The sequence below is a fragment of the Lactuca virosa genome, chromosome 8, assembly GCF_052849685.1.
Source record: "Lactuca virosa cultivar CGN04683 chromosome 8, Lactuca_virosa_CGN04683_v6, whole genome shotgun sequence".
NCBI classification, from domain to species: Eukaryota; Viridiplantae; Streptophyta; class Magnoliopsida; order Asterales; family Asteraceae; genus Lactuca; species Lactuca virosa.
The window spans coordinates 78,715,388-78,787,476 of record NC_136433.1 but is presented as its reverse complement, the minus strand read 5'-3'; the positions used below and the strand labels follow the sequence as shown (position 1 = coordinate 78,787,476).

At 37.2% G+C, this 72,089-nt stretch overlaps 3 protein-coding genes, 1 non-coding gene and 1 pseudogene across 4 annotated transcripts; 2 read left to right on the top strand and 3 right to left on the bottom strand.

The window, feature by feature from the left end:
* The first annotated feature begins 26,699 nt into the window (after positions 1-26,699).
* On the top strand, positions 26,700-31,315 carry LOC145133204 (protein VAC14 homolog). Its single transcript, XM_079068139.1, has 19 exons — positions 26,700-27,124; positions 27,211-27,324; positions 27,389-27,454; positions 27,552-27,641; positions 27,722-27,841; positions 27,919-27,947; positions 28,042-28,184; positions 28,292-28,386; positions 28,719-28,805; positions 28,892-28,999; positions 29,093-29,184; positions 29,300-29,381; positions 29,466-29,531; positions 29,618-29,733; positions 29,820-29,940; positions 30,028-30,189; positions 30,270-30,398; positions 30,480-30,752; positions 30,826-31,315. The coding sequence occupies exons 1-19, from the start codon at positions 27,035-27,037 to the stop codon at positions 30,931-30,933; spliced, it is 2,091 nt and encodes a 696-aa protein (XP_078924265.1). The 5' UTR covers positions 26,700-27,034; the 3' UTR covers positions 30,934-31,315.
* Positions 31,316-31,632: 317 nt separating this feature from the next.
* On the bottom strand, positions 31,633-33,855 carry LOC145133205 (Ankyrin repeat family protein). The gene is made up of 3 exons (XM_079068140.1): positions 33,421-33,855; positions 32,877-33,286; positions 31,633-32,776 (listed from the first exon to the last, which is right to left on the bottom strand). The coding sequence occupies exons 1-3, from the start codon at positions 33,731-33,733 to the stop codon at positions 31,907-31,909; spliced, it is 1,593 nt and encodes a 530-aa protein (XP_078924266.1). The 5' UTR covers positions 33,734-33,855; the 3' UTR covers positions 31,633-31,906.
* A 6,004-nt stretch (positions 33,856-39,859) lies between these two features.
* On the top strand, positions 39,860-40,318 carry LOC145130524 (uncharacterized). Its single transcript, XM_079065308.1, has one exon. The coding sequence runs from the start codon at positions 39,860-39,862 to the stop codon at positions 40,316-40,318; it is 459 nt and encodes a 152-aa protein (XP_078921434.1).
* Positions 40,319-52,039: 11,721 nt separating this feature from the next.
* Positions 52,040-53,132, bottom strand: LOC145130523 (protein PIN-LIKES 3-like; annotated as a pseudogene).
* Positions 53,133-65,995: 12,863 nt separating this feature from the next.
* On the bottom strand, positions 65,996-66,102 carry LOC145135317 (small nucleolar RNA R71). Its single transcript, XR_013719780.1, has one exon. It is a non-coding gene; the product is annotated as a small nucleolar RNA R71 (small nucleolar RNA).
* Between the last annotated feature and the right edge of the window lie 5,987 nt (positions 66,103-72,089).

Here is a 72,089-nt window from a genome sequence, read left to right as displayed (position 1 = left end):
ATCATTGTAGGTTTGAACATGGCCACCAGGATGATGATCATGGTGAGATGGATAATCATGTAAGAGTCCAGATGAATTATTCAGGCTTCGATATTGATCTTGATCTTGTTCTTGCTCATTATCGTTACAATTGCTTGTTTTACTACATGAGGCCATCGATATGTATGCGGCTGATGCCAATAGACTATATAGTTATCCTAAACAATCATCATAATCATTAAAGTGAGCGATGGTATCCAACTGGGTTGCCCTTCTTTTCTAATTTTCCTCACTTTCAATCTATATATCCATGCATGGGGAGTTGGCGCATTTGAATATGTTTAAGAGCACCGACCCAATGGTAATAGGATTCGTGTGCCCAAATCTAACCTCATAATAATTAGGCAATGAGATAATCAACGAGAGTAGACAATAACTGTTTAAGGGAGAGTTAATTAAAGAAATAATGAGTTTAAACAATAAAACCGTTATTAAGATAGTTCAATCTAGATATAAACCAAACAGAATCTCCTAATCTATCTCCCGGGAGGGTTTTTTTGAATCCCAAATTATTTGGCACTTTTAGAATAGTTTTACCCCAACACTTTTTACATTATAGTTCAAATAATTCATTTATAAAATCAGTAACATCTTTTATTTTTTTATAAGTCATTTTAATTCATTATAAAACCAAAACTTCTATTTTTTAATTTTCTTTTCTAAAGTTGTAATCCAATTTCGTATTTCACTACAAGATATCTCCACAATATGTGCGGCACCAATTTGTATACGGTGTCGCCGCTAATGCTAAGTTATACATGCTTGGTGTTGCCGCTTATGCCATTATTGCCACAAAAAGTATTGCTACTAAGATGTAATCGCTAAGGACGTTAACGATATGTGTGAGTTGGATTTATTTAATATCACTACAAGAAAAAAGGTAATTAGCTGCGATAAAAGTCGCCGGTAAAGAGTAAGAAACTCGTCGGTACGTAATAGCGGCGACACGTCGCCGGTAAAAAGTCGCCGCTACTGCTCTGTCGTTATTGATCAAAATGTCGCCGGTAAAGACAATTGTCGCCGCTAATGCTGATGTCGCCGGTAATACTTCATGTCGCCGCTAATGCTCATGTCGCCGCTAATAGTATCGCCGGTAATAACATTTTTCATTTCTTAATTTTTTTTAATCAACGATTTTGGGTATAAAAAACCGATACATAACGACATTGAATGCAAAAAAAAAAATTACATAATAGCATCCGATTAATACCAAATACTGTTATAATTAATTTCATACCAAAATAAACAACCAAAGTTTTACAATTCTAGCAAGTAGCAAAGTGTCACGACAAGTGTCACATACAAAACACAAATTAATTATCCGATGAACCATCATCTTCGTTCCCATCGTTTCCTCATTGATCTTTCCCCGATTGAACATAAAGCTCATCCCTACATGCTGGGTCATTGAGCATTGATGTAACATTCCGTTTGAAATTAAAATAAATAAATAATTAAATAAAATAAGTAAATAAATAGATAAAATTTATTATTGAATAATAGCCCTAAATCTGTAATAATTTATCAGTGTTGGCCATAAGAAGTTAAATGATATCATTTTTGGAATTTTGGGATCTATATTGAAACATTTGGACTTGAATTGAAATGAATTTGGAAGCTGGGGGCTGTTTGGTAATTAGTGGGCTTAGTATGAAAAAGATATTGTGGAAAGGGACCAAACTTGGAAAAATGAAAATATGTTTGAATGAGAGACACAAGATTAAACCCGATACCCTTCCTCTCTCGTTTTCCGGATGCAACCCTAACCCTAACTCGTTTTCTCCAGCCGCCACCCTTATCTATACCATCTCCGGCGCCTCTATCCCCATCGTTGTTGCCACCGCTAGGCGTCGCAGCTGCTACGCCTTCTGGCGAGAGCGAGTTGATGATGTGAGTGTTGGGTGTGTTCGATGCCACCATTCCTCCACCTTTCTTCTTCTTCTTCTTCTTTTCTGTCGCCATCCATAGTCGCACACAGTAGTTTCCGGTGCTGTTCCCGCTGCCCCTCGCTTCTGATATTGTTCCGTAGCAGCTAGCCAGCGTCGCCGCTCGTACAACCCTCCTTTCAGTTGCTCTGGTCGATGTTCACCACCCTGAGGAGGGACCTGTTGTGTGTGCTCGCGTGTAGGTGTGTTTTGCTGTGGTTGTTGGCTATGTGTGTCTGTTTGTTGGCCGGAAACCAAAAAAGAACCACCATGGCCGCCAACCATGGTGGTTGCCGCTTGCTGCCATCTTTTGCCGCCACTAGCCACCGTGAGGAGGTGGTTGTGTGTGTAAGTGTGTGTATGTTTTGGTGTAATATGTGTGTGTATTATGGCGTGATGTTGTAGGAGCAATCTTTGGCCGGAAAATCAAGGAAAATCCCCCACCACCACCGTGAACCGCCATCGACCACCACCGCCCGAGGTGGCAGTGGGTGGTGCCCGGCCTAGTGAAACCCTAATTAACCTAAAACTTAACCTTGGATCTAATTGGCATGTGTTTGGGTTGGAAACCCTAATTAGGGTTTAGGAAACCCTAATCTTGGAGACTTTTGTTTGGGACTTGCCAGGACCCGCGTTTTGGACCGTTGGATTGGAATTATGAATTATCCCCTGCCACATTGTATGATTGACCTAGTAGAGTGATGAGCTTAATGGATTAATGTAACATCCCAAAAATACAACCCAAAATTTTCCGTTTGAAAACTTTGCTAAACCATAATATCAATTATTAAAAGATAAATCGATGGATCATGCATCTCAAAATGTCATAATAAGTTTATCAAAACAACTGATGCCAAAACATATCAAAATATCCGAATGAAACTCCCAGGACAAACTGAAGTTGTGGTGTGTACCATGCCATCATCCCGATCTCTTCCCCTTACTAGCGGAAGCACCTGAAACCAAACACTGAAACTATAAGCACAAAGCTTAGTGAGCTCCCCCAAACTACACATACCATACAATAACATATAAAGCAACTACTGGGCCTTGCCCACTGCATCGGACCGAAGTCCGGAAACTGCATCGGACCGGAGTCCGGGACTAACCAGGGCATTGCCCTCTGCAGCGGATCGAAATCCGGAAACTGCATCGGACCGAAGTCCGGAACTAACCAGGGCCTTGCCCTCTGCATCAGACCGAAGTCCGGAAACTGCATCGGACCGAAGTCCGGAACTAACCAGGGCCTTGCCCTCTGCATCGGACCGAAGTCCGGAACTAACCAGGGCCTTGCCCTCTGCATCGGACAGAAGTCCGGAGCTGACTGAACATAGCATAGCAAAATCATAACTACTAGCATAAACACAGATACTGCATACTGCATCGGACCGAAGCCCGGAACACATAACACAAAGACATGCTTGAATCACAAAGACATCAAGCACACTGAACTACTGCATCAGACCGAAGTCCGGAACTACTGCTAACTAAACAGGCCGGCATTGTGGTCGTAGACCCGTTCCTACTGGAAGGAAACTCACCTCGTAACGCTGGCTGCTGAGGTGCTAAATCTGAGACTGTCTGACTGCTGCTCCGGAACTCCCCGGCTACAAATCCCATAAACACTAAATCAAATACTGATAACTAATCTCAGGGTAAAATGACTATTTTACCCCTGGTCAAAGTCAACTTCCTGGTTGACTCTACTCGCCGAGTCCTATTATGAACTCGCCGAGTTCCTAGACTCACTCTTTTCTACTCGCGACTCGACTCGCCGAGTCGGGGCGTAGACTCGCCGAGTCCCTCTACTTCCAGATCCTTGTTCTATCTCACTGAGTCCTCTTCCACTCGCTGATTCAACTCACAACTCTAAAATCGGAGAAATCAGGAGTTTGCGCTCCGACTCGCCGAGTCCAAGAACAACTCGTCGAGTCTTATGCATGTCCTCACTAAACAATTGATTTTAATCGATTCCAGTGCATCCAATTCATAGATCTGAGCTTCTAGGGCCGATATAACACGTAAAGTTGCCAACTTTACGTACATGCATAGAGGTATGAAGCTAAAACACCAAAATAAGCTAGAAATGGGAACCTAGGGTTTGGAACAAGGCCTTGCTTTGCATAAAGGTAGCTACTTTGAGCTTCTGGGGATCAATGATGTCCAGATCTATAGCTCACTACCCTAAAGGAGCTCCAATCTCGAGTTTGGACCTTGAAATGTCCCAAAAATGGCAAAACAAGCATATATGAAGATCTACTAGGAAAATGAACAAGGTAGAGGTTTTATTACCAGATGAAGTAACAAATGGAAGCTAGCTTCTGGATCTCCTTCTTCTCCTTTGCACCTTCACTCCTTCCTTCTCTTCTACACTTCCAAGAATACACCAAAACACTCAAAATCAAGAAGGAATCACTCAAACTCACCAATGGAGGCTAGGGTTTTGAGGGGGAAACACTCTAAGGGTGTTGGAGGCTGGGATGGGGGCTATAAGGATGTTTAAATAGGGTACAAACCCTAAGGATTAGGGTTTCATCCAGACTGGCCTACTCGTCGAGTCCAGGCGCGGACTCGCCGAGTAGATCACTTAAAACCCGCGTCCAACCTTGCATCTACTCGACGAGTTAGGACTACTACTCGTCGAGTAGCTCTTTACAAAAGACTTTTAATAAATTAATACGTACCAGGAACGGGGCGTTACAATTCTCCCCCACTTATCTTAGACTTCGTCCTCGAAGTCTGCTGTCTCTGGAAACAACTCTGGGTAGTGCTCCCTCATCTCTTCCTCGGGCTCCCACGTCCACTCCGAACCCTTGCGGTGCTGCCACTGCACCTTAACTAACTCTACTGACTTGTTCCTCAGCTTTTTCACCTTGCGATCTAGAATCGCCACTGGTCTCTCGATATAGTTCAGGCTATCGTCAACCTGAATGTCCTCCAGGGGTACTACTGCTGAATCATCCACTAAGCACTTCCGCAACTGAGAAACATGGAACGTGCTGTGGATCTGGCTGAGCTCTGCTGGAAGATCTAACCGATAAGCAACCCGACCCACCCGGGCCAAAACCCTAAACGGACCAATGAATCTGGGGCCCAACTTCCCCTTCTTCCGAAATCTGATAACACCCTTCCAGGGTGACACTTTCAAGAGGACCATATCGCCCACCTGAAACTCTAAGTCCGAACGCCTCCTGTCGGCGTAACTCTTCTGCCGACTCTGCGCAGTCTGCAGTCTGCTACGGACCTGCTGGATCAACTCTGTGGTCTTGAGCACCACCTCAGTGCTCCCGATGACCCTCTGACCGACCTCTCCCCAACAAATCGAGGTCCTACACTTCCTCCCGTAAAGCATCTCGAAAGGAGGGCGGTCAATACTGGCGTGGTAACTGTTGTTATACGAAAATTCCGCTAATGGAAGATACGTATCCCAACTGCCACCAAAATCTAGAACACATGCCCCCAGCATGTCCTCGAGAGTCTGAATCGTCCTCTCGCTCTGCCCGTCCGTCTGAGGGTGGAAAGCGGTGCTGAAGTGAAGACGAGTCCCCATCTCGTCATGAAACTGTTTGCAAAACCTGGAAGTGAACCGGACGTCTCGATCTGATACTACTGATACAGGCACTCCATGCCGTGCCACTACCTCGCACACATAAATATCGGCTAGCTTCTCGGCCGATATGCTCTCTTGAATCGGTATGAAATGCGCGCTCTTGGTCAGCCGATCCACTATGACCCAAATCGAATCAACTCTATGTGCGGTCCTGGGAAGCTTAGTGATGAAATCCATAGTGATATCCTCCAATTTCCACACTGGAATGTCTAACGGCTGCATCTTGCCATGGGGTCTCTGATGCTCCGCCTTGACCTTCCTGCAGGTCAGGCATCTCTCCACGTACCATGCTACGTCCCGCTTCATGCAAGGCCACCAATAGTCGGGTCGAAGATCTCTGTACATCTTCGTCGCCCCTGAGTGGATGGAGAACCGAGACTTGTGAGCCTCGTCCATCAAAACCTGCCGTACTCCACCCCAGTACGGTACCCATACTCTCCCATGAAGGGTCAACAATCCTCGACTGTCATAGTCAAAGGAAGCTACTCGGCCCACAATCCTCTCACACTTCTGCCTCTCCTCCTTCAGGCCCTCAGCCTGTGCCTCTCTGATCTGCTCCAACAATGGAGTAATCACTGTCATCCTCAGACATACATCCCTGATCGGGGCTGCTACCGCCTTGCGGCTCAGGGCGTCGGCCACTACGTTGGCCTTGCCCGGATGATAAAGGATCTCACAGTCATAATCCTTTACCACGTCTAACCATCGGCACTGCCTCATGTTCAGATTCGGCTGATCCATGAGGTACCTCAAACTCTTGTGATCCGTGTAAATGATACAGCGGACCCCATAGAGGTAATGTCTCCAAATCTTGAGGGCGAACACCACTGCCCCCAGCTCTAAATCGTGCGTCGGATAGTTAGCCTCGTGAGGCTTCAACTGTCTAGAAGCATAAGCTATCACATGCCCTCGCTGCATCAACACTGCTCCCATACCTGTGATCGAAGCATCACAATAAACTACAAAATCCTCTACTCCCTCTAGCAGGGTGAGAATTGGCGCCTCGCACAATCTCTGTCTGAGGGTCTCAAATGTTGCCTGTTGCTCAGGCCCCCAACGAAACACCACCGACTTCTTGGTTAGTCGGGTGAGCGGAACTGCTATCTTGGAGAAATCCTGGATGAATCTCCTGTAGTACCCTGCCAGTCCTAGGAAACTCCGAATCTCAGTTGGAGACCTCGGGACCTCCCACTGCATCACAGCCTCTATCTTGGTCGGATCTACTAGTATACCCCTCTGGTTGACGAGGTGACTAAGGAACTGCACCTCGCGCAACCAGAACTCGCACTTGGAGAACTTTGCGAATAGTCTCTCCCTTCTCAGCGTCTCTAGCACCTCTCTCAGGTGCTCCTCATGCTGCTCCTAAGTCTTGGAATAAACCAAGATGTCATCAATGAACACTATCACAAACCGATCCAGCATCATTCTGTATACGTGGTTCATGAGATCCATGAACGCGGCTGGAGCATTGGTGAGCCCGAACGACATCACCACAGACTCATAATGACCATAGCGGGTCCTAAAAGCGGTCTTCTGCACATCCTCATCCCTGACCCGCATCTGGTGATACCCTGACCGCAGATCAATCTTGGAGAACCAAGATGCTCCCTGAAGCTGGTCAAACAAGTCATCTATCCTTGGGAGTGGGTAACGGTTCTTCACCGTTACCCCATTCAGCTCTTGGTAATCTATGCACATACGGTGCGACCCATCCTTCTTCCTTACGAATAGGATCGGCGCTCCCTATGGTGAACTACTCGGCCTGATGAAACCCTTGTCTAGCAGCTCCTGCAGCTGTGTAGACAACTCCTGCATCTCTGGAGGAGCCAACCGATACGGTGCCTTGGCTATCGGAGCCGCACCAGGAACCAGATCAATCCGAAACTCGACCTGTCTCTCCGGAGGTATTCCAGGAAAATCCTCTGGGAATACGTCCGGGTACTCTCGTACTACTAGCACATCGTCAACTGTCGCCTTACCCTTCTCCCGGGCATCTATGACATAGGCGACATACCCTGTGCAACCCTGCTGAACGTAGCGCCTCGCTCTCGCTGCTGAACACAGAATCGGTCCGCGCTGTGGCCTCTCGCCCTGAATCACTAACTCTCCCCCACTAGGAGTGCGAACCCTCACTAACTGCAGTTCACAATCAATCACTGCCCCATTGGGGCTCAGCTAATCCATACCCACTATAACCTTATTCCCTCGCAGGGGAATGGGAACCAAGTCCACTGAAAACTGCTCATCAAATAACTGCAGCGAACACGCCCTATGTACTCTCGCGACCCTGACGGTCCTGTCATCAGCTATCTCAACCTCAAGTGGGCAATCCAGCTCCCCCGGAGCTCTGCTAAACCTCTTGCTAAGCGCAAGGGAAACAAATGATCGGGTAGCCCCCGAGTCAAACAATACTGTAGTTGAAATGTCGTTCACTAAGAACGACCCTATACGAAAACATATAACCATGAGAAACAATCAATATCAATAAAGAGATAAGAGGAAAATACATACACGTCACCACATCAGGAGTCGCTCGCGCCTCCTCTGCTGTCATCTGAAAAGCTCTACTCTTCGCCACTGGCGCCTCACCCCGGCCCTGACGGCCGTCTGTAATCCTCAAAGTAGCAGGTGGCAGATGCTGCCACCTTCCCTGCTGCTGCTAAAATTGGGCACTGGGACTATTTATGTCCCCTCTGATTGCAATGGAAGCAAATCAAATCAGATGTTGTGATAGTGGTGGTAGTAGCTGTACAATCTCTACTCATATGCCCGGTCCGACCGCACTTGTAGCAGCCGAAGATCCCTACCTTGCACGCCCCATCGTGCAATCTCCCACACTTGCCACACCTACTGTGGCTCTGCTGTCCTCTGGATCTGTGATCTGCTACCTTGGGCTTTTTGCCCAAACTCCCTGTGCCAGACGCCGCCTCTGGCTTCCTTTTCTTCTCCATCTCCAAATCTATCTCTCTCTCACGAGCCCTCGCAATCATGTCATCCAGCGTTTTACAGCTGGACCGGCTCACAAACTGGTGGATATCACTCCGCAACATCTCATGATAACGGGCCTTCTTCATTTCCTCATCAGCTGCGTACTGAGGAACGAGAAGAGCCCTCTCCCTGAACTTGGCGGTAATCTCCGCCACTGTCTTTGTAGTCTGGGTGAGATCCTGAAACTCCCTGGCTAACTGCTGCACCTCAATAACCGATGCAAACTCGGCTCTGAACCTGGTAGTAAAATTAGCCCAAGTCATCGCATCAAGCGCTGAGTCATCCCCGATGACATGCCCAATCTCCTCCCACCAATCTCGTGGCCTGTCCTTCAGAAGACAGGATGCTAGTCTGACCTTGTCCCCCTTGGGACATCTGCTAGTGCGGAACACATTGGCAACATCCGCCAACCACCTGGTACTCGCAATGGGATCCCGCGCCCCATGGTAGTCTGGAGCTCCACAAGCCCGAAACTCCCTGAAGGTGAGTGTGCGCGACCCCATCATGGCCGCCACCTCAACACGGAAGGTGCTCAACCTCTCGTCCATCAGCTCTAAAATACCCTCCTTGATCGAACCGAAGATCACAGGAGTCTGCTCAAGTATGGTGCGAGTAACCTCTGAAGAGAGGAACTCCCTGGTCTGCTCATCTAGATGCTCGGCCCCCGAGCCTGATCCTGATCCGTCGCCGGCTCCTGAACTGCCGACTGCTGGTCTAGGGCGTAAAACCACCATTCTGAAAACACATCATGACAAACGTCAAAAATACTGATATATCTCGAGGGATCGCTACTACCACAAGTTTCCTGGTCTCATCTCAGCCTTCCTCGATTCAAGTACGGATCCTCTACTTTCAGTAGTATGGGCCCATACTACCTTCCACATCTATCCGTACTTTCCTCAAGTACTACCTCGACTCCACCAAGTCACTTCTACTACTACTGATCTCTGCTACTCTCATCCTAGGCTTGCCCTAGGGAAATCTCTGACTCCACCCAATCCAGTCCTCAGCTGCGGAAGGCCTCCTTGTAATGCCAATTACCATCACCTGAATACCATCACATGTGACGAGGCTCAGATAATCCTTCGAGTAAAAGACTCGTCCCTACAACGGTTAGACTCAAACAAGAGCTGCGCAATAGGGCCAAATCCAGCACTATGAGATTATTCAACCCTGATCACATGTGACGTGACGTATTCACCTAATGGCTAACTCCCATCACTCCGAGTCCTACAAAGCACGAAGCAAGCAGCATTCGGACACAGGAAACTACTCAAGCAAATCTATCCTCATAACGAGAAACTGTACTAGCATACAATGTTAAGCTCATACTATCAGGCATAACCTAAACAGGCTATCCTACTGCCGTCTGCTCAATATTAGCATGCAATTCTCATAAAGTTGAAACACATACAACAGGCACATAAGGCATCCTCCTAGATCCTTAGTCCTATTCTAGCATGCTGTTCTACTGAAACTGGAACTGATAATTATAACATAAACTTGTATGGGTAATTTGGGAGTACTTACTTGAGCTCGGCTGATCGCATGCACCACACCCTTTTCTTTTTCTCAAAACTCTTTTCTTTTTAAGTTTCTTTTTTCAAAATCTCTTTCGAAAACATTTTTCTTTTGAAAATCTTTTGCCATTTCCTTAGTTTGAGTCCAGTCATACCCGAAAGTGTGCCTGAATCCCTCAAACCAAGGCTCTGATACCAACTTGTAACATCCCAAAAATACAACCCAAAAATTTTCGTTTGAAAACTTTGCTAAACCATAATATCAATTATTAAAAGATAAATCCATGGATCATGCGTCTAAAAATGTCATAATAAGTTTATCAAAACAACTGATGCCAAAACATATCAAAATATCCGAATGAAACTCCCAGGACAAAATGAAGTTGTGGTGTGTGTCATGCCATCATCCCGATCTCTTCCCCTTACTAGCGGAAGCACCTGAAACCAAACACTGAAACTGTAAGCACAAAGCTTAGTGAGCTCCCCCAAACTACACATACCATACAATAACATATAAAGCAACTACTGGGCCTTGCCCACTGCATCAGACCGAAGTCCGAAAACTGCATCGGACCGGAGTCCGGGACTAACCAGGGCCTTGCCCTCTGCATCGGATCGAAATCCGGAAACTGCATCGGACCGAAGTCCGGAACTAACCAGGGCCTTGCCCTTTGCATCAGACCAAAGTCCGGAAACTGCATCGGACCGAAGTCCAGAACTAACCAGGGCCTTGCCCTCTGCATCGGACCGAAGTCCGGAACTGACTGAACATAGCATAGTATAATCATAACTACTAGCATAAACATAGATACTGCATACTGCATCGGACCGAAGCCCGGAACACATAACACAAAGACATGCTTGAATCACAAAGACATCAAGCACACTGAACTACTGCATCAGACCAAAGTCCGAAACTACTGCTAACTAAACGGGTCAGCATTGTGGCCGTAGACCCGTTCCTACTGGAAGGAAACTCACCTCGTAACGCTGGCTGCTGAGGTGCTAAATCTGAGACTGTCTGACTGCTGCTCCGGAACTCCCCGGCTACAAATCCCATAAACACTAAATCAAATACTGATAACTAATCTCAGGGTAAAATGACTATTTTACCCCTGGTCAAAGTCAACTTCCTGGTCAAAGTCAACTTCCTAGTCAAAGTCAACTTCCTGGTTGACTCTACTCGCCGAGTCCTATTATGAACTCGCCGAGTTCCCGGACTCACTCTTTTCTACTCGCGAATCGACTCGCCGAGTCGGGACGTAGACTCGCCGAGTCCCTCTACTTCCAGATCCTTGTTCTATCTCACTGAGTCCTCTTCCACTCACTGATTCAACTCACAACTCTAAAATCAGAGAAATCAGGAGTTTGCGCTCCGACTCACCGAGTCCAAGAACAACTCGTCGAGTCCTATGCATGTCCTCACTAAACAGTTGATTTTAATCGATTCCAGTGCATCCAATTCATAGATATGAGCTTCTAGGGCCGATATAACACGTAAAGTTGCCAACTTTACGTACATGCATAGAGGTATGAAGCTAAAACACCAAAATAAGCTAGAAATGGGAACCTAGGGTTTGGAATAAGGCCTTGCTTTGCATAAAGGTAGCTACTTTGAGCTTTTGGAGCTCAATGATGTCCAGATCTATAGCTCACTACCCTAAAGGAGCTCCAATCTCGAGTTTGGACCTTGAAATGTCCCAAAAATGGCAAAACAAGCATATATGAAGATCTACTAGGAAAATGAACAAGGTAGAGGCTTTATTACCAGATGAAGTAGCAAATGGAAGCTAGCTTCTGGATCTCCTTCTTCTCCTTTGCACCTTCACTCCTTCCTTCTCTTCTACACTTCCAAGAATACACCAAAACACTCAAAATCAAGAAGGAATCACTCAAACTCACCAATGGAGGCTAGGATTTTGAGGGGGAAACGCTCTAAGGGTGCTGGAGGCTGGGATGGGGGCTATAAGGACGTTTAAATAGGGTACAAACCCTAAGGATTAGGGTTTCATCCAGACTGGCTTACTCGTCGAGTCCAGGCGTGGACTCGTCGAGTAGATCACTTAAAACCCGCGTCCAACCTGGCATCTACTCGACGAGTTAGGACTACTACTCGTCGAGTAGCTCTTTACAAAAGACTTTTAATAAATTAATACGTACCAGGAACGGGGCGTTACAATTAAGTCCTTAATGGGTTAAGTGTTCTTACTTAACCCTAATCGTCATTTTATGTGAAACCCTAATCGTGTTTGGGCTTCAAGTTGGGCCTTTCGTTTGGGCTTTGGTGATTAGGTTATTGATGGGCCATCTGAGAACAAGTGTTTGGACTAGGAAAAATTATATGGGCTTTAGGGTAAGGCCCATGTAAGGGGTTTGGGCCCAATTTGGAAATTTGGGCCATATATTGGGCCTTGGTTGATTGTTTGGTTTTTGGGCCTTAAGAATGTGAGTTTGGGCCTTGGGCTTGGATCAAGCTAGGTTGGGGGTAAAATGGTATTTTCACCCTAAGTATGGATTTATGGTTATGCTTTGGAACCCAATTATTAATTGGGTGTTGTTTTGATGTTGACAGTTCGAGGATCTGTCAGCCAGCAGCCTGAGATTTATCCGCGGGACTTCAACAGTGCGAGGTGAGTCTCCTCACTGTTCTATGGGTCGAAGGCACCATTGTCGGCCCTTGTTTATGTTATATTAGTATACTAGCTTTCTTCGTGACTGTTGCATGTGTATGGGTTTATATGCTTTCCGGGCTAAGGCCCGATGCCGGGCGGGGCCCAATGACTATTTGTATGCTATGTATATATGTGATTATTTCATGTATATGTGTTTATTTGATATATGTTATATGTATGATGGGCGGGGCCCGATCTATTACCGAGCTCAGCTCGATGCCGGGCGGGGCCCGATGCCGGGTGGGGCTCGATGACAGGGCGGGGCCCACTAAATGTTTATTTTATGTTTGGTATGTGTTATTTGGGGAACGCATTAAGCTTTGTGCTTATGGATTTTAGTTTATGTTTCAGGTGATTCGGTTTTCAAAAAAAAAATGGAAGAGCTTAGGATGATTGCAGGGCACACACCGCATGTTTCCACATTATGTGATTTACTCTGATTTAATGATGTGTTGATGAATCTTGACTACCTTGGTTTTATAGAAATGATATGTATTAACGATTTATTAATTGAATTAATGAAATTTTATGTCATTTATTTTTGGGACGTTACAAGTTGGTATCAGAGCCTTGGTTTGAGAGATTCGGGCACACTCTTGGGTGTGTCTGGACTCAAACTAAGGATTTGGTAAAAAATTTCAAAAAGAAATATATTTTAGAAAAGGATTTTTCTAAAAGAAGAAAGGGTGTGGTGCATGCAATCAGCCGAGCTCAATTAAGTTTTCCCAAATTACCCATACATGTTATCTGTTACGTTTTGATCTGTGAATCTGTGGAATTGCATGCTAGTTCGGGCTAAGGATCTGCTCAGTTTTTGCATGTGAGAATGCTAGGAGAGATGCCTTTGTATGCCTATTGTATGAGCTTGTAGACTTGCATGCTAGTTCTGACTAGCCAGTGAGAGGTTGGCCTGATATGCGATGCCTGGTAGTCTAGGAAGCATAGGATGCTGGGTTGGGTTGGTTTGTATGTGTAAAGCATTCAGTAGAGGGAGTAAGAGCTCCTAGTATGTGTTGTAGTAGGTTGGATTGGAGTGATATTACACGAATGTTGCTTGCTTTGTGCTTTGTGGAACTCCTAGGTGATGGGAGTCAGCTACTAAGTGAATATGTCAAGTCACATGTAACAAAGGTTGGATAATCTCAGAGTGATGGATTTGACTCTATTACGCAACTCTTGTTTGAGTCCAACCGTTGTAGGGATGAGTCTGTTACTCGAAGGATTATCTAAGCTTGGTTGCGTGTGATTGTGTTCATGAGGTAGGTGACTGGCATTATAGGGAGTTCTTCAGCAGCTGATGGCAGTATGAGATCAGGAACTTAGGAAAGCCTAGGGATTGCTTCGGTGGGTTTTGTTGTGCTGGGAAGCGAGTGTTTGGTGTATGGATTGAGAAGGTGACTTACAGGATTCAGGAGGATTCTTGAGGAGAGTATGGATAGGTGTGGAAGGAATTATTGGGCACATACTACTGAAAGCATAGGATCCATACTCGAATCAGGTAGAGTCTTGGAGAATCTAAGAAGCCTTTGGGATGAGGATTCTTGGGTATGTATAGATCGTGTACATGATGTTCGGTATGGTGAGGAGCACTCAGGAATGGGATTCAGATTCTGGTTCCGGCTCAAGAGCAGGTATTGAGCTGATCATGCGCGGACGCGGGAGTTCACCGCATTGGAGATTACTCGCAGTGTTTTGGATTAGACACCGGTGGTCTTTGGTCCTGTCAAGGAAAGGAATTTGGAATTCTTGGATGGTCATCTCGGGGCCTTTCGGACCGGGATTGTGTTAGGGCAGTTGGGGGCTCATCGGGAGCCCAAGGCTTGGAGGATCTTATGGTTAGCTCTTGTCATTTGGGATCGGAGGTGAGTTCCGTACCATGTACTCAGGAGCGTCAGGGTAACTTCGGATGAGGAAGTCAGGAATTCTGAAAATGCTTCTACGGTTATTTCATCTTCTGTTTCTCCTAGATTGATATCGGGAATTGGTGTTATGTTGGAATTTTGTTTAGGTTTGCGTAAGCTATATCTCGGGTCGATTCTGTGCTAGTGTCTGGATTATAATATCAAGGATTGTGGTATGCCATTCTGCATGCCGGGAGTCTTCGATGAATCTTCAGATGGATGTATCTTGTGGAGTGGGTTCTGCGTGTTCCGTTGTTGTTCCGGGTCTTTGTCGGGATCGATTCAGTAGTATTGCTTAGAGGATATTTGGTCGGGGTTAGTGGGATAGTTCTCTAGTGAAGTCAAGGTTTAATGGTTCTATCATATGTTCGGGTATGATTGGCAGTTGTCTATGGAAGAACTTTGGAGTTCAAGGCACTACCGTTGCTAGGAAAGGAACGATAGCAGGAAGATAGTGGTGTTAGTTGCGTGAATTTTTTGATCATTGGATGTGTCAAGGGAATTGTATCTTCGCATTGACTGAAGTCATGAATAAGTATGAAAAATGAAGAGAAAATGTAAAATCATTTATAAATCAACTAATAATGACCGATTATTACAAAAACTTCAAGTAAATCAACTAATAATGAATTAGGATTGCGAAAATGAACGTGGATTACAAAATTTTTAAGTAAACAAACTAATTTGAAGAATGAACAGTGTGAATACAAAATTTTTAGTTGAAATCAACTAATAATGAACGACAATTACGAAAATTTCAAGTAATCAACTGATAAGTTAAGAAATGACGACAAATCGTTAAAAATCGAAGAAAAAAACGCCGATGATTACCTTTCATCGTCAACGGTGACAAAATGGTTTCATTTAGGTTTTCATTGGAAGTCATTTTCTTCGATTTGTTCTTTGCGAGGCTGATTTTAGGGTTTTTGTTCGAAAATAGTGATTGAATTGTTCTGCAAATGGTTTTCGTGTTATGGGGAAACGATGATACGTTCGAAGAGGGAAATGATGGTTTTGCTGGCAAGATTTGATGTGGGATAAAATTACACAAGTTCCCTCGACGATTTAATCTTTTGCATTATTTACAAGTTTGCGACCATGTGATTATGAGTTTTAAGCTAATTAAACGATTGGATGAGAATGGTACCCTCATTCTCAACCTTTTTTTTCTCAATTGAACCCCGTCTCCCTCTCTCTCTCTCTCTCTCTCTCTCTCTCTCTCTCTCTCTCTCTCTCTCTCTCTCTCTATATATATATATATATATATATATATATATATATATATATATATATATATATATATATATATATATTGAAGATCATCTATGAACATGATATATCTAACTTCCTCTTACTTTATTTTTATGAGATCTATGTATTCTCTCAAAACTTTTATTAATTAGAAAATAGAACTCCCCACGAAATAAGGTCTAATAAATTTATACTTGACTTAAGCTTAATAAATAATCCTCACTTATTAAAATTAATGGTTACAAGCTGTAATGCCTGTGGATTTTGTTTGGCGAGAGATTCTGGTGCTTTATTCGGAATGCGACATGGAAGTTTTGTCTTTTTCTTCGTGCCTCATTTCAAAGCTAGGATGATAGTGACCTCAGTTCGAATATTTCATGTTGGAGTCCGGTTAGTTAGTAGCATACAATACTAATTATTAAATTCAATAATAATAATAAGACAAAATTTCATAAATGGTCCTTATGGTGTTAAAATTGTCTCCAAAACGGTCTTTATGAAACTTTTTTTTGCATGAATGATCCCTTTCGACGAAACTTAGCACACCAATGGTCCTCATGATGGACGTCCGTTTGATGGAGTCGTTAAGTTGAATGAATTCTAGATAAGGTCCAATGTATGACATTTTGTGAAACTTCGCCTAAGAGCCATTTGTATTGTTTAAAAGAAGTTTATTAAATCTTGCATGAACTACAACAATCAAATAAAAAAGAAAACTAACTAAAACATAGAAAATGTAATTGTAACGTATCAAAATATAGAACAAGTTTTATTTCATTTTTAAATATCATAAACCATTCCAACTTCATTCCAAGATAAAAGATAATCAGAGTATGAGTTTAAATTTTCAAAACCAAACATTAGAGTATCAAACATAAAAGACAAACAACGAAGATTTCTCTAGTGAATGTGATACAATCAGGACGTGCTCTTCCTTTTGCTACCAAAACAACCTAAAACAGTTAACCTTGAAACCGTAAGCATAAAGTTTAGTGAGTTCCCCAAAATACCACATACCATACAGTAATGGGCCTAACTCGACAGTTATGTTTCAATCCACGGACCCAACCCAAAGGGTCTAACCCAACGGGCTTAGCCCAACAAGCATGTAAGCATACAACTAGCTACGCATACATTAAACATATATCGACACCCAGTGTCCTACATAGTATAGTGCTAAGACTCACCTCTCAGATAAATCGTATAATCACCATAGCTCGCGAATAATGTAAAGGTTGGTCTCACAAACCATCTAATCATTAATAAAAGGTCAAACCTTAATCTATGAACTAAAGACCTAAAGTTTGATCCACATTCAAACTTAGTCAAAATATCAAATTACATATTTGGTCAAACAGAAACGCCACGTCCTCTCTTAGGCGCCCTATGCCTACTATAGGACAAAACAGCCAGGTTCTCAGGCCAAATCAGATGTGCATATGAGATTTCGAAAAGCGTGTCATGGCTAGAAAAGACGTGTCGCATCCAGACCCACTTCATAAGGAGTTTTCGACTTAATCCATTAATTCACAGTTCAAACTTCCATATCTGATTCTTAACAATGCATTAATGGATAAAGTTTCTAACTTTATCCATTAAGACATTCCAAACATGCAAGATCTAGGATTTAATACTCAAAATGACCTAAAATACCAAAATAAATTGCAGGGCATAAGGGAAGGCAAAATATCCCAACTTTCCTAGTCCATAAGGTCTAAGGAGTATCCCAACGTGCTCAAAAGGTGTTGGGGTACTCTCACTCCAAGATCACAAACAAGTAGACCAAAAAGTGTATAATATAACATATAACAAGATCTAATGAACTAAAGAGCAAGTTTGAAGCTTTATACTCATAAAGGTCCAAAAATGATGCAACATTGTTGGATCTAAACTTGTTTCTTCCTTCAATGCAACAAGAGAAACCTCTTGATCTTCAAGCTTCACCCGCAAATGGAGAAATAAACTCACAAATGGAATAAATGCTTAAAAACAAGAGAGAGGAGACTACGATTTCTGAAGAATCGCTCAAAGGGTGATGGATGATGAGAATGATCGAACCTTAGGAATTAATGACCTTTAAATACCCTCAAAACCCTAAAATAGTCGCTCAACCCATGGGCCAGGTGCGCCGGGCCAAATAAAAGATGTGTCGCGTCCCCCACAATTAAATCCAGATTCTCATATTTCCAGATTTCAGCAAATTAAGCAAAAAAATAAAGCCATAATAAATTACGTACCGGGAAAATAGATATTACAGTAATATTTATATGAATAAAAAATTAAAACTTACTAATTTTGATCGTCATGCAAATATATTTTATTTAATATATAAATAATTTTTGTTTTCTAAACTTTATCTAAAATATTTAAATTACAATACATCATATTTCCATTTTCTATTCATTATAAAAAAAAATATTTGAAGTATAAAAACATCATTTTATATACCTTTAAATTTTATGTGATATATTTTCGAGATTTGTCTTTATTTTTCATATACAAATATATTTACTATTATACAAAAATATGATACATTATTATTTCTGAAAAACAAACCTTTTAAACATATAAAATAATTTTATTTTCTGTTAAAGAAAATGAATTGAATGAAATTAATGTAATATTATTCATATGGTTAATTATTTTATCATGTGTAGCACGTAGATGGAAAAATGCTAAAGTGATTATAAAGATTTAATTATTTTATTATTGTTGTAAATAATTGGTGGTGTTGTAAATAATTGGTGGATGACATAATAATTGGTGCATGGTAAATTTGTCAACATTTCTAACTAGTTACAATTATATGATAGTAAAATTTGTAGTATAAATACCCCTACATTGTAAAGAATGAGACACACCAAAAGTTATAAGAGATATAACTTTCATATTCTCTCTAAATATTCTTTCTTCTTAATTAAAGTTTTTATCAAAGTTTACTAGTTTGGTTTGATTTATAGTTATATTAATTACGCTTAATTCATAACACGTTATCAGCACGAAAGCTCTAATCAAGGTTATTAAACAAGTGGAAAATCACATCTATCTTAATCAAGGTATATATTACTTATTAAAAACACTATTAATTATAAAAACCTCAATCATATTAAAATAATAATAATACTAATGAATTAATGAAACTTATACATTATGGACATTATGGACTACTAACAATTTTTATTTCTTATACTAACATTTCTTTATGTATTCTAATTTTTATACTAACATTTACATTATGCAACTAATTTTTATTTATGTAAACTAACATTTACATTATGCAACTAACTTTTATTTATGCATACCAACATTTATATTATGCTACTAACTTTTATTTGTGCATACTAACATTTAAATTATATTTATTTATACATGTCAATATTTATTTATATTTTAGATACTCTTCATAATTTTATTTAAACATTTACTAATATTTATTTATGTTTCTAATTAGTAAAGTTATGTATTAGTTATAAGTCTTATTATATGATTTATAAAATACATATACATATATACACAACAGGAATATATATTCAACGGTTATAAACAGCAAAAACATCGGCTATATTTTTTACCATAAATAAACATCTTTACCCTGCTTATTTTACCCACAACAAATATTTCTCTCTTCTATCAAATAAATCAATTTCAAGAAATCAAGCTTCAAGATGATTCATCCTTTTGCGATAATCATGACTATAATAGTCATGTTACTTTTCATCCCAATCCTTAACATCGAAGATAATATGGAATTTCATCTACTTTTAGGCTTGTCTGCAATGTTAGCTTTACCGCTTCTTTTTTGTGTAATATTTATTGAAATAAATGGATTTTAATTTTAATTTTTATTTTGTTTAAAATTTATAGTTACATTATGTCCAACATTGCAAAGCTCAAGTTTGCAGCACTTGAAGTTAGTGGGAAAAACTATGTGCCATGGATGGTAGATGTAAAAATGCATATTGAATCCATGGGAATCTCAAATACTATATATGAATTTAATAACTGCTTGGCACAAGACAAAGCAAAAGCACAAGTTTTCCTTTGTAAGCATATTGACGAAATGTTGAGATTTGAATATCTTGATGTTACTGATCCAAGTATTCTTTGGAATCTTTTGAAAGAAAGATTTGATCATCAAAAGGAAGTTATACTTCCAAATGCTAGAGATGAATGGAGAACACTAAGGTTTCAAGACTTCAAGAAAGTAAATGAATACAACTCAGCTTTGTTCAGAATATGTTCACAACTCAAGTATTGTGGACAAGAGGTTACTGATGAAGATATGTTGGAGAAAACTTACTCAACATTTCATGCAACAAACATTACTTTGATGCAACAATATCGGATGCAAAAGTTCACAAGATATTCTGAATTGAATGCATGTCTGCTCGTTGTAGAGCAAAACAATGAACTTTTGATGAAAAACCATGAATCTCGTCCAACGGGATCAGTAGCACTTCCTGAAGCAAATGCTATAAATATTGATGGTCATCGAAACAATACACGTGGACGAGGGCGAGGTCGTGGTCGAGGACGAGGCCGTGACTATTTTAATCGAAACCAAAGCCATAATCAGAACCATAATTCTGGTCGTGGACAAGGTAATAATCGTGGTCGTGGCCAGAAAAGAAATAATTACCAATATTCACAAAGAAACAATGTCCACACACAAGATAAGGCCAAAGTGGCAAGGCATGACACTGGGACATCACAAAAATCTGATGGTTCATGTTATAGATGTGGTAGCACAGGCCATTGGTCAAGGACCTGTCGCACACCTGCACATCTTTGTCAACTTTATCAAGAGTCCATTAAAGGAAAAGGAAAAGAAGAAAACCTCATTGATAATGTTGAATTCACTCCGCTAAATGTTGCTGATTTCTGCAATGACATGGAAGACATAAACTAAAAAAAATCTATTATTGTTCTAGTAAAACTGTTTTTCCTTCGTTTGTTTTTCATGTAATGTCTTTCCTACAATAAATGAACTTTATTTTTAATAATAATTATGATTATGTTTATTCACTTATTATTCCTTTTATATGTGAAGTTTAATATGAGTCCAAATGGAGCACAACACCAAGAAAAGATTGGAGATCTTTGTATAGCAGATAGTGGTAGTACACATACTATTCTGAAATCAAAGAAATATTTTTCAGAATTAGTACCAACAAAAACAGTCATACATACAATATCAGGTCCTGCAGACTTGATAGAGGGAACCGGGAAAGCCCATTTTATATTACCAAATGGTACAATCTTTTGTATAGAAAATGCCTTATTTTCTCCAAAGTCTAATAGAAACTTATTAAGTTTCAATGACATATATTTCAAAGGATATGACACAAAAACTGTGACCATTGAAAATAAGAAATATATGTATATTATAGACACAAACCATGTGCTTGAAAAACTACCAACACTTGATTCTGGTATGCATTATACATATATACATATGATTGAATCAAATATGGTAGTCGAAGGAAAACATTGTGATCCTGGGACATTCAGTTTATGACATGATAGGTTGGGTCACCCAGGATTAACAATGATGCGAAGGATAATTGAGAATACACATGGGCATCCATTGAAGGACCAAAAGTTCCCTCAATCCAATAGCATAAAACCATGTACATCTTGTTCCCTTGGAAAGTTAATTATAAAACACTCTCCAATGAAAGTTGAAAGGGAGTCACCTAGATTTCTAGAAAGAATTCAAGGTGATATATGTGGACCGATTCACCCACCATCTGGACCATTTAGATACTTTATGGTCTTAATAGATGCATCCAGCAAATGGTCTCATGTTTGCCTATTATCAACTCGTAATATGGCATTTGCAAAGTTTCTTGCCCAAATTATTAAATTAAGGGCACATTTCCCTGATTATACTATCAAAAGAGTGAGACTTGATAATGCTGGTGAATTTACTTCACAAGCATTTAATGACTATTGTATGTCTGTAGGAATTGTTGTTGAGCATCCAGCTGCTCATGTACACACACAAAATGGTTTAGCTGAATCACTGATTAAACGTCTCCAGCTAATAGCTAGACCATTGATAATGAGGACCAAACTTCCTATTTCTGTTTGGGGCCATGCAATCTTACATGCTGGATCATTGATATGCATGAGACCAAGTTCATATCATGTATATTCTCCACTACAACTTGCTTTCGGTCAAGAGCCAAATATATCCCATTTGAGAATTTTTGGGTGTGCAGTATATGTCCCTATTGCACCACCTCAACGGACAAAAATGGGTCCTCAAAGAAGGTTGGGAATATATGTTGGTTATGAGTCAGTCTCTATTATAAGATATCTTGAACCATTAACAGGTGATGTTTTCACAGCATGCCTAGCAGATTGTCAATTTGATGAGGCAAATTTCCCATCATTAGGTGGAGAAAAGAAGATTCTGGAAAAGGATGTGTCATGGCATGAGCCTACTTTATCATATCTTGACCCTCGCACAAAGCAATGTGACATGGAAGTTCAAAAGATAATGCATTTCCAAGAAATGGCAAATCAATTACCTGATGCATTTACTGACACAAAACGGGTGACTAAATCATATATACCAGCTGTCAATGTTCCAGCTCGAATTAACATTCCACATGGACAATCTGATGATAAAGTCACTCAAGAGTCTAAAACACGCCTGAAGCGTGGAAGGCCATTTGGTTCTAAGGATAAGAACCCACGAAAAAGAAGAGGAGCAGAAAATGCACTAGATCACGATGAAAGTGTTCCTGGAGAAACACGAATTATTCAAATTCCCCCAGGAAAGGAGGATGATGCATTAAATTATGGTCAGACAAATAGAATATGTGACCAAAATGAAACTGACAATATAGGTGCAATATTTTCTTATTCAGTTGCATGTGATATTATGAATGATGATCCCGAACCACAATTTGTCATTGAATGTCAAAGAAGACATGATTGGGCTAAATGGAAGGAAGCTATGCAAGTTGAATTAAATTCTCTTAACAAGAGAAAGGTTTTTGGGAACATTATCCTCACACCTGAAGTTGTGAAACCATTAGGATATAGATGAATCTTCGTACGAAAAAGAAATGAGAAAGACGAAATTGTAAGATACAAGGCCAGGCTTGTTGCTCAAGGTTTCTCTCAAAGACATGGAATTGATTATGAAGAAACTTATTCACCGGTAATGGATGCAACCACTTTCAGATATTTAATCAGCTTGGCAGTATCTAAAAATTTAGAGATGCGTATTATGGATGTTGTTACAGCTTACTTGTATGGATCACTTGATAGTGATATCTATATGAAAATCCCTGAAGGATTTAAAATGCCTGAAGCGTTAAGTGCAAAACCCAAAGAAATGTATTCTATAAAATTACAAAGATCTTTGTATGGGTTAAAGCAATCTGGGCGCATGTGGTACAATCGTTTAAGCGATTATTTGACAAGTAAAGGTTATAAAAATAACACAATTTGTCCATGTGTATTTATTAAGAAAACAACATCTGGATATGTGATCATAGCAGTCTATGTTGATGATCTAAACATCATTGGAACGAATAAAGAAATCCTTGAAGTGATTGAACTTTTAAAGAAAGAATTTGAAATGAAAGATCTTAGAAAAACCAAATATTGTCTTGGTTTACAGATTGAGCATATGCCTAACGGAATACTTGTGCATCAATCAAATTACACAGAAAGAGTCTTGAAACGTTTCAATATGGAAAATGCAAATCCTTTAAGCACTCCAATGGTTGTTAGATCATTAAATATTGACAAGGGTCCATTTCGTCCATGCGAAGAAAATGAAGAAGTCCTTGGTTCAGAAGTACCATATCTAAATACAATTGGAGCTCTTATGTATCTTACCAATTGTACTAGACCTGACATTTCTTTCGTTGTAAACTTGCTAGCAAGATTTAGTTCAGCCCCAACAAAAAGACATTGGAATGGAATCAAACATATTTTTCGATACCTTCGAGGAACTAGTGATTTAGGGTTATTTTACCCTAACAATTCAAAACAAGTCTTGATTGGTTATGCAGATGCAGGTTATTTGTCTGATCCTCATAAAGCTAGATCTCAAACTGGAAACGTATTCATGAATGGAGGTACTGCAATTTCCTGGCGTTCTCAAAAGCAAACACTTGTTGCGACATCCTCGAATCATGCTGAAGTAATTGCACTAAATGAAGCTAGTAGAGAATGTACATGGTTAAGATCGATGACACAGCTAGTTTTAACTTCATGTGGACTTGAAAAGGATATATGTCCAACTTTAATTTATGAAGATAACTCAGCATGTGTCACTCAAATGAAAGAGAGATATATCAAGAGCGACAGGACAAAACATATACCTCCAAAGTTTTTTGAGTACACTCAAGAGCTTATAAAGAACCATCAAGTTGAAATCAAATATGTTCAATCCAGTAACAATGCAGCAGACCTTTTTACAAAGGCACTTCCTACTGCAATCTTCAGGAAACATGTCCATGGCATCGGAATGCGACATGTGCATAGAATAGAATGTGACAGATGTCTAAATAAGGGGGAGTCAACTATACACTGCACTCTTTTTCCCTTCGCTAAAGTTTTTTCCCACTGGGTTTTCTTTAGCAAGGTTTTTAATGAGGCAGTACGTCAAAGTTGAACGCTAAAATGATGTCATCCAAGGGGGAGTGTTGTAAATAATTGGTGGTGTTGTAAATAATTGTTGGATGACATAATAATTGGTGCATGGTAAATTTGTCAACATTTCTAACTAGTTACTATTATATGTTAGTAAAATTTGTAGTATAAATACCCCTCCATTGTAAAGAATGAGACACACCAAAAGTTATAAGAGATATAACTTTCATACTCTCTCTAAATATTCTTTCTTCTCAATTAAAGTTCTTATCAAAGTTTACTAGTTTGGTTTGATTTATAGTTACATTAATTACGCTTAATTCATAACAATTATTAGCTAATAGAAGTTTTTTTAATTTTGCTTTGGAAAGTTTGTGATTTTATTAAGGAATATATTCAAAATTTAATAAAACTAAATAATTTTATTAAATTAAATATCAAAAGTTTATATCAAACCAATATAAAATTTATTATATGTTATTCATATTTAACTTTTAACCAAACCAATTAAACCGATTAAATTGAATTTTATCTGGTTTTATTTTAGTTAATATTTTTAAAGCCAGTACAATTCGTTAATTGTCAACTTTTTCTTTTTAGCTGGAGAGAACTACGTACTTATATTATGAAACCAAAACGCAAACGTATTTTATCTTTTAACTTAAAGCCATATACTTATATTTTTATAACAAAATAGCAACATACTATTATTTTTACAATAACATATTTTTTTTATAATAACATATCATATTTTTTCATAAAAAATAAATATATTTGTATAAGAAAAATAAAAATATATATTGAAAACTACATCATGTAAAAATTAAAAAGCAATATAAATACTTCAAATGTTTTTAAATAAAAAACATAAAACAAAAATATTTAATGATAATTAATATAAAATTTAATAGATTTCTTTTAAATTTCATAAATCAAATAAAAAGGATTAAAAAAATATAGAAAATGTAATATTTATATAACTCAATGTCAAAAATGGTTATTATGGGAAGTTTCACAAATGATCTATATGCAAAGTTTAATGGATGACATAAATGGTCCTTTTCCAAAATTTGTTCAAATTAACGGCTCCATCAAGCGGACATTCATCATAAGGATCATTGGTGTTTTTAGTTTTGTTGAAAAGCAAGCACCATTCATGCAAAAAAAATCATAAAGACTGATTTGGGGACAATTTTAAAACCATAAGGACCATTTGTGAAATTTTGTCTAATAGTAATGTTAGTATTGTATACCACTAACTAACTAGACTCCAAACCCAAAATATCCCTATCGAGGTCACTCTTACCCTAGCCTCAAATTAAGGCACAAAGAAAAAGACAAAACTTCCAAGCCACAAATCCGACTAAAGAGCTAGAATCTCCTGCCAAACCACAAACACATAATGGTTGCAAGAGCACCTGTAACCAACATTTGATCTTGTTTCACCCATCTCCTAAAAGAATTAGATTAAAGAAATATGTGAAAAGCACATGATGCGGCAACTTTTTCAGGCCAAAAGACAAATCTTGTTTTGTGTACCAACACTATAAATATCACCCTCAAGAAAGGTCTCTGTAAACAATACTACACTCATTGTTTTTCCATATTTACTCTCAAACACATATCTAACTTGAGTGTAGAGCGTAATTCAATGCTCATCCCAGATTATTGTTGACCACAATATTCTTTTACCTCAGTGTTCCTTTTGTGATCACAATCAATGTGATTCCCATCTAATCAATCGAGACATGCACCTTTAGCTACCCTTAGTCTCACATTCTTTAACCACTTCCAGACTTGTTGCATGACTGTCAACCAATCGGGATATGCACCTTTAGCTATCGTTAGTCTCACGGACCTTAACCACTTTCGGACTTGTTGCATCGATAATAATGATAATGATGAACATTCTATCAAAAGAATGATGATGATGAACATTCTATCCAATCAAAATGTAATAGGACTGTGGTTTTTACCATATAAAAACATTAAGGGATAATTTGATTAATTGAACTTGAAAATGCTAGTCAATAAGTATTTAGACATAAATATTCAAAAATAAACATTTTAAAATTTTAATTACATTATTGTCCTTGGGACAAATAGCTGGCATACGCCTGTGGTCAACTAATCAACTTCAACTTACGGTACCTGTTAAGTGTCAAACGACAGCGTTACCTCATTCCATTACATCTCAAAACGCCAAAACACCCCCTCGGAAAATAAGGAACAAAGAAAAAACGATACACCATCACTCGATCTTCTGTTCTTCCTTAAGTCCGATTTGGATCTGTCATTCACTTAATAATACTTTAAATCCTCGAATTTCGTAATTTAGAATCATTAGGAGTTGTTCATCGATCAATTTTGTTCCGTGGTTACTTATAATTTATGAATGAGATGGTTCGATTCGAGCAAGAAAAGATCAGAAAACGGCTTTGATTATTATTTTATTTTCCTGAATTGAATAGAGGATTTTGAATCATTGTTGTTTGTAACAACTTCTGCTATGGCCGACGGTTTATCCGCCATTCCGGCGGCCGTTCTCCGAAACCTGTCAGATAAGTTATACGAGAAGCGGAAAAATGGTGCACTTGAGGTTAGGGTTTTGTTAATTGTGTCCGTTGTGAATTTATTGTTTTTGACCTTTTCTGATCGTGTTGATGGTTTTACTGTTGTTGTCAGCTTGAAGGAATTGTAAAGCAATTGACAGTCGCCGGAGATCATGATAGAATTAATGCTCTGATTAATCTATTGACTCATGAGTTCACTTTCTCAAACCAAACAAGTCATCGGAAGGTATACCGGAGATACATTACTCGATTTTAATTTGCATTTCTAATAATTTGATGTTTATTTTCAGGGAGGATTGATTGGACTGGCTGCAATTACTGTTGGGCTGAGTGCGGAAGCTGCTCAACATCTTGAGGTTTGTATTTTTCTTATTGTTTTCATTGTTTTACTGGAAAATGTTGATGAATGATGATTTTCTCTTGCCTCTTCTTCCATTACAATCCACCTGCTAGCAAATTGTACCACCAGTGATAAACTCTTTCTCCGATCAAGATAGCAGAGTTCGGTATTATGCTTGTGAAGCTTTATACAACATCGCCAAGGTGAGAATTAGTTCTGAGTTCATCAGATGGTGTATAAACTGTAAACAATACATTTAGGGCTTACTTTATGCCTTTTGCAGGTTGTGAGAGGAGACTTCATTGTGTTCTTCAATAAGATATTTGATGCTTTATGTAAGCTTTCAGCAGACTCAGATCCCAATGTACAAAGTGCAGCTCATCTGTTAGATAGACTCGTTAAGGTAAGTAAATCACTCATCTTTTATTTGTTATATTTGTTCTAATGCTGAATCACAGTTGCTCTTATTGTTGAAAACAGGACATTGTGACAGAGTCTGACCAATTCAGGTGATCATCTTCAGTTTTTTGTATAAATTTGATAGGTTTACTACTGTAAAATGCATTTAACTTGGGATCCTGAATAATCTTTATCTTTTTTCAGCATTGAAGAATTTATACCTTTGTTGAGAGAGCGTATGAATGTGTTGAATCCTTATGTTCGCCAATTTTTGGTTGGATGGATCACTGTGTTGGACAGTGTTCCAGACATAGACATGCTCGGTTTTCTTCCTGATTTTCTTGATGGTAAATGATCTCACTTCACAGTTCAAGGGTATTCCCGTCAATTTGCATGTGTTTTTTTCGCACAACTTTGTTGGATTCATCTGACATATCACATGTGGAGATCTCAGGTTTATTTAATATGTTAAGTGATTCCAGCCATGAAATCCGCCAGCAAGCTGACTCAGCACTTTCAGAGTTTCTTCAGGAGATCAAGAACTCTCCGGTAAGACTCTGTAGCTAATGAACAAGGTAATGGAATCAGTCATTACATTACATTCCATGATCATGTTTAGTTGACATGTAATGAATTTTCATATTGTATGTAAAATACAACATATAGTTTTGACTTTTGACTCTACTCTTTATGTTATATAATTATAATTAATGAACTTTTATTTACAAATTAAAAGTAAACATAATGAAAGCTTTTTAAAACCCAAATAAGATTACACTAAAAACTATATAAATTGTAATTCGATTAAACCTCATATTTTTTAGTAGCAAATTTTATCATTTATTTGTAAATTTCTGACTCTAGGAGTGCTACTGATGAAGTCTGTAGATTATGGTCGCATGGCAGAAATACTTGTACAAAGAGCATCTTCCCCTGATGAATTCACTCGTTGGACTGCAATCACATGGGTAATTCTTTTTTTTTTTTTTTTTTAGTTGCACATTGTAATGAGATTTTTTGAGAAATCCTGCAACTTTTTATTAAATTTATGCAGATAAACGAGTTTGTAAAACTTGGGGGTGATCAGCTGGTTCCTTATTATGCTGATATATTGGGAGCTATCTTGCCTTGCATAGCTGATAAAGAAGAAAGAATACGTGTTGTAAGTTTGTGTATTCTGATGGAATTGGAATTCGAGATTCCATTCCATTGTGTGTTTATCTGACTTGTGAAAATTGTGTTTGTTGAGTATCAGGTAGCTCGTGAAACAAATGAAGAGCTCCTTGCAATCAAAGCCCATCCTTCTGAAGGATTTGATGTTGGAGCAATTCTCTCCATTGTAAAAAGGTCCAATCTCACCTTTTTTTTTTATTACTATAAAATATAAATCGATTATTGTTTCTTCAACTCTTTTTCTCTTTATTAACAAATATATCTTTACTTTTATTTTCTCAATTTTCAGGCAGTTGTCGAGTGAATACGAAGCCACTCGGATTGAATCATTGCACTGGATTTCAACCCTTTTAAATAGACACCGAACAGAGGTACACAAACCATTTTCATATAATTATTTAAATTATTTCCAAAGAGAAAGAAAATTAATTAATTAATTTATATGTGTAATTCAGGTCCTGTCCTTTTTGAATGATATTTTTGACACACTTCTTAAAGCACTATCGGATCCCTCAGATCAGGTAATCTTTTCTTTTCTTCTTCTTCATTAAATATTTATATATATTTTTAATCATGTATCAGTTTTAAACAAATATATATTTCACAGGTAGTGCTCTTGGTGCTTGAGGTGCATGCATGCATAGCAAAAGACCAATATAACTTTCGTCACCTTGTTGTCTTTTTAGTTCAAAACTTCCGAAAAAATGGCCTACTCCTTGAAAAGTAAGCTTCTTTTTTTTTCTTTTAAAAAAATAAAAAAACTTGTCTAATTAGTAATCACATGATATTTTTTTATTATATTATAATAGGCGTGGTGCTTTGATAATCCGCCGGCTTTGTGTGCTTCTAGAAGCTGAAAGAGTTTACAGGGAACTTTCTGCAATTCTTGAAGGGGAATCAGATCTGAATTTTGCTTCTACTATGGTTCAGGTTCTTATTTATGATTTTATTCAAATTTTGAAAAGTTAAACTTAGTTTTGAAATTTATATATAATTATATTTAAATTTTATTTTCAGGCTTTGAATTTGATTTTGCTCACTTCTTCCGAACTGTCTGACCTACGAAATCTTTTAAAGCAATCACTAGTTAATGCTGCTGGAAAAGACTTCTTTTTATCACTATATGCCTCATGGACCCATTCATCCATGGCCATAATAAGTCTATGCTTATTAGCACAGGTAAGCACATAAATAAATTTAAAAAAAAAAAATGAGAGAGAGAGAGAACGTAAAGCTCTGATTTTTGTTTTGTGATATAGGCTTACCAGCATGCAAGCTGTGTGATTCAGTCTCTAACAGAGGAGGATATAAATGTCAGATTTTTAGTTCAGCTTGACAAACTGATAAACCTATTGGAGACTCCTATTTTTGCTTATCTTAGACTGCAGGTGCGTTGACTTTTGCTTTGTGGTCAACTTCTTAATAATCAAAATTGTAAGTTTCCTATGTTTTTTTTTCTTACTTTGCAGCTTCTTGAACCTGGAAAATATGTATGGTTGTTAAAAGCGTTAAATGGTCTTCTTATGCTACTTCCACAACAAAGTGCAGCTTTTAAGATCTTAAACACTCGTTTAAAAACAGTCCCTTCCATACACTTTTCCGAAGATGGTAACATGAATGATGATTCCATTTCCATTTCCCCCAATGGAATTAACTTTGCATCTTGGCTTCAACGATTCCAACGATTGCAGCAACAACATCGTCTGCATTGTAAATCACTCAACACCTCCACGTCATCAAAGGTAGGTGTTGTATGCCAGATCATCATGCAACATATAATTTAAAAAAAAAAATGATTTTGGAAAGTCTTTGCAGGTGAAGGAGGTTAAAAAAGCAGAAGAATTTAGAGGACCACCTGTCCCAGAGTTGACCAGACCTCCTTCAAGATTATCTCGTAAAGCTCCTGGACAGTTACAACTTTAAACCTGTGTTTGTTTGTTACATTTGAGGAGGAGGGCGTTTATGTCATTTGCTCAGGTCCTGTATGCATGCCAAACACAGTACAACATGATCCAGACTTGTCCAACAGAATCCGGTACGAATTGTAGATTGTATATCTTAGTATTTTTATTTTATTTTTTTATTTTCTTAACTTTCATTGAACCAATAAGGTGTCTATTTTCTTTTCTGTTTTATTGTTTTTTGTTTTTTGTTTTTCTGATTTTCAGAATTTTTTTCTGGATTGTTGTTCTTGTGGTTCTGTTATTTTTGTCACGGGACCAGAGGTTAGATGTTCTAAGTTAGAACGTGCAGGTCCTTTTCGTTGATATTTTTATAATAAGAAAATCTTAAGGCGTTCGTTTAATTCATTTTAGAGTAAATTACATTTTCGGTCCCTTTGGTTTCTCGTTCTATACAGTTTTGATCCAAACTTCATTTTTGTTGTACATTTGTCCCATATAGTTTCATACCTCATATCTTTTTCCCTCTTTTGTGATTTGTTTATGATTTATATTATTACTATTATATTAGTGGTCAACGCGTATTCTTTCTTCTAGAACTTCTATAACTCTCTTAAAACACACGCTTTCTCTCTAAAACTCATGAATCTTCCCACTCTGTTACACAAGTAATAGAAGTCAATAAAAAGAAAATCACACATGGACAAATTTGCAACAAAAATAAAAAAACAAAATGGTATAACACAGAGACCAAACTTGTAATTTACTAAGCATTTTATGATCCCGGTTTCTATTAGACAACATTAACCCTTAAAACGGTGGGCCTGAAAGAGTAAAACAGTGATTTAAACGATGGCCAAGTTCCTATACAGCCATATTATGTACATACCATACTCTAATCTTAGTAAAACTCGTAACATAAGAAACAGAAACGCCGGTATGTTTCTTCTCTTTTTCAAGGCTCAATGGCCAGCGTCAAGTGGCAACCTCATCTTTCACAGAGCATAAATCTTCTCATGATCCGATTCATCATCCGAAATATTCGCGGAATACACACTCCACGAAAACGACTTACTCCCACTCGCCCTCCTAATCCTCCTCTGCGAATCACTTCCAAAAAACCCAAAATGTTGCCTAAAAACAAAATAACACAAACTAACAAGCGTCCCAACAAGAATCGGAACACCAACAACCGTAATCGTAATCGCCATCCACGCACTCCTTTTCCCAACCACCACAAACGCAATTGAACAAAACGCCCCACACGTACTAATCCCCGCGGCCCACATCAACTTATTCACAACCGAAACTATCTGTCTCTGGGCCCGCGTATCCCACGCCACCAACGTTATCTGAACCACCACAACTGCCAACGATATAAACAAAGAAGTCGCATTAAACAAACAAAACGCGCGAAAAGCAGTTGTGTGCGCGATATACGCTTCCCCCGCTTTCTCACCCGTCTTCCAATACTGTCCCGGTAAACTAAAAATCGCTAAGAAAGCAATCGATGCGAAGAGAACCGCGACAACTGTTAACGAATTAATCGTGTTTTGAACTGCTTCGCGGTGGATTTTCTTCAACTCTTTTGCGATACCGGATACGCGTCTTTGTGTTTGTTCGTTTTGTAAGAGCTGGGAATGGACTTCGTGTTTTATGTCGCTTACTGTCCGTTTGAGTTCCATTGCTTCGTCGATCCGGCCTATGTGTCGCGCGTGTTTCGCTCCTGCTTCGCTTAATGCTTCCATGATTTCTAACTTTGGAGGCCCGTAATTTAGTTTATCCGCTATATCCATCGCGGTTTCTCGTTGATTGTTGATCACGTTTACACTGATTGTTGTGAAGCTCAGCAGTAAGCTCACGATCTACACGATTTAACTCAACAACTTTACAAGGCAACTAAAAAATTCAAACCAAACCAGAAAATAAAAAGAAGAAAAATATAAGGAAAGAAGGAAGGATTACCTGAGATCGGCATTTTCTAGTGGCTATATGGATGGCGGTGTTACCCATCTTGTCACGTTCGTTGAGAATGGAGTGATCAGCGAGAAGGAGATCTTCAACCACGGTGGTGTCCTGGCCTTTGACCGCCATGTGAAGTGCGGTTTGACCTTTTTTGTCTTTGATAGAAACGATATCTCGATCTCTTTCGATTAATGTTTTTACCATGTTTGTTTTTCCATATCGAGCTACTGTGTGTAATGCGGTTTTTCCGTTTTTCCGAACTATTCTGATGCAGGTGGCGTCGGCATCTAACATGGCGTTCACGACGTCGAGATGGTCATTCACGGCGGCGGAATACAGAGGGCTTGTGTTTCTCGTATCGCATACTTTACAGAGCTCCGGCCACAACCGCAGAAGTTCGTTCACGATTCCTGGAGTTAATTAAAGTTAAGTATGAATTAGGTTTCACAAAATCACAAATCCAACGGTTTGCGTAATCGATAAGGAAAGAAATTGATTGAATTGAATTGATAAGATAAGATCTAGGAGCTGAAAATTGAAATACCTAAATGACTTAGTTTGGCTGCGATGTGAAACGCGTTGAAATCTGATTTAGACCTAATCTTCACTGTTTCAAGATCACAGAACTTGAGTAAGTAATTAAACACTTCCTGGAAGTTGTTCTCGACGGCGATGTACAGCGCCGTCTCGCCGGCGTCATTCTGCATCGCCATTAGAGTAGAAGCGGAAGCTGAGTCGGAATCGTCATCGTTTACGATCAGTTTCAGTGATTCAAGGTCGCCTGATCGGACTGATGAGAAGAACGATTGATGCGAGATGAATCGCAGTGATTTGGATGATGATGATTCCATAATCATCTATGGATGATCGAAAATAAAAAACCTCTCAAAATTTCTCTATTTTCTCTCTTGCTCTTATCTGCTTGCTTAACTAACAAATCAATGGTGAGAAGAACTGAGAATCTTTCTTTCTTTTTTTTCCACTCAATAATTGCATGTGGGGTTCCATTTGTGGCTTAAAATATTCAATCCAGCCATCATGATTTTGTTATTTTGTGCTGTAAAAATCCATCAACAGTGGGGTCGAAAACGATTGGGACTTCTTTACTGTGTGTTTTTGTAGTTTCAGTTCTAGAACCCCCGGCGGTAAGTTGACGCCGGCGTTGACCCTAGAAAATTACAAGTTAAGTCCTTTTTAAATTGGAAACTTTTCCTTTCACACCCCGTTAGTTTTTATGTATTCAATTTGGTTGTGTTTCTTCGATGATCCTTTTAGGGTATGCGAAACTCGAATAATAGTCAAATTTTGGAAAGCTCATATTTAGTATCTAACACGATGAAATATGATTTTTAGGAAAATATATGTAACAAGATGCTCGTTACATTAGCTACACGTGTTTTTATTTATTTAACGCATTTAATGATTAAACATTTGATGTGGACATGTCATTATTAGGCTGGAGGGAGTGGTGCCACCGAAACCGCACTACCTTCGTTGCCACGTAAGCGCCACGTCATTTTTACCACAAAAGTGCGGTTCCTTGCCACACCCAATGAGTGGTGTCACACTTTATTTATAAAAAAAAAATTAAATAAAAACTTTAATTTCTCCCCACCCAATCACAAAACAGTCAAATTATCTACACCCAATCACAAGCTGCGGCCATTTTTTGCCGCACTGCGGTTTGAACCGCACCAAACCGCACCCAGGGGCGGTGTTCGCTGCTTATGTGGCGAAACCGCACTCCCTGGAACCGCACCACACCCTCCAGCCTTATTTTTATTCAATTTAGCAACCCCATAATAAAATGACTTAATGTTAAGACATTATCTATACTTGCCGTTTTAGTTTCTTGCTAATTCCAGGTGTCTCTATTTTAATATATTTGTCGTTTCCAAAAAAAAATATAATACTTTGAAATTTGTTAATTTACTTTTGAAACTTGTAGATAGGCGGTCGTTTATTTTCATTAAGATAGTTCATTTAGTTCATAAAAAAAATAGACATTGTGTATATAAAACTTTATCAATATATTTATTTTATCAATTTAATCACTTTATCCGTTTATTATAAGTTATAACATATGACATTAGCTTAAAAGCTAGTGGCCGTATGATAAATTAGTTGAGAACATTGATAATTAGTAGAGGACAAAAGAAAAAAAAACAATGTGTTCCAACAACTCAAATCTTAAAATGATGTAAAAACCGTACGTAAAAATATATCACATTTTAACGAAAGTAATCTAAACGAAAGTTGTAGTAGACTCAAATACGAACGCGTGGATATAAAGACCGTTAAAATGTGAGATTGTATGTATAAGTTACAACGTTCAGAACACAAGACCTAAACCAAACAACAAGACCTAATCAACCAAGCAGTCGAGGCCACGGTGACCATAAACATCAACAATCGCAAATACCTCATTAATGATTGTCCAATGTAGGATGTTGTGAGCAAAACTTGAAAAACCGGTCATAAATATTAAAGGTGTACAAAAACAACAAAGACTTATTTTACAACAAAAAAAATATAATGACTAAATATGTACAAATTGAGAAATGTATTACCCTATTAAGTCATTTTTTCCGGCTTACCTGAAGTAGTTGGTCATAAGGATTGAATGTGTACAATTTAAACAAGTTGAAGGGGTAAATGTGGAAGGAAAAACTCAGTGACCAAATGTGTACAAATCGAAAAGTATATTACCATTTTAAGTCATTTTCCTTATTTAAAAACATATGTAGTGTGAAAACATTTGTTGGCGGATGACTTTGTCTTGTTCTCTCATTCAAAAAATATTTTTTGGATAAGTCTCTTAAGGAACATGTAACATCTGTTTCCCAGGTATTCCCTTTTTATATTAAGTAGTAATTTCTTTTGCAAAATGGCCCTATGCATGGCGTAGGATTGCTTCCTACGCAGTGGCGTGGGATTGCTTCCTAAGCAAGGCATAGGAGGGATTAAGGACATGGGGGCTTAAAGCTCTACGTAGGGTGTACCAATCCCTACACAGGGCATAGGTGTGCAATATCCAAACCCTAAATTGTTAGGGTTGTGGCCCTATTTAAGGACCTTAACTCCCTTGCGGCCTCTCTAACCTCAGCCTCCACTCTCCCAAACAATCATTTTGAAACCCTAATCCCTTGTGAGCTAATTTTGAGCCTTTTGAGTGTTTTTGGTGCATTTTGAAGAAGAAGAAGTCTATCATTGTGGATTGGTGTGGCTTAAGCTTGAAGATCTAGAGCTTTCATCTCATTTGCCAACTTCTGAAGGTATAAAGTTCTAACCTTCATGATTCATTGGGTTAGATCTAGGTTAGCTTGTTGGTTTTCATACTTCTAGTCCCATGATTTTGGTTCTTGAGAGTAAGAGCTACTCCAGAGCTTAAGGTTGTCATTTATTGTTATTTCTGAGGTTCATATGTCATAAAAATAGGATATGGGTTGCTATCTTTCACCCATGCAAGGTTTGAGGTCATTAGAGGATGATATGGAAGTAGGGTTTGGTCTTGTGCTCCATTAAGCCATGAAAAGGCATAAAGTAAGGAACTTTATCACTCTAGACATTTATTAGGTTCAGATCTAGGAGTTGGACGTTTGGTCTTAAGGTATTAAGGACTTATTGAGAAAGTTGGCAAACAGCGTTGGTACGTAGGGCGTAATATTGGCTATACAATGTGTAGCCTGATTTTGTCCCGATTTCCATTCGAAGGTTCTACGTTGGGCGTAGAGTATGGTACGCATGACGTACCCCCGGATGTTGGCTTTTGGTCAAAATGGACTTTATGTCAAGTTGAGTGGATCATGGCCATGGAAGGGTAAATGGTCTTTTACCCTAGAGATAGAAAGTATGTAATAGACCCTTGATTATGGATTGTCACCTTAATTGCTAATTAGGGTTGTTTTGGATATGTTTCGTGTGAGGAGCTATTGTAGCAGCAGCTCGAGTGTGAGGTTCATCTGATTATCGATTGAGGTGAGTCTTCTCACTATACTCGTGGGTCGAAGGCACCAATGTCGACCCACTGGATTATGTTATGTAGAATGCTAGCTGTCTTTGTGACTCTTGCATGTATGATTGGGTTGAAATACACCCATGGGATGGGCTCCATCGTTGGGCCCATTATTGTATGTTTCGGTTGAGATAAACCCTAAGGTTGGGCCCATTATGGTATGTTTGGGTTGAAATATACCCTAGGGTTGGGCCCATTATTGTATGTTGGTATGGAATATACCCCAGGGCTAGGTCCACTGATTAGTATGATATGTGGTATTTTGGAGAACTCACTAAACTTTGTGCTTACGGTTTCATGTTTATGTGTCAGGTACTTCCAGTTCGAAGGGGAAGGGCTCGGCGTGATCGCACATCATCCACCTTATGATTCTGCATCGATTATTATTTTACTCTGATGATTTTGATACACTGTATTGTGATTGATTTTGAGACACTTGATGTATGGATCGATGGTTTTTTTAAATGAAGAATTTTACCTCTATTTTTGGGATGTTTCAGAACAAAATCATCATTTTGCATCCTTGAATGCAATTTCACATGTATTTTTTTTTTTAGTTTACATTTCTTGGTTAAAGAAATTAATATGCATGGGGAAGTGATATTTCCATTTAAGAAATTGATCCATTCACATAAGGTACAATATCAGTGTAGTTATCATACAAATCAGTAAAACATACTTTTTATATGGATGAATCAATTTCTTAAGTGGAAATATCACTTCCAATATGCTTTTCCTTTTAAACATATAGAAAATTAACAATATATGTTAATGTTGGATTAAGTGTCTAAGCCAATAAATAAATTGGTATATACTTGAATTATTAATAAAGTCCTTTAGGTTGCCCTCAAACCTGGTAATTGAATATGATGACTTTTGGAGAGAGAGACTGATTTATTGATTTTTTATATGATTGATAAATACCAATAAATGTTTTGTTAATATATTATGAGAATAATATATTAATTAGAAATAGTATTACTTAATTAAGAATTAATCATAACTTAATTGGAATTAATTTTTGGATTAATTGGATTAATTAAAAGTTCAAGGACCTAAGCTGTAATTATTCAATAGTTGAGCAAGAGAGGGATTCTAGAATAGTCCAAGGTTGGCCGAAAATTAGAGGCTTCCTTAGGGTTCTGGAATATCCATTGGTGAAAATTATGAAACCAGATAATTACCTGATTTAAGATATTAGTATTTTAATCAAGTAAGGGTTATCTAGGGTTTCTCTAGCAGCTATATATATGGCCTTTCAGCCTACAATTTTAGGTCATTCATTCATTCATTGCTAAGAGCCAGCCGAAATTTCCCCTCTCTTCTCTTCAAGTTTCCTAGTTGCTAGGGTTTGGGTGTGAACCATCAGAGGCACGGGAGTTCTGGTGCTAGCTTCCAAGAGTTTTTCAAGAAGGATTATTTGATTGTTTACTATAGCAATCAAAATGTATGTAATCCCTAACTTGTTTATGATTTTCGAAATTAGCTAGGGTTATAGGGTTCTTGTTGTTCAATATAATGTTACTTCAATAGTGTTATGACTAGATCTAATAGGTTGCATGTACCCTTAAGTGTATAAGTATTTATCCGCGTTACTGCATGTAAAACCCATAAGTGGTATCAGAGTGTATGGTTGTCTAACAATTGATAGTGCATTGCTTGAACAGGGACAAAATCCGACTTGGAGATTTGGTAGAATCGTCATTCTGTCGCGACACCACGTCGTGGTCTTTTTCTGCCACGACGTGGAGATCTTCGGATCCACGTTTTTCTTCGTTCTGCCACGGCGTGGAAATTGATTTTCACAACGTGGTGAACCCTCTGTTCAGCGAATTTGTTTGCTTAATTCCAAATTGATTAGGATAATTACTCTAGTTAATATTATTTTAATTGTTTAAAACTTGAATATTCAACTTGGTAATCTGATATCCTATATCTTGAATTTGTGAACTATCCTTATGATTTAATTAATTATTTATTAAAGGATAAATACTAAATTAAATTTGGTTTAATTTAAATTATATAATAATTTCGAAAATTTAAAATTAAACCTAGTATTTTAGAAAAGTTTTAAAATACACCTTATACTATATGTATAATTAAAAGTTTTAATATATTATATGTATAAGACAAGTCAGTCAAATCGCTAGTACGCCTCATTCACGAAGCCATACTATAAGGGCAGTTTAAGGAAGCGACCTATAAAATGACCTTCATTGGGTATCCACTCTTACCCACCGCTCTCTTGTATGGTGGAGGGCCATTAGTTGAACGGATTTGATAGTACATAATCTCATTAATAAGTATAATGATATAAAGTAACTAAATTATTTTTGAAAATCTCACTCTTAGTTACTTTAGGAAAAATGTGAAAAGTATGGTAATCCATAAAATTGCACATTATGCTTTATATGTAGTTAGTGGAGCGTATGTGGTTCACTAACACACTAATAGTGACTATAAAGAGTAATTATGGGCATCTCGAAAATTATCATTGTTAATGGAGCGCGTGTGGTTAACCAACACATTAATTGGAGATGATAAATGATATCGAGAGGGTCAAACATATTTGTATGGTTATTCACATATTGTTTGTGATCCCCGGCGTCCCAGTCACAAATAGAATAACATACTCTGAGATTAAACATGCCATTGATAAGATTCATTGAATCTCGAAAGATCTAGGAGTTTCATAGTTTGAAATTGGTAAATTGCCTTTACCTACCTTCATAAATTCGCGATAAGATTACGACATCCCTATTCTTAGTTGTGAATTGTAATTTTGGATCCTCGCCTTAAATATTAATTATGGGTTAAAATATTAAGGATTGTTGTCATCTAACTAAAACTACTTTCTTTCCTCTATAGATGTCTACTTCTGGTAATGCTTTTGCTTCTTAAAACTCTACCCACAACTTCTCACTACTCTCGATCGTGTCCAAGGTGACATTGGATAGCACCAACTACAATGATTGGATGCGCAACATCAGATGACATTGGATGGACCACTGCTACTCCTAAAGAAATAGCCTCCTACAAGAAACACTATGACGACATGACTAAGGTTGTTTGCATCATGGTTCCAACCATGATTCCTGAGTTGCAAAATTTCTATGAGGACTATTGGACATACGAGATGAACTTGGATCTTGTGGAAAAGTTTCACAAGAGATCTCATCAAGAAAAGTATGAGATCGTTAAAGCATTAATGGTTTGCAATTTGAAGGAAGGAGAGTCTGTCTGCAACAATGTGCAAAGAATGCAAATATATGTGGAGCGCCTTGAAAGGCTAAATGTGAATTTCGACGAGGAGTTGGCCATAGACATGGTCCTTAACTCTTTTCCACCTTGTTATGATCATTTTATTATGTCTTATCATTTGAGCAACGTAGATCCCACATTGGCCCAACTCCACAACCTGTTGTGAAGGGCTGAGTCAGGAATGAAGAAGAATCAAACTCCTACCTTTACTAATTCTCCTGTCCTTTCCATTGGGCAAAACAAAGGAAAGAAAGGGAAAGGTTCTCCTACGTAAAATTGGAAGGGCAAGGCCCATTCTCGATCGTCAAGCAATGGCCCAAAAGCGAAGACTAGTTCTGACATTCCTTTTGTTAGTGATCTCAAAGAGGCCATTTGCTTCTATTGCAATGATAAGGGCCATTGGAAATGAAGTAGCCCCAAGTACTTGCAGGACATCAAGGATGGCAAAGTGAAGCCATTGTCAGCAGATAATACACTATTCAAACTAATAACTCACAACCTACTCGTTCTTGGGTTCTTGATAAAGGATGTGGTTTTCACATTTGTTATGATTTGCAGGGACTAAGAGAAAGTGAAGAGGTGGAGCATGGAAGGATGAATCTGATCATGGGAAAGAGGCGATCTTCTCATGTTACCAAGATTGGAACTTATAGTCTTATGCTTAGTAGTGATGTTAGATTAGATTTAGATAATTGTTGCTATTCGTCAGAAATAAAGCGAAACATTATTTCTTTTCATGCGCTATTTAGACAAGGTTTTTGATATTCGCTTAATGATATGAATGGATCGATTTTGGTTTATAAAAATGGCATTTTTATGTTTGAAGCTTTACCTTGTGATGGTGTGTATGAAACTGTGATTTGTGTTGATAGCTTAGATAATAGTGTTTTCCATATTGATCTGTCAAATGGTTAAGACAAGGCATGCTTGTGGCATTGTCGTCTTGGGCACATTAACAAGAAACGCATCTCTCAACTCCAAAAGGATGGAGTGTTGGAATTTTTGGATAAAGTGTCTAAGTCCATAACTATTTCTGGTATGTACTTGACCCGGTTTGGCATGGTCCATTTGGGTTGCATGGCATCATGCATTTGGATAGACTAAAATAAGAGAAATAACACTTAAGGTTTATTAATATATTATAAGTTCTAATATATTAATAATATTATTTAATTAGTATTGATCAAGAATTAATTTGGAATTAATTAAGTGATCAAAAGGAGACTAATTAAATATATGGGTTGATTGTGTAAATCATCCATACTTATATAGTGGGCTAATGCTTCATGGATTATCAAGTTGGGCTAAAACCCATAGGATGCTCCATGGATGCTCCATGGTGTTTATAGAACCCATGGGTCATGGAAATGAAAAGTTATGACAATTAGGGTTTACATGGTGTAACCCTAATTGTAACACACTATATAAGCTTCATGTTCTTCACCAAAATCGGCCACTAAGTAAGAAGTGTGAGGGCTAGCCGATTTCTAAGTGTTGTGCATTTCTCTCTAAGTCATTCCAAGTGTATTTGGTGTTGTGTGAGACATTTGAGGCATCACACTTAAGGTGCTAGGCTCACAAGGTTTTCAAGGAATCCAAACTACTACAAGGTATGTTTTCTTACTAACTTTTATGTTTAAAAGTTCCCCATGTATGCTAGATAGGTTATGAACCTTGGAAAATCAATTTTGCATGTATCTTAGTAAAACATAGATCCAAGGTTTGTAGGGTTGCATGTACACCTTAGGAGTGTTAGAATGCTCAAAGCCCTTCAGGAATTATTTGACTTAAGGCCAGATGATGAATGCAAATCTTGTCTTTTGGGAAATATGACAAAATCACCTTTCACTAGATCTTGTGAAAGAGGTGAAGGTTTGTTAGATCTCATACACACAGATGTGTGTGGACCCTTCAAATCCACCATAAGGGATGGCAATCGATTTTATGTAACATTTATAGATGATTATAGCAGATATGGTTATATCTACTTAATCAAGCATAAATCATAAACATTTGAAAAGTTCAAAGAGTTTAAACATGAAGTCGGGAATCAATTAAGCAGGAAGATAATGATGCTTCAATCTGACAGAGGAGGAGAGTATCTTAGTATCGAGCTCCACGACTATCTCAATGAATGTGGAATTTTTTTCACAATTGACTCCTCCTAGGACACCACAACTTAAGGGTGTGGTTGAGAGGCATAATCGGACCTTGTTAGACATGGTTTGTTCCATGATGATTCAAGCTTCTCTTCCTATTTCTTTTTTGGGGTATGCCTTAAAGACAGCCGCCCATATCCTAAATATTGTCCCTACCAAGAAGGTTGCCAAAACACCTCACGAGATGTGGACAGGGAAAGTTCCCTCATTAGCACATATAAAGGTATGGGGTTGTGAAGCTTTCGTTAGATGAGAGACTCATGACAAGCTAGAACCTAGAAGTAAGAGATGTATTTTCATTGGCTACCCACAGAAGTCTTTTGGATATTTATTCTAGAGACCTAGTGAGAACGTGGTCTGTATAGCACGAAGGTGAGTCTTTCTTGAGAGAGAGCTCATGTGCAAAGAGAACAGTGGGAGTACCATTGACCTTGAAGAGATTTAAGAGTCAAACAATGAAAGAACCTTAGAAAATTATAGCGCTCAACCAGAGGATGAGATTCCCGTTGAACCCATTGACAATTCGTTACCTCTTCACCGATCTAGTAGAGTTAGCATGTCACCAACGTTCTATGGTTTCCATATAACATCAGATGGTTACACATTTATCAATGATGGTATACTGTAAAATTTGGATGAGCCAGTTAACTACAAGGAAGTGATGGCAGGCCCTGAAGTTGCCAAGTGGAAAGAGGCAATGGATAACGAGATCAAGTCCATGCATGATAATCAAGTTTGGAATTTGGTTGATCAAGAACCTGGTCGAAAGATAGTTGGTTACAAATGGATCTTCAAGAAGAAGACAGACATTGATGGAAAGGTACAAACTTTCACGTCACGATTGGTTGTGAAGGGCTTTACTCAAACCCTAAGGATTGACTGTGATGAGACCTTCTCACCAGTGGCCAAGATAAATTCTATTAGGATAATGCTCGCCATAGTTTCCTTTCATGATTATGAAATATGGCAGATGGATGTCAAAACTGTTTTCCTTAATGGGAAATTGGCTGAAGATGTTTACATGAGTCAGCCAGAGGCTTTTGTGGATGCAAAGTTTCCTAATAGAGTGTGTAAGCTTGAGAAATCCATTTATAGATTGAAACAAGAATCTCGCAGCTGGAATCTTTGCTTCCATAAGAAGGTCAAAGAGTTTGGGTTCTCTAGGAGTGAGGATGAGTCATGTGTGTATGTCAAGGCTAGTGGGAGTATAGTAACCTCTCTAGTATTGTATGTTGATGACATACTTTTTTTTATAGGAAACGACATTCCAGCTTTTAAAGAAGCAAAGTCTTGGCTTGGAAAGTGTTTTGCTATGAAGGATCTAGGAGAGGCAGCCTATATTCTTGGGATAAGAATCTTAAGGGATAAAAAGAAGAGACCAATTGGTCTTAGTCAAACTACATAATTGGATAAGGTACTAAAACGTTTTTGTATGGAAAATTCCAAGAAAGGAGAGCTACCTATTTAGAGTAATGCCAAGTTGAGTAAGACTCAAAGCCCTAGTACAGATAAAGAAATAGCGGAGATGATTTGAGTCCCATATGGTTCATCTGTAGGATCGATCAGGTACGTTATGACATGTACTTGCCTTAATATGTCTTTTGCTTTAAGCATGGTCAGTCGCTTTCAGGAAAATCTTGGTAGAGCTCATTGGACAACAGTGAAAAACATTCTCAAGTATCTGCGAAGGACAAAGGATCTGATTCTAGTCCTTGGTGGCAGTGATACAATGAGAGTTAGTGGGTATAGCGATACCAACTTTCGAACATATAGAGACAATCTTCGTTCTCAATATGGCTGGGTATTTCTGTTAAAAGGAGGAGCAGTCACTTGGAAAAGTTCCAAGCAGGACACGGTGGCCGATTCTACTTGTGAATCAGAGTACATAGCAGGTAGTGAAGCATCAAAGGAATTGACTTGGCTGAAGAACTTCATCGGTGATCTGAGAGTAGTTCCGACCATTTAGGAGCTAATGGAACTTTTCTGTGATAATGAAGGAGCAATTACTTTGACCAAAGAACCGTGAGACCATGGTAAATCAAGACATATCGACATAAAGTACCATTATATAAAACATAGAGTCAAAGAAGGTCATCTCATAGTAAAGAGAGTGTCTCCAGAAGACAATCCTAAAGATCCTCTCACAAAGGCTCTGAGTAGGGTTAAACATAGTCAACAAGCTAGGAACATTGGTTTGAGAGATGATATTAGTTTTAGTAGTTAGATGATTAGTTTGAAACTTGTAATAGAATAAATGTAATTGTTTTTGGTGATTGAATAATAAGGATTATTTATGAGTTTGTTTACTGGCTTTTGTCAATTACCTATTCTTGTGTTTAGTTTTGCATGTTTACTTCCTGAATAATTTGATTATTCGAAGCTCCATAGTTGCTCATACTTTAGGAAGTAAGTAATGAATGAAGACTGTCATGAATTGGATTGTAGATTGTCTAAGGAGTTTAGACATAGCAATTGTGTTGCTACAATGTTCATGAGTATTTAGAAAATGGAGATTTGAGTATTAGATAAACTCACACTCAGAGAATTACTTCATGGATTCTATCACGATCAATCCTGAGATAAAATAATATCTTATATTTTCAAAATGGATATATATGAGTTGTAATTTACAAGTCGGTTGTACATTGTTATTGTGAAAACGCATCAGTAACTTGGTGTTATAAAACATAGTGTCATGTATAATTTGGTGAGTAAAGGATACAAGCATATGATTCAAAGTTTATTCGTTCCTTTTTCCCTAACGGTAAAAGGGATATCTTTGGGCCCCTCGTTGATTTGGTGTTGACTTATAGTGTTGGGCCCAACCATGACTAAATTGATGTATTCAGTTAGAAGTCTTATAACGTCAAGAGTGCTCATACTATCGTACATGACAACATACAATACCTAGGGCACTCCATTAGATGATAACCAACAAGTACATGTAGACATACAACTCTACAGATCACTACCGCATAGCAACATCCTATATACCAGGATACAGATCTAATAGATCACTACAACATAACAACATACTCGATACCAAAATACAAATGTAATAGATCACTACAACATAAAAACATACTAAATATCAACAATCCAAGGAATGCATAACCGTATATACTTAGAGGTGAGATAGACACCCAAACATGTGATCCTACTCTAGAACTAAAACCAAACAATGAACACGTAAAAGAGCCTACATCAAGAGTCATCAGTCTATCCTACATGACTAACTTGTTTATGATTTTCGAAATTAGTTAGGGTTATAGGGTTCTTGTTGTTCAATAGAATGTTACTTCAATAGTGTTATGACTAGATCTAATAGGTTGCATGTACCCTTAAGTGTATAAGGATTTATCCGCGTTATTACATTTAAAACCCATCAGTCAATATTATATGGTACATAATTTGAAAATATTTTTAAGTCATTTGTGATTTTTGTGCATTAAAAACTTGCATAGTTTTTTATTTTTTATTTTTAAGACAAAATTGCACGAATGGTCCTTGTGGTTAGCTGAAAAATATCACTTTGGTCCAAACAAGTGTGGACTGGCACCAGAGGTCCAAATGTTTCTTTTTGTTGTGATTTTGGTCCAAAGTGCTTTAAAAATTCTTTAAATGATGGATTTTCCCCTTTCTATTTGTTTTTTCCTTTTTTTACTTTACTATTATGTAATTATATTTAATTACAAAGGATCCACCTCTCTCTCTCTCTCTCTCCTGATTAGGAACCACCATACAATTCATCTTTCCCATCGATGGCTCCTCCCCCATAAAACCACCATCCCAGTCATCATGGCTACCATTGTCTCCGACAACTTCCAATAATGGTGCTTGATTCTACAATTTTCACATTATGAAGCTAATGAATCTCAAACCAAATAAAAACCCAAACAAAACCAAATCAAAATTACCTTGAAATTAAAATTGAACAAAATCAAAGTCAAAATGTTGAAAATCAAAACCTGATGAAAATCCTAATTCCAAAATCAAAATCAAAGCTAAAAATCAAGACCGAATGAAAATCCAGATTTCAAAAGAAAAATATGGTGAAGATCCTAATTCCAAAGCAACCAACGATTTCAATATCTCAATTCCAAAATCAAAACCAAAGACAAAAATCAAAATCAAACCTAAGGAGCTAGTCTCAAGGAAGCGACCATCGATTCCAAAGCAACCAACAATTTCATGTCATACATGGTGGTTGTGACTCCACAATCAATTCCAATGGAACACATCGAACACCCATGAACACCCACTTCAAAAATCAGAGTGCTCAATCGATGGGATGATATAAATCAAGGATGTCAGAAGAATCCATGAACATGGTGAAGATTTGTGTTTTTATTATAGCCAAGATGTCGCAACCCCAAAACCATTTCCTCAACACCGCTATACCACCACCATAAAAAAAATTAGGGTTCTTTAGAATAGATCAGAACACAATATTTGGGTCTATGTTTTTAGAGAGAAAATCAATGGCTTGCTTAGTCTTCAACTTTGTTTTTCTTTCTTTCCCAGTAGTGGATGCTTAAACGTAGAAGACGGTGTACATGGCGGATCGACCAAAGGGGTGGAGCGGTTGTGGTGGTGGTTGAAAGAAATGAGGGTTTTTTTGGGTCTAGGCTTTAGCAGGCGGCAACAGAGAGAGAGGGAGAGAGAGAGAGAGAGAGAGAGAGAGATGGACCCTTTGTAATTAAATATAATTAAATAATAGTAAAGTAAAATAAAAAGGAGAAAACAAATAGAAAGGGGAAAATTCGTCATTTGAAGAATTTTTAAAACACTTTGGACCAAAATCGCAACAAAATGAAACTTTTGGGCCTCTAGTACTAGTCCAAACTTGTTTGGACTAAAGTGGCATTTTTCAGCTAACCTCAAGCATCACTCATGGAATTTTGTCTACTTTTAACTAAGTATGTATTTGAAAAAAAACTTATGGAAAAAGATGACTATTTGAAGGGTAACCAACTGTTCATTTTGTTCGCATTTGGTCACTTTCGTTTTTGGTACTTCATTTACCATTTAACTTGTTGTAGGTGTTCACAAAAACCATTGCAACCTGCTATTGAAGGTTTTCGACGACTTTCTCAGCTCCGATAACTCTTCGGTCGTCTTCTCCAGCGAGCCTCCGACCAACATGAGTTTTCTGGCGATTTCGAAACCATGAATCTGCAAGCTCCAACGTGAAGCACTCCTCCATCACCACCACCTGTTACAGTCGAGCATCATCACAACCCACTGCCATCTTCCCATACGCCACCATCTACCACCATCTTCCCCTGCATTTTACCTGGACAAAATCAGCAAGACAACACCATCCAAAACCACCATTTTCCACATTTTCCAGATCTAAAGAACAAATTTCATATCCAAAATCGAGTTTCAAAATCCAAGATCCAAAACCGTGCTTCAAATCCAAGATCGAAATCGAAAAATGAAGAGCATTTTCCAGATATTGTTTCCAGATCTTCAGAAAACACACGAAGAACACATTCCATATCGAAACCTGAAAAAATGGGGCTTCATTGTTACTGTTCTTCAAAATCGAAACCTTGGTCATGTTACAAATCGAAACCTGAAAAATCTGATTTGTTTTGAGTTCACGTGTTCTAGATTTCACTGGAAATTCATGTGGTTAAGATGAAGAAAAATATCCTGAGAAGGTGAAGAAGGCGTAAAGGGTGGTGTTCAACTTCATGTGGTTAAGATGGTGATGGTTCGAGGTGGTGAATCGCCAGAAAACTCATGTTGGTCGGAGGCTCGTCGGAGAAGACGATCGAAGAGTCGCCGGAGATGAGAAAGTCGCAGGAAACCTTCAATAGTAGGTTGCAATGGTTTTTGTGAACACCTACAACAAGTTAAATGGTAAATGAAGTACAAAAAAAAAAAAACAAAATTGACCAAATGCAAACAAAATGAACAATTGGTTACCCTCATAGGTCATTTTTCCAATTGAAAATCTTACACAATGTTACACTAAGGTTGTATTTGGTACTTCCATGTTTGTAAGCTCAAAACATATCAACTAAGAGCTTTTTTACATTTTATTACTGTATGTGTATTTTTATTAACTATTAAATTGCTTAGAATATATATTTTATTTTTTTATTTTTATTGATCATTCAATATATTAAATTGTCAATATAACTTTTATATTTACTACATTTAACTTTTATTTTTTAATCATATTTCATTTTACTCTTTTAATTGTATTTTAGGTTCATATATTTGTTATTTCTTTATTAATTAGACATTTCTATTAAATTTTTAATGACAATTCATTTATAAAATTTAAATTTTATATTGATTATATAATATTTTCAATTTTTTTAATGTTTATATCTATGACCTAGTAATTGTTTTTGTATTTTATGTATATAAAATAAAGACCCTCCATATTTATTTATATTTTTGTTTGTTTGTGAAATATTAGATATAATGTATGTTTAAAAACAACTAATTAAATAAAGGGATTTTATAGAACATTTTAGAAAGAAAAAAAATCAGCTTAATTTTTTTAAAAAAATATTGGAAAAGGTTAACCATTAAAAATATTATTTAATTAGAAATTAAAATTAATGAAATGGTGAATTAGATAATTTTTTTAATCATAACATACCTTAACAAATGGAAATACTCTTATTGCAATGTAGTATTTAGTTGAACAATTAAAACACCTTAGAAATTAGTTTTTAAAAAACTATTTGAGATAGTTTATTCATAAACTCAAAAAACTTTTGGGCTTTATGCTGAAAGTCTCATTATTTTGGAAATTTTTTTGATAAAGTCCTAAAAGTTTTTTTTTTAACAGAAAAGTCTCATTATCTTCAAAAAAATCATATAATCTGTCATTTATTGTTCAAATATAAAAAGTGTCTATTTTGTTAATTTGGACAAAATGTTAAATAATCAGAATTTTTCTCTTAAAAAAAACTTTTAAGAGTTTATTAAATTTTTTTTCCCAAAATAATGAAACTTTTCTGCATTAATCCTTAAATTTTTTTTCATAAGTTTTCCTAATATACCTTTAAATTTGATATATATATATATATATATATATATATATATATATATATATATATATATATATATATATATATTGTAGCCTATAAGTTAGTTTTGACAAACAATATTATTTTAAGAGCTAGTTTATTACGTAGTAAAAAAATATATATAATTTTTTAGCTAATTTGCCAAGCACAATCTATAAACTAACGTATAAACTGTTTTAGTAGTCTTGTCAAACAGTAAGACTATGGAGAGTGGTGACGCATGCTAAAGAGATGCTAAGACATGTCATATCAGATTTTTTTTTCCACCTAATCTTTTGTTTGGATTTTGAGAAAAAAATTAAAACAAAAATACAAATAAAAAATAACCAATCACAGTCTTCTGATTTTAGAAAAAAAAAACAAATACAAAAGGACCAATGACAGCCAACTTCAAAGAATCTTTTCTTCTCCGCTACTGAACTAGCGAGCTCTTCTTAGCACATTGCTTTTAACATGGTGAAGGGGGTGGTGTTTTGTTAATGTCAAGATTTTGGCGAGTGATGTTGGCGCCCCCACTCCCTTTACCCTAATAAGTTTGTTACAACACAAAAAAACAACCACCCCAAAGTACAAGTAAATATGTGTTCGTTGTTTACAATGACGAGTATGCGAAATAAGTTTAGACTGTTTAGTTACAACCTACATGTGATAATTTCTAAATAAGGTAAGCAAACAATCGTGGTCAAAGATAAAGCCATCAGTAACTGTTAATTAAGACATTTCCTACCCTCCAAAAATCAGTTAAATGAAGACAAAATTGGATCCACGTGAATTTATAACGAGAATCAAAGGTATACTAAAACACTAGAATTTAAAAAACAAATTGTGTCGGCTATATTAAAGGATAAAAAATTGCATTGGGGTGGTCAAATAAGACCTAGCAACTAATAGTTGTTATAGTGTTACGGAATGACCCTACGACATTTAACAAACAAAATTATTGAATTTAAATCAATATTACTAATAAATTAAAATAAATAATAGTAAACCTATTAAAAATAAAATGCTATATTTTTTAACAACAATAATTGTAAACACACGAATTAATTTCAAATAACACTAATAGGGAGAATTATACCCGACAAATTAGTCTTATTCTATATGCTAAGATTCTTTTTGGGGAATGGGAATATATGCACATTCTCTTTTTAGGTTTGGTTCTTTTTAATTCCACTATCTAGTATCTACTATTCTAAAATAACCACTACGTTTAAAAATCATATATTGGATAAGAAATATCATCTTTGTTTTGTTCTTTACCTCGAAATTTGTAATCAAGCCCGACCCAAGCTATGGGCGGCCCGAGCAACATAACACTAGGAAAATAAGTACCGGGGAAGATGTTGATAATAACTAACGAGCAAAAAACATTAACAATTAACAATTTAACAATAACAAACTTTACCAAATGTAGGCAAAACTAAGTCAAAGTAAAATTATCACAATCAATCCAAAATTTTCAAATGACTTTATAATGCGGAATAGTCAACGGAGATTACTAATACTCCATATCAATAGGTTTGGGTTGACCTTAAATAGATTCTGATAATTTTTGGGTTGACCTACATAACTCGTATAATAAAATGAGTTGAGTTTGGGTTGATAGCATGTTCATGTGTCGTCCCCTTAACTCGATTATTTTGATAAGAGGCTAAGAGTACATATTATTTCAATTTTAATAATAATTATGTTTGATTATTCATTAATATAATATCTCCTACAAATAACTTTTCTTATAAATATAAACTATATTGATTCAAAATAAAAATAAATAATTTCATAAATAATATAAAATCTGTTCAAAATGAATGATGATGATGATGATGATGATGATGATGTATACAGGCTGTTATACATAAAAACGATGATTAGCAAATATTTTTATGATTGTGAACTTTATTGTGGATGGTGAACATGATTATGACCTGTGAACCCATATAAGTAAACGTGTTAGGTGGGTCGTGTCCATATTTGACATATACATGTTAATGTTAAACTGTACATGATATTTATTATACAAGTCATGTGCGGGTCACGTTTTTGACTCATCAACCCAAACACGACACGATTGTCAACCTTACACAAAAACATTGTAAACTATTAGATAAAAGGGCAAAGAATAAAAAATTCATAAATCTTACTAATTTGATTTTTAAACATTTATATTTTATTTGTTTTATTAAAGTCATTCAATTTTGAAAAAAACTACATTGCAGCCATAGTGATCCATATTGTTGGTTCAATAGATTACCATGCTAATTAGTCAAAAAAATCGGGCTTCGCCCTAGGTAGGTCTTTTTTTTTCTTTTAATTTTTTCGTATTGTGTTATAACAGATTTCACAAAGATTACCGAAAAAGAAATCCACCAGGAGCATCAATAGCTGAAAACACAAAAAGACTCAATTTCATGTTGCATGCATCGAATGTTTCTCATTCTATGTTTCTATTACCCTTTGAAGCTCGAATCGTCAATATAAGAAATAGAAATAAACCAATTGAAACTCAATAACAATTCGAGTTTGAGCCTTGTAATTAAGCTCAAGTTCCACTCATTTCTTCACCACCAAACAAATACAAATGGATTAATTTTGATTGGATTTTGTGTAAGAAATGCAATTGTATAGGTTTTTGGGTCCTTTTGATCTTCCTATGTTTGACAATTAGACAAATCAAACCACGAGCCACATGAAGAACATCGACCAAAGGGTGAGTTTCACTGATGCCAAACCATATGACCACATCATAATCACTGAACATTCTCTTTCATCATCTCCAAATAATTGTGTTATCGTACCTACAATTACAATATCAACAAATTTCATAACTTGTCATCAAAAATGAAAAGTCCAAGAAAAATATCTACAACAAATTTCACAACTTGTACTTTCATACCAATGTTCATGGAAGGTGGAAGCGCAAATTATAGTAAAAGAACGTAAACATTAATAGGATTTATATGTACGAAGCTAAGGTAAAGCACTCCTTTCACAATAAAAATGCCAATAATTGGCAACAAAACTAACCGAGCTATTACGGTTCTAAACACAACTGGTAACGAAACACCAGATGATCCTTTTAGACCTAAAAATCATGTCCTATTAATCAATATCAACCAACTTAATACACAAGAACTCTATTTCTAATCAAAGTTTAATTACCTCTTAAGAGATTAACACCCAGAATCCATGTCATAGTTGGGATCGTCGCATCCCTTAGACAATGGTGAACACGATTCATTAGTGTTAGACTCATTGTGGGTCCTATTCCACAATGGGACCTACAAAAAGGTTAAAAAGATCATACCCGACTAAGCATTCAGAATCTTGAATCACGTGAAGAGGAGTTTCGGTGCCTACTTGTAGCCTGTAAATTAGGGCAATCATTCCAACTATGAGGCCTACAAGCTTTATGATAAAAGAAGAAAAATTTATAAGTAAATTCACATTTAATATACTTTAGGTTAAATAATATCCATTTAAGGGTCGGAAAAAGCTTATACACCTCTGGTGGTTGATGGTGACAACACGACCTTTAAGTTATCAACTCTTGAAAAGCTCCCAAAATGTTGCTTCAGTGTACCTAACATCCACTGAGGTCAAAGTCAAACTTATGTGTAAAATTACATGGTTGAATTTATTGAAATTTGAAATATGAAAGCTGGAAGCAAAAAAAAAAAAAAAAAAAAAAAAACTTCGGTTTTCCCATCATGTTAACAGTAGATGTAGATGATAGAAGCAAGTTTTCAGTCAAACCCTCTTTCATGGTTATTGTTTCTATGATGAATCTTCCGAGAATACCCTTAGTAGATTTTACATGAAAGTCCATACAAATAACGTTCCCATCTGATAAACATGTTGTTAGACGTTAGAAAAATAAATAAATATTGCATTAATTAAACGTGTTCAAACAAATAATTATACAAAAAAGTACATACTATCATAGATAATGAAGCATAAGCCATGACATACTCATGACAAACAACAGGATCACTGTGACATCCCCAAATTCACGGTCATTTTAAAAATTTTATTTATGCTTATTTTAAAATCAGAGTATTCTTTTTGAAGATTAATATTGCGGAATTTGTTCCCAGAAAACGTGATAAATATATTATCAAAGCATTTCCGAAGAAATGTATTTTGATTATATTAAAACTTTAGGATGTCATTGTCAATACATAAACATAAGCATAAACAGACCTTACATTCATTTACATTAATGATTTACATCTCCTTTAATCTCTTAGTGTAATGTATCTTCGTATCGATACCTGTGATTCAAATAAACTAAGTGGTTCAGGTTGGGAAACCTGGTGAGTACATAGGGTTTTCAACCAACAATAATATAGTTAATTTGTTTCTTCACATACTTCATGCCAAACAATTAACCCGATTACTCATCCTCATTATCTTTATTTATTCTTCCTCAATGGTCATCTCCTATATCGTATTTACCTCTCATCGCCTTACATCGCATTTCCTTATATGTTTGTTCTTAAGGGCTTTTCCTAAGGATCATCACCTATATCGCATAGACAGTACTGATTTAGGGATTACTCCCCCAATACATGTCTAGTGAGGGTTAGATTATCATCGCATGAATACATAGTTACTACATCGCCTGAACTCGTAATTCATCACCTATAGATTATGAACGTGCCAGTGTTTCCACATGACTTGTTTAGATTAGTCAGTGGTTGCCATCTATACTCTGGTACATGACTACATCGCAACATCGCAGGTCAAGGTTATGGCATCTTATAATCATCTCTGATCTCGCATTACCTATTCGTCATCGCATATCTATCATCACCTAGTTATCATCACCTTTCTGTCATCATCTATCTCTCATCACCCGTCACTACCCGATACATATTTGTAAGAATATAATACTTATATGATTAAATCAGTTAAACATCATCACATAATATCTTATCTAACACATAATATTCACGGCATAGATAATAAGCACATAAGCATGTAATTATCCAGATACTTCATATCTATGTGTAAGATGAAAGTAACTATGCACTCACTTGTTAAAGTGATGACTCCAAACTCGGGCTGCGCTTCGTTTCTAACAATTTTATTTCATTCGACGAAACCTAGTATCATTATCACTAGATTTTAGTCTAATATTTATTGCAACTAATTATGAACTCAAGCTGTTCGGTTACACTGATTCTGATCATGGTGGATGTTGTATCGATCGAAAGAGTACTTCAAGAGGAGCTCAATTAATGAGAAATAGACTTGTGAGCTGGTCAAGCAAGAAGCAGATGTCAGTGGCTTGATCCACCACCACAACGGAATATGTTGTCGCTGGAAGGTGTTGCGCTCAGATTCTATGGATTCAGAATCACAAGATTATGGATTCTCATTCACCAATACTCCTATCTATTGTGACAACACCAATGCAATTTTGATGATTTAAAATCTAGTTCAACATTCCAAGACCAAACACATCGAAATCCGTCATCACTTCATCTGTGATATTGTTCAGAAAGGCAAAGTTGAACTATTTTACATTCCATCCAGTGATCAAGTGACCGATATCTTTACCAAGGCACTGGATGAGAACACCTTGAACAAGTTGATCGCTGAACTTGGCATGCTGTCAATGACATGAACTCCATTTTCTTGTTTGCAAGATACTTTTTGTGTTTTAAGCATCATCTATCTCTTATTTCTTGTTCTAATGAACCAAAAGTATGAAAACTTTTGAAAATTATCTGTCCCTAGAAGCATGTTGTTGTATGTGACTAAATCTCTCTAAGTATCTCGTCAGCAAGACCATCTACTGAGATGACACTGAGTCACCCACTCACCTTGATTCGTATGCATTGACATATCCTTCAAGTGTAAGATTGCCTATTCCTTATTAAAAAAAAATTTATAAGGCTTAGGTGTTCTTTTTATGATTTATCATTCATTCAGACTCTATCCCTAGGAGCATGCTTTTCGTATGCATCAAGTCTTTTGTTCCGCTAAAACATCGAGAATTACCCTGTGGTTTAACCTGATTGCATTGTCATCAGCGTAAGCGATACTTGCCAAGTCCTTATTTGACAAAGGGTTACTTCCTTTCTTCTAAAAAAAGTGCTTGAGGAGGTCCATACAATTATAAAAGTTCGAAACTCTGTGTCGATGGTTAGACTATGTGTCGTAGTCTATCACACGCACCAACCCCTTCTCACACTATTTTTCTTCTTAAAAGATTTATAAATCAGCATAAGATACCATACGATGATAAGAACTTGAAAAATCTATGTCGATGGGTATATCATGTTCCAGTGTATATTAAACGCAACTACCCACTGTTGCACTTTGTCTTTAATAAAGAAGTTAATGATTCAGTATTTTAAACCATACGCTGATGAGATTTCACAATACTATGTTGATGATCTATAGTATCACAACACACTGTCAGGAGACATCACTAACCAATCCATCATTCCTCTGCAACTCGTGACATGCTGATACCTTGTGCTGCCACATGTGATACACTGGTTTTAAATGGTAACTCTTCAACGGTAACCTTTAGACGAGGATAAGAATGCAAACCGTTACCTTGGGATTCGAGGTTTTTATGACACTTTCTCTCCCCCAATGATTACATGAAAAGAGGCGGGATTTTTTGAATATAAATAGTAGATTTCTCTCTCCTAGGTCACTCCATTTCCCTTTTCAAGCAAATATTCTCAAAATCCCACTCATATCATTTCCATATTCTTCAAAGTTATGCTGCTTTCACTCAAATTTCTTCACAATCTTCATCAATGGCTCGAGTTATCTTTGTTTTCGTTCCTGCTACAGATGTTCTAAAGGCTCCTAATACCCCTGATACTCCAATTGTCATTCAAGCCAACAATGTCGCCTTCACATATGTCATTCAACCACTACATCAAATTTTAGGCATCGAAGACTTCATTGAATATTTGAAGTGTTGCCCTCTTCGTTATGCTCTAAGTGACATTCCAGAGCCCTTATTCCTAAAGCAATTATGTGAGTTCAATTACTCAAAACAAACTTCGAAACTATCGAAGATGGTCATTCAAGGGTCGAAATATCTCTTGTTCTCATACGTCAATTCTTCGTCTCCCTCGTTCAGATGCATATGGCGAGACTCCTTCTAAAGCCAGATGCATATCAATTCTTCAATAAATTGGGTATGATCTCTCTCTCTCTCTCTCCCTCTCTCTCTTTAAGGTAAACGAGACCCTGAAAAATATGTTCTTCGCCAGTGCCTCAATGTTGGCTGGAAGTATGTGAAGGAGGTCATAGGGAAATGTCTTGGGCACAAAACTAATAGCTTGGACTAGTTGAATTTCTTTGAGTTAAGAATTCTTTATGCCATCGTTCATGACAAGAACCTAGATTTTGCTCAACTTTTCTTCAATCAGATAATGGAGTGTATCATTGGAAACAAGCATCCAACATATGTGCCATAGAAACGTTGGATTGCTCTTCTTTTGGCACACGTTAGAAAGGGTTATTACATCATTCATGGGGATCTATTCCATCTCCAATTATTTCCTCAAAAATAATAAATGCAAGCCTCGAAGAAGGAGATGTTCACTTATTTTAGTGGATGCTTCTTTCGACAGAACATTCGTATAATTATGAGGATGTAGGAAGATTAAGAAGATGAGGATGAAGAATCCAAAAATTCCCCCGACAAGGGTGAAGATGAAGAAGATGACAAAAAATCCTCCAGTGACTCAAGTGAATCTTCTCCATACAATAGTTTAGATCTTGAAGTGGTTCCTATACCTGATCAAGAACATAGATTATTGCTCCCACACCTATTCAGCTTGCACTTGGAGAGAATGAAGATGACGTTGAAGGTCATTTATCTGACTCTCCGATTTCAGCCAGGGTATCTCTTCCAAGACTAAATAAACACATTCTTTTCCACTCTCCATTTCTCTCTCCTTCATCTGAACCTATCACGCATAGTGGATTAAATCCTCCTCAAGTTGGTTTATCTATTCCGCTATCAACTCCTATTTCACAGCATAGGTCAACTCCTCCTCACACGGATACGATTCCCCTTTACGCTGGTGACACTCCTCCATGGTTATCTCCACTTCATGCTGGTTCCATTGCTCCTAATTTTACACAGCTCCCTCCCCTTCAAACTTTTGTTACCTTTCAGGGGAATCAAGTTTACCTGACTTTCAAACAACAATGGTGTCAAAGATTACACTATTGGTCAACTTGATTGAGTCAATGGGACAATGTCTTACCAATATTGAGGCTGGTGTGGCTCACATAAAATGAATCTTGTCAATGGTTGATGACACTGAAGATATTGTTGATTCTCCCTCCAGCTCTCATCATGATGATCAACCACATCCGCCTTCTGGTAAAAATCCTTGAGCCTCATTTCAACCTCCTCCACCTTCAAATCCTCCCCTTCCAATTCCCTCTCCCCCTCTTAACACTCGTCCAGGGTCTCCTCAACATGCCGATGTTTCCAAAAAGGGGGAGAGTGATAAACAAATAGTGGTATACGCTGAAAATTCTGATGATGACCAGCCTGACACTGATGATGATGAAGGCTTTCTAGATACGAACTTTATGCCATGAGTTGTGCCTCTTAACATTATTTCTCCATAAGCTATTCTTGAGGGGGAGATTCCTCAAGGCGCGGATAGTGATGTTGAGTCTGATGATGATCAACTCATCACAAGGAAAAGGAAGACCACCACCTCCTCAGATGGAGTTCATAATACTGACGGTGAAGGTTCATTTGCTCCTCCCAGGAAGAAAATAAAGCTCATAGTCAATCTAGACTCAGTAGCCAGGGACTGGATATTTCCAGTTGAGGAGGTCAGACAAATTCTCACCGAGTATAATGCCTCTAAGCAACAGGAGAATGTTGAACGTCGTTCCTCTAAGCTTGCACTGAAGTTTTCCTCTGTTGAAGAAGGCGTCAATGAACAATGATCAAATCTCCAATTCTTTAACAATATGGTCACCAAACGTAAAAGGATTTATGAGCTGAATGATCATATTGACCAGAAGAAATATGAGAACGTTCTAGCTAGGAGAATTAAACCTGATCCTATCATCAAGATTAGGTGTACTAAGCCAAAGGATGAAACACTTAAGGTTCATCTGATCTAAAAGAAAGCTAAGTATAAATACACAAAAATTGTGTTTGCTCGTGAATTAGTCAAGTATGGTTACAGTAAGTGGATTCAGATTCAAGATTTAATTTCCAAGCATAAAACTAATCATGCTCAGGAACTAAAATTTGCACTGTAAAAATGATCAATAAAGTAAAAAAAGTTGAATTTAGTGCCTTCAGCTCCTCCTTATCAGCCTTCCACCTTAGCATCATCCCCAAAGCAAAGGCAATCCAAATATGCCAAGTTCTTTATTCCTTTTGACACTATCTACATCAACAACAGGTTGCCAGTGGGTGTCGAGCCGATTCAACATTTGTTCATTCGAGAGCCTGAACATGGCATCTTCTATCTCGATGAAAAAAATCGGATGTGCTTTCAACGCACTGAAGATCTTCTCACTGCTCCCACTGAGCATATGTTTCATCTTTGCTTGGAGTGCATAAGTCATGAAAAAGTGGAACAAGATTATCACTGGTTGATCTCACTAGAACAAATCAAGCGCATTGAAGAGCTTAAAGGAGATAACTTCTAGTGGATGAAGCAATAAATTTTGGATGAAGCCGACGACGCAATTAGATTTAGTTTTGACATCATCAGATTAGGGGAGATTGGAAGGTCGAACCTTATAATCTGATGAGTTAAGTACTAATACACGTTGACCATTAGTTTTAGTGCCAGTGCCAGCGCCAACTTACATCCTCAATGCTAGCCTCAGCGTGTGATCACTAGTTCTAGTGTATTTACTTTGTATTTTGTAATTATAGTAATAGTAGCTGTCGGTTGACTATTCCTCAATATTAGTGATTGGGATCAGTCTGTTTACTTAGATTAGATTCAATCCCCTAAATTTCAGGATTGATTGTTACTAGTGTTACTATATATGTGTGTACTCAAGTTGTACTCAATAAAACCTCAATAGTCGCTTTGTGTTGATGCTCTTTGTGAGAATCATTTCTTAATGAAAACATATTTGTGATAACTTTGTTGTTTGTTCTTTCTTTTTTGTGTCCGATCTACGAACCTACAAACTATACCTTATCATAATCTTACTGGATAATTAAACATGGTTTTTTAGTGACTACAATTGCTAAAAAAACTCATAGAACAATAATGCAGGTCATATATTTAATTGGATTTTTTATTTCATCAACCACAAATCCACATTGTGTCTTGCAAATTCATTGCAAGTAAATTTTAAAAGACACCTCACCAGTTTCCTTTCAAGTGTTGAAAGCCTTTCAAAGAAAACGAAATGGGACCGATTTCTTTCATTTTGATGGCTTTGTCAAGACTTTTCCCTATCTTTTTTTGTGTGTTTAGTAAAATAACTATACATTGTATCATAATATTTAATTCATTGAATTTATTAAATGTAAATAAATTAATCATTAATGTTTCTGACTAGTAATATTGTTGACCGGTGGGGTAACCAAGATGTGGGTTTTGATTTCGTAGAATCCATAGGTAGATCGGGGGGCCTTATTTCCTTTTGAGATTTTTTTCAAGAGCTTATTATCATCAAGACTCACTATTATTTAGTTGTTGCTGGGCTTTGGAGAGGAGTTGGTGGAGAAACTATTTTTGTAAATGTTTATGCCCCTCAGGCTCCGACAGAGAAAAAATCTCTTTGGATAAACTTGATTAATCTTATGAACACCAGGCTTGGAAATTGGATATTTTTTGGGAATTTCAATGATGTTAGACATGCTCATTAACGATTTAAATTGATGTTATATCCTTCTACTTCCTCTATTTTCAATAAGTTCATTCTTGATGCAGATTTAATTGATCTTAATATGGGAGGAAGGAAATTTAAGTATTTTTGCGATGATGCATGAAAACTTAGCAAGTTAGATCGGATATTGGTCTATCCTAAGTTCGTATCGGCTTTCCCAAATGCATTGATCTTGGCTCTTCCTAGAGAATACTTAGATCATTGCCCAATTATTCTCAAACCTCAGTTTATGGATTTTGGTCCCCCACCGTTTTGTTTCTTTAATTCTTTGATCCTTCGGGACGATTTTGATGTTATTGTAAAAGATGTGTGGGAAAGTTTTCAGGGTGGTGGTGTTCCTGATAGATATTTGTCAGACAAATTGAAGTGTGTCAAAGAGGAAATCAAAGCTTGGAGGAGGGTATAGTTCGAGAAAGAAACTAAGATGCTTTTTGATCTAAGAAAGAAAGTGGATAATATCGAGCTTGAGGCTAAAATGTGTTGCCTCACTGACGATGAAATTTCTTGCTTCAAAACAGAATATTCTTGAATTAGAGAAGATGGTGAAATTGGATTTGGAGCAAAAACTGAGAATTAAATGGTTTTGTGATGGAGATGAGAACTCGGCTTTCTTTCACAACTCTTTAAAGATAAAAAATAGGAGATGCAATTTGCAAGGGCTTATGATTAATGGGAAGTGGGACACTAAAGTGGCAGACATCAAGAAGGAAACTTGGCAGTTTTTTGGACTTAAACTTCATGAACATTATCAGGATCGTCCTACTCTTACTAACCCAAAGTTTAAAACTTTTTCTGTTGCTGACTGGTGTTTCTTCGAGGCTCCATTTGAGTTAAATGAAATCAAGGAGGCCATTAGGAAATATGGAAGCGAAAAGGCTCCAGGCCCGGAAGAGTTCAATTTCAAATTCTTCAAGCGCTTTCGGCCCTTATGTAGGATGACATAATGTGATTTGTCAAACACTTTGAAACTTTTGGATGCCTTTGTAGAGGGGGCAATTTGTCTTTTATAAGCCTCCTATTCGAATCAAAAGACCCACTCTCGTTAAATGACTATAGGCCAATTAGTTTGATTGGGAGTGTGTATAAAATTATAGCCAAGACTCTTTCCTGTAGATTAAATAAAGTTATTCGGATTGTGATTGATGAGGTCCAAACAACTTTTATTGGAGGATGATGCATTCATGATGGTCCAATGATCATCAATGAGATGTGTATATGGGCTAAGAAAGTCAAAAATAAGATGTTCCTCCTCAAGGTGGATTTCGATAAGGATTTTGATTGCATAAATTGGAAGTACTTGTTTTTGGTTATGATTCAAATAGGTTTTCGCAAAATCTGGATTTAGTGGATCAAGGGTTGCCTCTCGTCTTCTAGATCCTCCGTTATTACTAATGGGTCAACTACTAAGGAGTTTCCCATTACTATAAGAGTCTGCTGAGATGATACGATTTCACATTTTCTCTTCATTATTGCCATGGAAGGATTAAACGTGGCCATGAAATCCACTTGTGATCATTCCATGTTTCACGGTGTCAAGCTTCTAAACAACGGCCCCTTGATTTCACACTTGTTCAATGCCAATGACACAATATTAGTTGGGGAATGATCAAGCTCTAATTTTTCGAATCTTGTGATAATTTTAAAATGTTTTCATGTAGCCTCTGGTTTAAAAGTAAACATCAACAAGTCTAAGGTGTACGGTATCGAACTTTCAAACAATGAGGTGGCTAGTTGTGCTTGGATTCTTGGTTGTGATGCAACATCCCTCCCTTTCAATTATCTAGGGGTGCCGGTGGGGGCAAATATGTCTCTAGAACGCTATTGGCAGCCTATAATCAAGAAAGTCCAATCTATACTTTATGCTTGGAAAGCAAAGACATTATCCTTTGGCATGTGATTGACTCTTGTCAAGTCGGTGCTAGACAGCCTTTCTTTATTCCATTTTTCGTTGTTTAAAGTCTCAAAATCTATTGTTGATCACCTCGAAAAGTTGCGGAGGATTTTTTTGTGGGGAGGAGGTGAAGAAAAGAAAAAAGTATATTGGGTGGAGTGGGATGTTGTTCTTGGGCCGAAGGATAGAGGCGGTCTCGAAGTTGGTTCTTTGATTTCGCTTAATTGGGCTCTCCTCTTCAAATGGTTGTGGCGCTTCAAAATGGACCCTAATGCGCTTTGAAGAAGGGCTATCTGTGGGATGCACAACTGATCCAGGAAGCCTGTTTAGTATTGGGTGAAAAAACACTTAAAGGAACGTGTGGAACATCCTGAAAATTAAAAACATATTTTTCATTTTTCAAATAGCATAACCAGTTAAACATTCTCTTCAAAAATCATTTGGTAACATTTTCTTGATTGAAACCATACATTATCATATTTAAATTTACAAAACTGCAGAAACGAACATCTTTGATGTGTATGTACAATCCTGCCAAGCTCTTCTCACGAACGACCTACAAAATGTTTAATCCATAAATGTAAACATAAAGCTTAGTAAGTTACCCAAAATACCACATATTCCATCATACATACAATGCATCTACATAAGATTTCGGCTCTAGCACCGAACAACCAGATCTCCTATCTACATAAACATACGTAACAAACATACATGAAATAACGGGTCTGATCCAACCCCGAGTGAATGTTATGGTCCAAATCATAGTCTTACATCTTGCCATGGGCCAAATCATGGTCTTTTCTTTCGATGTTGAGGGCCAAATCTTGATCTTACATACAACTATCAACGGCCAGATCCTGGTCTTTCATACAACTTCCAGGAGCCAGATCCTGGTCTTCCATACAACTGCCAGGGCCCAGATCCTGGTCTTTCATATAATTGCTAGGGGCCAGATCCTGGTCTTTCATATTACTATCAGGGGCATGATCCTGGTCTTCCATTCAATAGATAAAGTTGTATGTAGTCAGGGACAGATAGACATGTTGGAATCCTATTTTTATAGATTTGATGATGCAAAATATATACATTATAATTATAGTTTTAATGCTCATTGTAGATAGTCAGTCTGGTCTAAAAAAGTGTAAATAATTCACTTAGACAAGCTGATTTGTCAAAGTTTGTTTATCTGAAGATATGTTGATGCTTCTGAAGACTGATATTGAAGATATATGTTAGCTCTCCACCATCCACTGTAGTCTAGATGTCGAATACTGAAGACCAGATCTGAGGTGCCTTAGCTAATCAGATTTGGAGCATTTCTAAAGCCTTTTTTGAAGTTTTGGTATTAATGAATATCATCCCCTGATGACCAAAAGACAGTAAAGGCATTATCAGCACAAAGAGCACCATTCACTAAAGGCATTACCACTGGAACTAATGACTGATCACAGTGTCTGATCTGTATGTCCATGTGCTGAAGTTCTTACACTGATACATGATATTTGCATATTTAGCCATATATTTAGTATAGATTTTTATCAATCATTAGCTAATTATTTGCATATTATGGACAAAAGGTACTTAATAATGTTTGAATTATATTTTCAGTCCAGAAGTCGTGCTCGGAAGCAAAAGGAAGCAGGAGTCACGATCGAAAGCTCGGGAATGGAAGAAAGAAGGAAAAGGCTTAATTCTGAAGCTATTCGGCGAGTAGGGTCGTCTACTCGACGAGTATACACGAAGGTTCGCGAAGAAATACGAGAAGTCCTTGCCGCATACGGATTCAACAAAGGGACTCGTCGAGTCAGTTATCTACTCGACAAGTAGCCCCTGTTTTGAGAAAACTATAAATAGACTTCACAAACCCGAATTGAGGACTCTCTGGGTTTTTGGAGAACTTACTTGGCAACTAAGGAACTTGCTGGAGAGCAGAAGAACGTGTGAAGAACCCTAATCCTTCATTCTTAAGAGATTAAGGCATTTTAGGTTTAATTTTCCACTTACCTTTGAATAGAATTATGTTAGGTTTATTTGAATTCGTTTTTAAGCTTTCATACACTGAAATCATGAACTAATTTCGTTAGTTTCTGTTTGGGGAAGACAATTTTGCTCCTATGGTTTAATTTACTCTTTTGATTAATTGTTAGTTGGTGATATTGTTAAATTAAGCTTGTTAAAGACCCTTATGCATTAACCACAACTATTTTTTGTTAATTGTTAAGTGATTAAGCTGCATGAACATCTCTTAATTGCTTATCTCATATAATTTATGTGAACACAATACTATATGCCTAGGAATAATGAACATGAAACTAGGATTAATTAGAGAATGGGTAAATTAATGTGTGAGCTTGTGTGATACACCATCAACAAGAGGTTAATTGAATCACCAAATTTAATTAGCTAGCTACAAGTCTTATTTAATCCGAATAATTAACCTAGGAAATCTATTAGTTTAATCAACTGGCCATTGTTTGAATTGGTATGTTTTTCTAAGGATTAGTAATAGCGAATGTGAATCTAATCACTAGAGTCGGTAACCAATAACAATTAATCTATTATATTATCATAAAAATTAACCATAGGAGTAAATAAGTTGAACCTAAACAGAAACCCTTTTTGATCATTGAATTTAGTTTGTTTTTATGTGTTTTCAGCTTTTAATTGAGTAGTTAAGTTTTAGTTAAGTTTCTAGTCTTGCAAAACTAGAGAAACCCCTATTTTCTATTACTTGTTTTTAGTTAATTCTAGTTTTTAGTTTTAATTTTCCGTTCCCTAAGTTCGACACCCTATTTATTTAACTACACCACAATTGATAGGTCAACTGCCTTTGTGTGTCCATTTTATAATTAAAAGTAGGATTAAAACTAGTTGAGTTTACACACATCAAGTTTTTGGCGTCGTTGCCGGGGAACGGTTCAAAAATTAGCATTAATTTCTAGTTTTATCGATCCTTTGTGTGAGATTTATCTTGCATAAAGTTATTTTTAGGTAATTTAGTTATTAGGATTAGTTTTCATAGTTTTCTGTTTTAGAAATTTAATTAGATTTTTTTTTTCTGTTTCTGCCTTGAACTCGCCGAGTGCAATCGACGCTACTCGGCGAGCCCATCGCTGATTCGCAGTTTTTATTTTTATTTTCTTTTTGTTCTTTTTACGCGTTTTTCTTACTTTGGTTGCAGTTGTTACATGACCCGAGGATCCAATACGTCTTTGGTTCCTCCACTTGAAGACCCGGAGTCCGCTCTAAGGAAGAACAAAGGAAAAGTCGTTGGAGAATCCGCTTCTTCAAAGAACTCACCTTTGAAGAATCTCAAATCCGTTTTTAGCAAGAAAAAGAGCAGCAAATAAGGAGCATCCAGCACCTCTTCCTTGGAAAACGAAGACCCAATCAAGGAAGACATCGTGAACGAGTCCGAAAGAGAAGAAAGTGAATTTGAAGAAGGTAGCGATCTAGAAGGTGACTTTGACAACACCATGGCGAACATCGATGAAGTTCCCATGGGCGAATGGAAGAAGAGGATACGGGATGATACCGGCCCGGGACTTGTGCAACCCGCAATTCCCGCGACTGCCACTTTTGAGCTTAAGGGTCACATACTTGCTCAACTCAAGGAGATCCCCTTCTACGGAAAAGACCACGAAGATGCCTATAAACACTTGGATGAAGTCAATGATGTGGCTGATTATTTTAATGTTCCAAATGTGCCTCGCAAAACCCAGCTGCTTCGTATGCTTCCAGTGACATTCAAAGGTACTGCAAAGGATTGGCTCAAGTCACTCCCTCCCGGATCCATCACTACATGGGAAAAGATGAAGGAACAATTTATTGACCAGTTTTGCCCACCTTCGAAAATAGCCAAGTTGAAGAAAGTTATTGCCAACTTTGAACAACAAGCTGGAGAGTCCCTTTATGAGGCATGGGAAAGATACAAAAGTCTACTAAGGAATTGCCCACATCATGATCTTAATAGCCAACAAGAAGTCTCCATTTTCTATGATGGAGTCAATGTAACAACTAGGCAGCTCCTTGACTCTCAAGGACCCCTCACAAAGAAGGCACCCCCGGTGATCAAAGAACTAATTGAAGAATTCTCTAAGCATTCTAGAGAATACCACAATCCAAGGAATGATATAAACAAGGGATCGGCTTATGCAGCTTCTGAAGATTTATCGGCAGTTATGGCAATGTTGAAAACCATGGATAGGAGGATGGATAAAATGGATCAAACAATCCATACTATTCGGGTAGGATGTGAGAATTGCAATGGGCCTCATCTAACTAGAGATTGTGATTTGGACGAGAACGGGAATAAGAAAGTGCAAGTATGCTATTCTAGTGGTGATAGATTTGATGACGATTGGCGAAAACCTAAGAAAGAATGGCTTCCTTATGATGAGTACAAGAAAGCGAGGGAGGAGAAATTTAGACAAAAGGCAAGGGGTTTTTACCAAAAGGAGGAGCCGGTACAAGAAAAGAAACCAAATCTAGAAGAAATGCTCACTAAATTTGTGGTTGCATCCGAGAAAAGACACAATGACCACGATGCTGCAATACAAGATACAAGAACAATATTAAGGAATCAGTAAGCATCTATTCACAACATTGAGAAGCAGCTGGGGCAACTTGCCCAACAAATGAATCAAAGAGCACCGGGAGAACTTCCTAGTAACACCGAAAATAATCCAAAAGGCGCACATATAAATATTATGACAACTAGGAGTGGAAAGATAATTACTCCTCTGTCCCCTATTCAAAACGAAGACCCGAAGCGGGTGCAAGAGAAGGAGGCAGAAGAGCAGAATCAAGATCAGACCCAGCTGAACCCAGACCCTACTCGCCGAGTCCACGATATGGACTCGACGAGTCCGACACCTGATCAGAAAAATAAACCTCCTGTTAAGCCATATCAGGTCCATTGCCTTTGTGTGTCAATTTTATAATTAAAAGTAGGATTAAAACTAGTTGAGTTTACACACATCAATACACTAATGACACTGAAGTATTACCATATGAACATTGAATTAGATCTTATTCGTCTATTAATTCTTACGCTTATCGACTAAAGGAATAACTAAACAAAACATGTACTCTATCATGATGCTTAAAGTAACACTGAAGTATTACTATATGCTTAACGGGCATAGTCCTTTCCGAATGGTCTCCACCTATGGCTTTCTAATCGTACTTACGAAAACACTCTCTCCCTTGACGTTGATCCTACTGCTAAAATCATTTGGCATGGGTTAAGTAAATCTTTTCCTATGGTTGAAATCAAATCCCTAAGTCTAGTGTATGTCTTGAGTACTCAAGGATCTCTATGGAAAACAATGATGCATATTGTGTTCCTAATCCTCTGTTGCAAGGATATATCCTTCATCCGTGAAGGTACAAACCTGGATGGTTCTCTTAGCTATCTGACATGTACTTGGGAATTCGACAATTTCCTAAATCCTATCAGTCGCTCGGGAGGAAATATCAACCTTTCCTTGAGATGTATTCCAAGAAACTTTTACCTTATAAGTATTCTAACAAAAGACTTCTTTCTTCTATTACCAGCACAACAAAATAGAAACTCACAACCTTCACCTACTCGTGCTGTAACTCTCTTGGAACTTGAGGTCGAAATCAAAAGTCGAACTACTTTTCTCACTTTCTCCTTAAGGGTCGTTTCGACCCATCATCTGTTGTTGCTCGTAACTAGCTGAAGTCTAACCTGGCTTTGCCTACATGTTCTTCATTTGGGATGCCACATCATGACACCCTTCATGTCACGTCGTGGCATATGGTTTTCCTCAAAACCCATGCCTTTGACTCCTTTTATACCATCCACTAATCGATTCTAATAAACGGGTGTCACAACGTGGTTTAACATCGTTTATATTATCACGGGGCTGCAAAAATTTGATATCAGTTTGTCTTCCTTTATATTTGTGAATGTTGGTTCTAGTTCCAACACTCTTGTAACATCGTGATTTTTCACCCAATTTTTTTTATTTTTAAAACATTTATTTAATAGAATACGCTAGCAGAAGTCTTATTTTGAATTTAATGAAAACATCACCAATGTTACTTTTATTACCAAAAGCATCATTCATCAAAATAAAGTTCATAAACCAAATCAAAACAAGTTCTAAAAAACAAGTGTTAAGAAAAATCAACGACATATCCAAATTGTTGGATTATGTGTCTAAGCCCATAACTATAATTGGTATGTACTTGATTTGATAGTAGCATGGTCCTTTTGGGTTGCCTTCACACTGGCAACTCGACAGGATAACTATTGGAGAGAGAGGTTGAGTTTATTATTTGGAATAATAAATTGGTGCATAAAAATGATTTATTAAATTATTATAAGAATAATATATTAATTAGAAATCATATTATTAATTAGTATTTAATCAGAAATTAATTTGGAATTAATTTCGGGATTAAAGGAACTAATTAAAAGTGCAGGGGCTGTTTTGCAATATTTGATAGTTATGGTTTTGGGCCATTGGATCACCCTTATTAGGGAGGGCCTAAAATCCCTAAAAGGTTCTAGAGATTTTCGTCCAAGCCCTAAGGAAGGGGTCCATGGACTTTCTTAGGCCCTAAGCTAAGGAATTAGGGTTTCCACCTTAAAACCCTAGCTAGCCTCAAGTATAAATAGAGTCCCTTGGCTCTTGAATTCGTGCACCTCCAAGAAACCCTAGAAGAGCCAAATTTCTGAGCAAGTGACTCCTTTCTCCTCTCTCTCATATTCATCATCTTGCCCTAGTGTGTTTGTGAGCCATTAGAGGTACTACGCTTGTGGTACTTGTTCTCAAAAGTAAGGATCTTCAAGAATTGGTTGTTATTACTATATAGCTACAGAGGTATGTATTCTAATCTTTCTTATATAGATTTCGAATTATTAGATGCATATTAGGGTTTTCTATTTTGTGTTCAATGCTTGTATGTCTAATAGAGAAAACATAGATCCAATCTAGGGTTGCATGCACACATAGGATTGTTTGTATAAAACCATCAGTGGTATCAGAGCTTTTGGTTTTTATTTTCAATTAGATTTGATACAATAGATTGAACTTGAAAACTTAGGGTTTATGGCAATTAAACCCTAGGGCTTGGATTTTTCGAAATTAGGGTTTCAAAACTCTAGGTTCGAAATTTGATTAGGGTTTTTGAACCTTTCCTTTGACCCTCATGATTTTGATTTTTAGGGTTTGTTAACCCTATAAATTTCGAAAATACTTCCCGAATATTAGATTTCGAAAATCTAGGGTTTTGCGTAGGTATTATATTTTAATTGTTTAAATGGATAATTAATGATTTTGATATATCCTTTCCCAAAATTTCGAAATCTAGGGGATAATGGAATTAGGTTAAATTATTTATTTAATTTAATGGATAATCCTTATGAGATTTAATAATTTAAATTAATTGTTTAATTTTCGATAATTTTTAAATAAAGGTATTTAATATTTAAGATTTTAAATAAAAAGGTATTAATTTCAAAAAATTTAAATTAGATTTAAAACCCTAGTATTTTGAAATGTTTAAAATACACCCTTATACTATATATATATATATATATATATATATATATATATATATATATATATATAATTAAAAGCCTAATATTATATATGTATAAGAAGACTCAGCCTTACCGTTAGTAGGCCTCATTCATGAAGCCGATCTATAAGGGGGGTATAAAGAATCTGCCTATAAAATAGCGGTTGAATGGGTGTCCACTTTCACCCACCGCTTCCTTGATTGGTGGAGGGTCGTTAGCCGAACGGGTAGGATAGGACTTTAATCCTCTCATTAATAAGTATATTGATAAATATAAAGTAAATAATGTTTTTATAAATTCTCAATCTTAGTTACTTTAGGAAAATGTGAATTTAATGCTAATCCATGAAATTGCACATTGCACTTTGTCAAGTCGTTAGTGGAGCGTGTGCGGTTAACTGACACACTAACTTGGACTAACAAAGAGTGGCAATGGGTAGCTCGTAAATTATCATAGATCAATGGAACATGTGTGGTCTACCAGCACATTGATTAGGTGGTAATTGACATCGAGAGTACCAAGCTAATTTGCATGGTTATTCACACATTGTTTGTGATCCTCGGTATCCGAGTCACAAACTTGAAGGGCATAATCGAGATTAAACATGTCATTAAAGAGTTCAATGAATCTCCAAGATCTAGGAATTTCATTTAAAACCTAATTCATTTTAAATTTCGTTTTCGTGGTGAAATTGGTAAATCGTCATTTACCTACCTTCAAATAGTTTACAATTGGATTACAGCATCCCTTTTCTAAATTGTGAATTATTGTGTTGGGTCCTAGCCTTAATATTTCATTTGGGTGTTATATTGAGGATTTCCTATCTAATCAAAAACTTGTCTTTCTTCTTTTTCAGATGTCTGGCCCAAACATCGTTTCTGGCTCAAACTCCTCCAACAACAACTCCTCGAACCCACTCTCGCTCCTGAACATTTGTGGGAGGGTCACATTTGATGGATCCAATTTCAGTGATTGGATCAGAAACATAAAAATGGCCCTACGTTACGAGGACAAGGAACATATTCTCGACAAGGAACTCGTTGAGATAGATGAAGCCACTGCTACTCCCGAAGAAGTGGCTGAGTATAGGGCCAAATGCAAAGAAACGACCAAAGTGTCGTGCATTATGGTGGCCACTATGACTCCCGAGCTGCAGCGGTTCTATGAGGACTTTTGGCATGACAAGATGTGCCAGGACTTGATGGAAAAGTATCATCAAAGAGCACGTCAAGATAGGTATGAAACTGTCACCTCGTTCATAACAACAAAGATAAAGGATGGAGAGTCCATCATGACCCACCTGCAAAGGATGCAGAGGTATGTGGATCTATTGCTCAAGTTGAATGTCAACTTTGATGAAGAGATGGCTATAGACATAGTCTTGCACTTTTTCCTCCCTGCTATGATCAGTTCAAGATGACTTATCATCTAAGCAAGGAGGAAGTCACCTTGAGCAAACTTCAAGGTTTGTTAAGAACTGTTGAAAGTGGATTAAAAGGAAAAAGTGTTGAATTCACTCCTGCAGCTACCCCAGTCCTGGCTATTGGACATCGAAAAGGGAAAAAGAGGAAAGCTCCCCCAAAGAAATGGAAGGGAAAGTCTCATGATGGATCTTCTTCTAGTGGATCCAAAGGTAAAACCAGTTCTGCCCCTCCCTCCTCTGATCCAAAAGAAGCAACGTGCTTCTACTGCCATGAAAATGGGCATTGGAAACGAAGCTACCTGAAGTACTTGAAGGACATTAAGGATGGGAAGATAAAGCCCACCTTTACAGGTATTTATACTATTCTATCTAAAAACTCATCACATGATAGTTCTTGGGTCCTTGATATAGGATGTGATTTTCATATTTGTTCTGACTTGCAGGGACTAAAAAGAAGTAGGGATGTGGAGCATGAGAACATGAACCTGATAATGGGCAATAGAAAATCGTTGCCTGTTACCAATATCAGAGTTTACTCTTTAGTGCCTAGTGGTGGGTTAGGTTTAAATTTAAATGATTGTTGCTACTCGTAAGAAATGACAAGGAATATTATTTCTTTTCATGGTTTGTACAGACAATGATTTAGATATTCATTTAATAATGAAAATGGTTCTATAAATGCTTATTATAATGGTACTTTTTATTTTGAAGCATTTCCTTGTAATGGTGTATTTGAAATTGTGATGGTTGTAGATAACTTAGGAAATAATGTATTGCATATTGATTCGTCTAATGATTTTGACAAGGCATGCTTGTGGCATTGTCGTCTTGTACATGTCAACAAGAAGTGCATTGCCCAACTCCAAAAGGATGGAGTGTTGGAGTCATTTGACCTAATGTCATATGAAACGTGCGAGTCTTGTTTGCTTGGAAAGATAACCAAATCACCTTTCACTAGTACTTGTGAAAGAGG

Bases quoted from the DNA above. Each gene is read 5' to 3' on its own strand.
- LOC145130524 (XM_079065308.1), top strand. From the start codon at position 39,860: ATGATTGGATGCGCAACATCAGATGACATTGGATGGACCACTGCTACT.
- LOC145133205 (XM_079068140.1), bottom strand. From the start codon at position 33,733: ATGATTATGGAATCATCATCATCCAAATCACTGCGATTCATCTCGCAT. The intron at 33,287-33,420 runs GTATTTCAATTT...AATTAACTCCAG, and splicing joins AGCCAAACTAAGTCATTTAG to GAATCGTGAACGAACTTCTG. The intron at 32,777-32,876 runs GTAATCCTTCCT...TAAATCGTGTAG, and splicing joins CTAGAAAATGCCGATCTCAG to ATCGTGAGCTTACTGCTGAG.
- LOC145133204 (XM_079068139.1), top strand. From the start codon at position 27,035: ATGGCCGACGGTTTATCCGCCATTCCGGCGGCCGTTCTCCGAAACCTG. The intron at 27,325-27,388 runs GTATACCGGAGA...GTTTATTTTCAG, and splicing joins ACCAAACAAGTCATCGGAAG to GGAGGATTGATTGGACTGGC. The intron at 29,941-30,027 runs GTTCTTATTTAT...TTTTATTTTCAG, and splicing joins TTGCTTCTACTATGGTTCAG to GCTTTGAATTTGATTTTGCT.